We start from the raw sequence: 68,103 nt of genomic DNA on the forward strand, positions 1-68,103 counted from the left end.
GTGAAGTTCACTAACACCAACAAGGTGGCCTCTATATTACATGGCGCTGGCATACATAGATGAATAAATATATATGTAAAAAAGAAAAAAAATATGATGATTTCCAATGGCACCCACCAGTGTTAATTTTATCCACCATTTTTAAATTTAGTCTCAGTTTTAGTCCAGTTTCATTCACACTTGTTAGTTTTTATTATAGTTAGTCAACCCCATCCCATTTTAATTTAGTCAGTTTTTTGTCGACTGTTAGTCTCGCATTTTTGTCTTTATTTTAGTCCAAGAAAACAATTTTATTCGTCAAATTTAGTCAACAAAAACTGTCAAAATTTTAATCTAGTTTTTGTCAGGACAATAATTTAACCCCTGTATTATTTTTGTCAACAGATTATGTTGAACATTTGGGATCTAAAACTGTTTGCCATAACATTTTTCTCATCTTTTTGATGAAAAACAACTTGATACACAATTACAGTATATCAACAAGTGGCTACTATGGTTCCATTGTTACGAATTGAGGTGTGGTGGTGGACCCAGGTGCAGGGAAACAGGGCGAGGAAGCAGAGGTGCAATAAAAAGGGATTTAATTAAAAAAAACAAGGAGGTAAACAAGGATCTAACTGAGAAAAGCAATGACATCCAAAAAACAAGCAAGGCAAACCATGGGGGGAACTTCAGGACAAAAAACGGGCAGCATGACGTAAGGGAAACACAACAATGAATCGACACAGACCGCCGGAAGACAAGAAACTAAATACACATACTAATTGACACAACGAGACACAGCTGGGCAAGACACAAGTGGCAGAGGGTGCTGATTGGTTGACACATGAGTAAGGGCAGGCAAACACAGGTGGACATGACAATGCTTAACAAGACTAGGGAGCACAAAAAGGACAAAACACAGATCATGACTGAACTTAAAAAAACATGAGGACAAAATCAAACTAAAACAAAATTAAACCCAAGTCATGACAAAAGCAACAAAATCAACCCAAACCCAACCCAAAACATGACATCCATGATATGAGCTAGTAAGTTAGCCAGCATTAGTTAGCTGTCAGATTAATATTATTGTTGGAAGATTACAGCCGTTGAATTAATGTTACGTTATAACTATAATGAACTTTTTTTTAAATGTATTTTAAACCTTTTCATTGTGAATTTGTCGATGAAAACGCATACTGATTTAGTCCCAGTTATTGTTTATTAATGAGGGTTTTTGGTCGGGTCTAGTTTTAGTCCGGTGACAAATGTGTGTTGACGAAATTATTTTTGGTTAGTTTTCATTGACGAAATAAACACTGGCAACTGGCCACAAGTATATCTCACATTCATGTGCCTTGGCATAGTGGTTAAGACTGAAGGACACCAATTAGATAACTATCTGTCAAGCTGACTGTTCTTTTTTAAAGGTCAAAAGCTGCCAGTGATATCATGCGTGCTCTTCTTGTGCATTTCACTACTCAACCACTTCCTCAATAGCGTCTCTCTTCCTGTCGAGTGTTAAAAATAAATTTGAAATGCAAACCCCACAAGTAGAACTCTGATGTGAGTTACCAGTGTATAGCTGTCCGAACAGTTACACGTTCATTTTGTTCACAATCTTGTGCTTACTGAGTTCCATACAACATATTTATCTATCTTGATTTGGCCAATGTGTTTATATAAAATTGCCTGTTGAAGCAAGCATACGTACATGCTGAGTGGAAAAATCCAGATGTGCTTCTGTCGACATTTGAATAGAAGCAAGTATACAAACAGTTTGTCGAAACAAAAGGAAGCGAGACTAAGCATTAAAATTCAGGCTAGTGAATGCAGCAGCCTCCCCTGTTATTCCCGTAGGCTGCTCAAGGAAACAGCCGCATGTCACACCTCATGTCATCATCAGTCTTATCAAGCATGCATTAGTAAATGTGCAAGTGTTTTTGGATAGAAGAAGAACTGGGCCACAGAGAGGCACATAAGATAATATTAAGGACAGAGAGAAAAAAACTAACTGCAAATGTCTCCTCAAATATCAACAAAAAGGTTGCAGCCACCCTTTCATTCAACAGCACCGAGGCTTTATGTGGTGATTGGTGAAAGTGAAAGGCAACTATTAAATGTAACAATAAAAGCTATTTAGACTCAACCGGAGTGCAGGTTGATTCACTATACTGTGACAGTAAAATGACCTCACAAGGGACAGTAAGTTTGTCTTAACTGGCATACATAATGTTCACAGAGCCTTTTATTGGATCATTTATTGCATCATCACCTGCAAAATTCAGATCACGTCACAAAAGTCCATTAAAAGGACATTTGCAGCATGGAGTGCAACGTTTGTCAAATCTCGCTTCGCTTTTGTAAATACAGAAGATGCAAAATAAATAAGTCAGTTTACGCTGGGTTGGATCCAATTCCAAGTGAGTCTCTGTTTTGTAGCCAAGCAGCTTTGTTTCCCTCATCATGGACGCTCACTCGGGTTGAGTCAGTTACGCAGGCTTTCTGAGGATGTGGCTGACATGGGTTTGCATGCGTTTGCATGTGTCTGTGTTTTTGCAAGCAGTGAAAGTACAGTAAACAGCACACGACTTGCCTGGAGGTGAGGCGTGTTCAGGATCAAAATGTGATTATGTTGACATATATACAACTCCGTCTGCAAAAGAGATGAATTCCAGTTTAAGGCATTCAGAAGTTAGGGTCGCTTTAAATCTGAATAACATAAAGGTGTTGAGAAGGTATAAACAATGCCTCAAGCAAAACAGCCCTGACTGACCTCTGTTTTAAACCTAACTGTGCAAATATTTGTTACTTTCCAAAACTGTACATTAGGATTTCCATCCATCTATACACTGCTTTTCTTTTTCTTCAGTATGTAGCTAATATAGTACAACTGTTTTAGCTTTTGAAATTGAAGTGTAGAAATTCCATCTATTTTTCACAACACTTATCTAGTTCGGGGAAGATGCAGCCTGTAAATGATAAAAAGTATTCTTTAAAGGGTAAGGGAAATAATGTAGTATGATATTCTCAGTTAAATATAAGTTACAGATTTTCTGCACATGATCTGATAGTGTCTTCAGCTCGATATCCTTGCACACATATACAACGGAGATCAGATCAGCATTAAGTTAATTAACATACCTCCAACTGATGAGATATTTCCAGATCCATGGCCACCAATCTTCCTTTATCTTTAGCAAAGGAGACATCCAAATCTGTTAATGTCACTTACAAGAAGAGAAAAGATAGAACAGGACAAAATGAACTGATATACTGTAAGACGCAAAGAAAGACAACATGAACCTGTATTGTTATTTCATGCATAACGTTAAGAGAGATGCTAAGAATGTTTAAGAACACAATCTCAGTTCAGCATCAGATGACAAACTGTGCGATTGTTTGACTTTCTGTGGCTTTTGTGTAACGATTATTAAAAAAAAAAAAAAAACTCCAACATCACCACTCTATTTGTAGTCAGTTGTTTTCAATGTTAAGCTTTCATTTTCTTATGTTCTAAGATTACAGGCAAAGCACTTTTGAGACATCAATCACCTTAGCATTACAAGCATTTTATTTTATTTAGAAGTTGCTATTAACGGTAGTTATTAGGGATGTTCAATACCACTTTTTTTCATACCGATGCCGATACTCAGATCCTCAGTACTCACCGAAACCGATACCAACTGCCGATACCAGTAGTATATTTTGACAAATAAAAAAACTCACTAAAATATATTTTTAAACAAATATATTTCCTTTAATTTTGACAAAAAAAACAAAACAAAACAAAAAACAGCACAGTCACTCTTCAATAGTCTTAACGCTCAAAATAAAACACAAAAATGCTCTTTTAGTTTAAGATTCACAATTTTGAAATATTTCCAAACCGGAGAAGTTTTGGTGAAAAACTGCTGCAAGCTAGCGCCAGTTACAGGCAAGGAGGACTCACTTAACGTCTTCCCCCTCTGCCATCGGTCGCTTGTACTCGTCTGCGTCACGAGTACTCGAGTACTTGAAAAAAGGCTGGTATCAGCCCGATACCGATACCTGGTATCGGTACTCGCCCATCCCTAGTAATTTTATTTTTACACTTGTACTCAATGTGTTAAGTGTTGCGTTCCAAAAAAACAAAAACAAAAAATATGCCTGTATAGATGGACATTGGAACACAGTTTTCCTACTTCTATCTTTCTAAATCTGCGATTTTGATCTGTTGTCATATGGAAAGATTTGTCATTAACAGTTATCCGCCAATCAAAATAGTGTTCAGATTACTTAAATCTGGAAGCCATAAAACATATATATATATATATATATATATATATATATATATATATATATATATATATATACATACATATTTGCAAAAGAAGACATATATATGTCTTCTTTTATTATATTATTTATATATATTTGCAAAAGAAGACTTGTAATATGTTGTGTCAGAAAAGTATGAAGGAGGATACTAACACGCACACACACCATAACTCATGCCAGTTTCAATGCCATTTAAGGATTACGCTCTCTTTTGTAAACAAGCTCAAGTCACGCTGTGGGCCAGGGAATTACTGTCAATATTTTGTGTGACAGTATGATGGTTTATTTTGCTCTAGTTACTACGACAAACCCCTAAATGAAGAAGAAAAGCCACATTTAATAAAGATCAATCTTGACGTGTTGTTTGTTGTGTACAAAAATTGCAGGTCTTGTTTTTCCCCAGAATAATCCAAATTGATTCATAGAATAGGAAAAGCTCTTCAACTACACAAACAACATGCACATTACTGTAGATGAGATGATGTTTTGCAGTTAATAACATACTAGCCCTTGGACAAATCCAGTCAGATCTTGTTTGTTTGCAGTAGAAAGCAAGGCAAGATTACCATTGAATTTGATCACCCATATTAGGACACAATACATCTTCTGGAGGATGGTCCTAAGTATGAAAGCTAATTTTAGATCAGAATGTATATTATGTCTGTTTGTTCGTTTACTCCAATTAAGTTGCTTAAAGGTTTAAAAACCTAACCTACCACAACATTGATGCTATAGTTTTGCTAGCCCCTCTTTGGCATTTTGCATTATGTTAGCATTAACCTTGCAAGCTTCGGTAAGACAAATTTGATGTGGTTTATTTAAATATTTATGTATAATCTTACAGTAAACTTAAACTGGGTGTGTCAATAAAGAGATTGAAGCTTCTTTTTGGAACAATTGCCCGCTAACTCGCAAACTGCTGCTTGTTGTGAAATTTGCTGCTACCTAGCTACAAGTTGTAACGAAAACAAATTGCTTACAACTCATTCAAGACCCCCCCCCCCCACCCCCCCATCTATCTACCTATCTTCTATATGTTTCTGTTTGGCAGCATTTAGCATTAGAATATAGCTAGGTTTCATCATTATTCACAAATCTGTTTAAAACAGTTTGTTTGGCCCTGGTTGATCTCTTATACTCTGCTGCCACCTGCTGGCCATTTTTGTAATAACTACCATTGCTTCAACCGTTCTCTTCAGTTCAGAGGCTGCATCAAAGCCTTCTGTATGCTCTAGCATAAAAAAATAATAATAATAATAATTTAAAAAAAAAAAACCTTAAAAATAGATCTTTGGGACACTGGTAAAATCCAAAATAGTTAATTGTGTCTTTTTTTTATTTATTTATTTTTTTTTATTTTTTTTTTAGATATTGTCAAATCAAATATTGCATCAGTAAATCTGTTAGGATCTCAGACATAACTGTACTATGTTTTAATATTCCTTACGTCTTTAGGACACTAGTAGAATTTAAAATAGAACGTATTTATACGTTTTTGGCAGCAAATGAGTTAATATGACATAAAATATCACGTAAAAAAAAGGTATTTCGTTGAGCTGGACAAATCAAATTGTTTCTTGAAACCATACAAAATAAATAAAAAATAAATAGTCAGTCTTTCAAAACTGTTACTGTCTGAATTGCCTTCCATTTTGCAACTGACCCATATAACGTAGTTTGTTATAATGCTTTGCTGTCCTTTCAATGGAATACATCCCGGATTTCATTTAAGATTGAACTGCCACGGTGGATGAATCCCATTGTTGTGTAAAGAATAGACGCAATCTGGCTCCCCACAGAAAAGTGTCCTTTCCTGTTTAATACAAAAGTCTTTTCATCCGTAAAATGCAATGTAAGAAAACACTTGTAGACATATCCTGCCAGCATGTTTGTCACAAAGACAAGCTGACCGTATCTGTGTGACTTGATGCTAGCTACGCCCACCTCAGGTTAATTAGTAGCACAAAGGTCAAGGTAATGAGGTGGAAAGGAGCAACAGTTGACTTGGAGCTGCACTCTCCACAGGCAATAGCCAAGACATCCTCTCTCCTGCTGGTCTGTAAACAACATGATAAGGCCTTGTGATTATACAGATAGATGGGCTTAGTATGGGCCATTGAAGCTAATGGATTTGCTGCACTGACATCCATTAACCAGAATCTCTGCGGTCATTGGAGCAGTATAGTGAAAACATACTGAACCCAACAGTTTTCCAACATTATGTTCAACCCTCCTTAGAGTTATCATGCGTTCTGAGTTTCTTAACTTTCCGTGATAAATACGTTTATCTTCTAATCCAATATGTCCCGACCTTTATTGAGCTACCTACTTTATGTTACAAATAAATGTTTCACAGAAAGTCTGAACTCTGAAATAATGATGGTTTTGTATCAATTTACTCACAAATTAACATACCCAGTGTGAAATCTGTGCCCGTTTTAAGAGCTGTTATGACTTATTCAGTTTTAAGAACGGGGTGGGGTTATTTTGCTGAGGGACTGGAGCGCTTCACAAAATAGATGGCATGATGAGGAAAGAACATTATGTGGAAATACGTAATACGTTTGCAGACAGCATAAATAGAAGACAATGGATGGCTGGTATTAAAGCCTGCGTTATCTGTAAATAGGAAAACAGAAAACTGAAGGAGGCGTCCAATTGGTAATAATAAAATACAATAAAAATAATGAGGTTTGGTTTGTTTTTCCATTAAGGTGCATTTAAGTCTTGAATAACATAATCAGGAGGCATTGAGGGACTCAAGGGATATCGACAAACCCATCTGCTGCTAACAAGCAATTACAGACTGAGAGCCACTGCCACCTGCCATGTCATGTGACTAACCATGCCATTGCCCAACTATTCATTTGCGTGTCTATGCAGTGACAGTCTTCAAGCCCAAAAACACATACTACCATGCAATATCATTGTCATCATTCCTAATGCCTCTGTCAAGGCAGACAAATTGATTGAGCTTTCTTATTTGATCTCGACACTGTCGAAAATCATGAAAATGGTGAGTAAAAAGTAAAAACATGTTCTTCTGGTTCTTATACCAGGAACAAGGTCTTGGACCTGCTTCATATGCAGAGTACATTGAAGTAACATTTGATGTGATTTGACACTCTAGAAAATACAATTTGATTGTAGGAATTGCTCCTGTCAAAAATAAATAAATAAATAAATAAATAAATAAATAAATAAATAAATAAATACAAGCTTGCCCCTGTTTGAATGACTTATTTTGTCATATAACTCCCTCTTGTGGTCAATTACTTCTACACTTTTACATTTCATTTTATTGTATGTGTAATTTTATTTTATTATGCATAATTTGACCATTTAGTCTGCAGTCATGATGTTCCTGCAACTAATTCACTCGTTTGATGCAGCCAGATGCAACATCCACTTCATAATTAAGAAACAAAGACAAGATTATATCGGCAAAATATGATGGGCCTAATTTCGTTTGACACATAGTTTGTTAACACCAAACCAAAGGTCTACCTGTATATTGGGGAGATGAGAATTGGCCACATGGTTGAAATTAGATTTCAAATATTCTTATATATATCTTAATATCCCTCTAGGTGGCAGCATTACCCTGTTCCTTCAGTGAGCATCCTGCTGCCAGCTCATCTGCAGACGCTCAGCCACTTGAACTTGAAATTAAGCAGTTTCAAACGCAAACAAATGACTCAATAAACCCTCTGTATTATGACAACTGATAATCAATAAATGCGGATGAAGTTCAGGTTTGTAAGAAAGTTATTTAAAAAAAAAAAATCCATGTTGTTTTGACGAGACAATTCAGATTACTGTACATGTTTTTGTTTTGGACGTTGGAAGCACACTTTCATCCCTTCCAATTTAACCCCCCCACGCCCCCCCCCCCCCCCCTCCCCTCCAGCACCACCACCACCACGCACACACTTTACTTCTGTGTGTTCCCATGCCGCTAATCAAATTGGAGCATGTGATTACTGATTACTTGATGTGTAATGACAGCGAAAGTCATAATCATCTCCATCATTTGTGAAATGTGCTTTGACTGTGCTCTTTCATGCATGTTGTTATTTTGTGCCTCCCAAGCATGTACTATTTACATGCATGACTGCCAAACAGTCCACCATGTGATGCACCGTGTGCATTTTATTTTATTTTTTCCATGTCCAAATGCACAGGGTCACTCAACACACACTTGGTCAATATTAATTGTGAAGCATGTATGGATCTAGTGAAGCAAAAATTATCTTTATTATCTCTCACTAGGCGGCACGGTAGTCGAGTGGTTAGCACGTCCGCTTCCCAGTTCTGAGGTCTCAGGTTCGAGTCCAGGCTCGGACCTTCCTGGGTGGAGTTTGCATGTTCTCCCCGTGCCCGCGTGGGTCTTCTCAGGGTACTCCGGTCTCCTCCCACATTCCAAAGACATGCATGGCAGGTTAATTGGGCGCTCCGAATTGTCCCTAGGTGTGCTTGTGAGTGTGGATGGTTGTTCGTCTCTGTGTGCCCTGCGATTGGTTGGCAACCAGTCCAGGGTGTCCCCTGCCTACTGCCCAGAGCCAGCTGAGATAGGCGCCAGCAGCCCCCGCGACCCTTGTGAGGAATAAGCGGTCAAGAAAATGGATGGATGGATGGATGGATCTCTCACTAACTTTAAGTGAAAATTATTTGACAAACCCTGTGGCATTATATAAGGCACTGATGTAGAGAGGAAGCCCCCCCCCCAAAAAATAAACATAAAATAAAATAAATTGACAATAATATGTTCCATGCAGCCCCACTAGTCTAAATATGGTATTCTGGAAAATAGTGAAATATGAGTTAAGCAGCAAAATCCAGCTGTATTTTTTTTTTTTTTTTTTTTTGTAACCACTCACTCACACACAAGCTTACTTCATGTAAGCCACATGGGGTCTCCCAGGAGGAGGAGCAAACCCGCACCAACCGGCACCAAAGGAGAGGTAATGGTTCAATCCAGCTGTATATCAATATATATATATATATATATATATATATATATATATATATATATATATATATATATATATATATATGCAATATCAGAAAGCAGCAAATGACATCACAATTGCTCAGGTCAGAACCAATCACAGCTCAGCTTCATAAAGCAGGTGAGGTGTGATTGGTCGTTACCTGCGACAGCAATTGGCAAAATGGTCGCCCCCCTCATACGGATAAAAACTGCTTTGTAACTCATATTCCACAAATGTAATATAAATCCGAACCTCATGTTTAGACTAGTGAGGTCACATATAACATATTATTGTCAAGAAATGCTTAAGGTTGACTTCACCTTTAATAAAAGTTATGTTATGAGACTCACTGTCTGTCAACTTAATGAGCAATAAAGTTGGCTGCAGCATACTATACATTAAATTTCTGAGTTTATCATGAGCAGATCCTTTCTTTCTTTTATCATTTCTTTCTATTATTAACATTAGCATAGCCCTTAACCCTTTATCCATCCATCCATCCATTTTCTTGGCCGCTTATTCCTCACAAGGGTCGCGGGGGGTGCTGGCGCCTATCTCGGCTGGCTCTGGGCAGTAGGCGGGGGACACCCTGGACTGGTTGCCAGCCAATCGCAGGGCACCTTAACCCTTTAGAACAACATTTTAAAAAAACATTTTTTGGGGAAAAATGTCTTACACAAACACACATTAAAGTTATTAAAAGGTCTACACACCCCTGTTCAAATGCCAGGTTTTAGGCGATGTAAAATATGACTCATATATTCTCATATTATATGAGACCTAATATACTGTTACAAATGAAAAATCTAGATTAAAAAAAAAATCTTTAGATAACAGTAAGTAAAAATAAACTGACATATTATGGTTGTAAAAGTGAGTACACATACTGTGAACGAAACATTTTAGTTCATTTATTAGGTTTTTATTAAATATAATGCATTACTTATGGGAAAAAGGCTAGAGATGTACAACTAAAAACACAACATGTAATCCTAAAAAAAACAACCCAAAAATAGCACCCATAATGACACCTATTAATGGAGGGTCACACAAATGTCTCACCATCAGTAATCATGGTGGGGTCAAGGCACACAGCATGCACGGACAAACAGATGCTGAGGCCTGCTTGCATTGAGATCTGTTCTCATTTCTGACAGCTGCATGCATCACTGGCTGCTTTGTCTCAGCCAATCACCAGCTACCTCACTGGATGTTTCCTTATACTGCAGTTGGAGAAGAGCTCAGCATACACATAAGACTGAAAAGAGGGAGAGAAAAAAGGAGACCATGGCAAGTGTCAGCCAGACAGAGAAGGGAGAGGGAGAAGAGGCCACTTAGCACCGTGACGTGAATTTGTTAACTGTACAACAAAGAGGAGAGCGGTGTCACAGCGGATCGGCCAATCGGGTGCTGAGAAATTGGGCCACTTATGACATCAATGCTGGCATGTGATAAGAGTTGCCCGCATGAGGGAGCTTTCCAGCGAATGGACAGACGGAGAGAGCATAATGTGATGCTCTGCTCGGCAGTAATACAAATACACTCACATCAGTGTTTGCTTTTGTTGAAAGAAATTAGTCAATCCATAATGGTATGCACAGGACAATGAGGATGCATGAAAAAAAAAAAAAAAAAGTCATCCATCCATCCGACCTTACATTTTCTATGATAAAAACAGTAGTGATGAGGAAAACAAGGGTACGAATATTTGAGCTTTGCTCAGCTGAAACAGAACAACAGCGATAATAGTAGCAGAATAAAGAAACAATGCCATCAAAGCAATTATATTTGACATTGTATTCATAGTTCAAGTTTGTCTACATTTGGTTCTTGGTTCATTAAAACCAACTTCTTTGTTGTATTGTGTTTTTGTCTCCAATACAAAGTGAATGGGCGAGGGGTTGCTATGGTATAGGAATGACACAGTATTATGTGTTTCAAGGACATTTCTTGCTAAAACACAAAATGTCAAGATCATTAAAGGTTTTTCAATGGACAGACACACAAAATCAAAAGATGTCTGTTGGAATAGAATCCTGTGTCCAAGAAAAATGCATGTCTAGTTTTCACAAGTTATTTCAATACCTCATTCAAGATTTCACAACTGCATTCCCATTTATTGCCCAAAAGGGAATATGGTCAAGCCAAAGCTTCAGATGAAAGATAAAAACATCCTTCTGAAACCCGGGAAACAACAAAAAGCGAGATTCACATACGTCCTTAGTATAGAATTGACTCTGGGGAAAGTGGGAAGCACATGACGTCACGTCACGCTGCCCTTGTTGGAGTGAGAAAATATTTGCCATTGTATGTGATCTGTCACACTGACAGGATGTTATTCTCTTTTCCCACAAATTCTGCTACTGTACATCACTGCTTGAGCAGACTAAATTGTACAGTATAAATTTTGAAAAGTGCCCGGCCATATGTATTGGCTATAAAGTACATTAATATGCTTCGCCTAACATTATCGTACTAGTACATAATCAAAGTATGGCTACTTATTTTCAAAATCCCTTGTGATTATTACCCAGAAATTCAATCCAAAATGAAACCTTTGGGGGTTTGCTGTACATTAAATCTGCCATTCAGTCCATTTTCTGCCGTCTACTCTCGGCCATTTGTCTGAGAGTCTCCAATGGGAAGGTTTCAAGTTGATAAGCAGCAGACAGTCTGAGAGAATCAGGCAGGAAGCAAGTAGATAGGAGGCACTCTCGGGGACTTTACACATGTATAAATTTATTTATGTATTTATTTAAGAGTCCCTGATGCTTTTGCAGGACGTTGTGGTTTAATTGCACATGGACATCCAAATAACTCACACTGTATTATTATTTTCACCTCTCCCCTCCTTCCTGTGTTCATGGACTGAAGGCTGTCTCCACGGTAATGAGACGTTATGCTTGACTCATTCACTCTTAGCCATTTTCACTGAAGCAATCCCCTTCGCTCCCGGCTGTTTTACTGGATTTTGACTGATTTTGCAAGGACCGCAGAATATTGTGTTCTATTGCTATAAAATCATGGAACCTACCAAAAGACAGACTAGATTCTCTTCGTTCATCAGCTAAAAAATATATATATCTGTTTCCGTTTTCCAGAAATTAGCATTAGAATCTAGATAAGTTTTGTCATTATTCACAAATCTGTTTTAAACTGTGGGGAAAACAGCTTGCTTGCAACATGGCCCTGGTTGATCTCTTATACTCTACTGCCACCTACTGTCCGTTTTTGTAATAACTACCATTGCTTCAACTGTTCTCTGCAGTTCAGAGGCTGCATCAAAGGCTCCTATATGATCTACCATAAAAATAAATAAATAAATAAATAAATAAATAAACTACTTAAAAATAGATCTTTGGGACACTGGTAAAATTAAAAATAGTTAATTGTGTGTTGTTTTTTGTTTTTTTGTTTTGTATTGCATCAGTAAATCTGTTAGGATCTCAGACAGAACTGTACTACGTATTAATATTCCTTCTGTTTGTCTGGGATTTTAGATGCATCTTGGGATAAGTAGTCCAATCTTCCTGTTATCCCAGTGGATGCAGGCCTTGGTAGTTTGTCGGACAAAGAGAGAGTGAGGGTCAACCAGAGGTGACCACAGTGAAAGCGTGAGCAGAAGATGGAGAAACCGCATGCAAATAAATTGGACTGAGACCAGCAGGGGAGCACCAATCCTGAAAACATTTTCTTCTATTTCCTTACATTCATTTATTTTTAATATGGTTATGTTGTCACAAGGATGCCATCCATACAAATAAGGAAAATGATGTATAATTCGCTCTGTATTATTACCCATATTTAAGGTAAACAAAATGCAAAGTCTTTTTGCCACAATTAAGTGTGGCTCGGTAAAAAAAAAAAAAAAAAATAAAAAACTCTCTGGAATTGGGATGTTTACTATGTTCCGTCATACTTGCCAGTGGCACAAATAATGGATAGAGAGAAAGCTCATCTTATTTCTCTATATATCTAGAACAAATACACAAACTGACCAGTGACCACAGACTGAAGCAGGTAACAGACAAACCTTCTCATTCCATGTATTTTTGTATTTTCTCTCACCGTTGGTGTCCACCAATGGGTTCAGCCCCTCCTCCAGGCGTGGCTCCAGAGTGGGGCCATGGTGACCCGTGATCCAAGTATTTTTCATCATTATGTCCCTCACCTCAGACCTGTTTTCACTGCATGAAGCCCCGACAACTTCGCTGTCGGATCATTGGGACCCACAAATCCCTCCACCATGATAAGGTGATGACTCTACTAGGGGGCCAGGCATTATCCCTGCTCAGATCTGATCACAACATTTTAACATTCCCCTTAATGTCCTCAGCAGTGAAGTATATTTTTAGATTGTTAAAATGTTTACCACTCACTTCCTCTCCTCATTTTGCTCTCTTGCTGCGCAGAGCCCGAAGGTATAGTTCACCATGACAAAGCCAATTAGTCAACAATAACAGCATTAAAATTTGTTATCATTATGCGTCATTCCTTAATTTGGGAACACACTGTTTTGAAATTTCAGTCTGCTTGAAAGTGTTTATAATATTGTGTTATGTTACATTGTAAATTATGGGGGCAAGAACATTTTTGCTCAACATTTTAACATAGGCATTTTTAAGACAACGATGAAATTATTTTTTAATGACGTAGATTATTATTTTTTTTAAAGCCAGTGAGCTGAATGTTTTCTATAACTTTAGGTCTCTGTAGATACACTGCATCCTGCACAGATCCACCTAAAGAAGAAGAAAACAACACAAATGAAAATGAGGGAGTTTGAACTGTTGCTTAACTGGCGGACACGACAGACTGTTGGAGGACGCTAGATAATGTAGCATGTAGGCTATTATGGTAGTTCCAATTGTGTGACTAATTAGAATATTTTTGTCTATTTTAAATTTTTTCATAAAAACACATAGGCAAAGACTGCTAACATGTTCTTGACCAGCCTGCCTCAAATGAAGCTAAATAAAATGCTCTTGAGAAATGTAATCCAGGAAATATAAAACAAATATCATAGACAACAATGTCAGAAATGACGAGGCAGTCCATAAGTGTCTTAGTTCTGTGTGCATGATGTGAAAGAAACAAAAGGAACAAAAACATCAGGAAACATGTTAAATGTTAATCTCATTTTTTAGCAGCTCTTGCATCTTATACTCTTCTGGGTTGACTTAAATGATGTTGGTGCCTCCTACCTCGTGACAAGATGGGGAACATGTAGCCATCATGACTTTTGACTGCATGGATGATAAGTTGCTTGAACATTTTGTCAGTGCACTGCACTCGAGATCATAAGGTCCATAGTCCTCACAAATCCCCCTTCCAGGATGACCAGGGCAACGATTTGCATAGTACTGTATGTGGTGCGAAACAATGTTAACTAGAACAGCGTGAGAGTATACATGATTGATCGCCTAATATTACATATATAACAAAGTTGATGAATAACTAGTTTTGGGATGTGAGGTCGTACGAACTGTTTGTTGAAATATTATTCAATCAATTTTAAAAGTGGGAAGGGTGACAAAACATTGCTTTGCAATATCTCAACATTTGGGAAGTGAAGGCAATTTGCAATGTTGTTGTTAGCAAGAAGCATGTCGATGCGCAAAATTTGCTTTGTGGTGGGCCTGATCTGGCCCCAGGGCCTTGAGTTTGGCACCTATTCACTACAACTAGTACAATTTTATAATGTACAAGTACAATTATTTTACCTACAACAGACTCAGTAGAAAATTTGTTGCGAACGTATAATTGACCGGGTCCAATACGACCCAGTTGGGTCTAAACTTAACAAGAATACTCAAGCGACTTTCCAATATATTATTTTGCAGCATTGCTCTCGCTGTGAACTGATGGAGGCGGACAGCTCCAGAGGCTCATCAAGCGCCACTCATGATGACAAACATCCCCGCGGCGGCGTCGGAGCGCCTGGCGAGGTGAGCACACGTGTCACGCCGTCGTAGCCGGACGCGGGAGGCCCCTCGTGGCGGGCTGAGATTACTCCACCACTCAGGCGGCAGCGTCTCGCAGAGGAGCAGCAAGTTCCGTTTGCGGGATGCAGACTGCACAAATCATCGAGGCTGCTCTGGCTCTCCTCTGCATTCGGCGGCCGGATGCGCTCCGGAGCTGCTTTTGACTGTTCTGGCTGCCCGCGTTCGTCTCCAACTCCTCCCCGCCCTCCGTGTTTACAGTCGTATGTGCCTTCTTTGGGGTCGGGCCGTTGCTCATCACATCAGCACTGCCGCTGTTTTTCGTCGAGCGGTGCGCCACTTTGAGCCAAGCCGCTGCGCAGTCAGCCCCCGCCCCCCTTCCTCCTCCTCACCCCGGACCCCGCTGCTCGTCCGACTGGGTCAGGGAGTGTCCGTGTCGCTTCTCCACGGCAGTCTCTCTCAGTCCAGGCCGGCTGGAAGACTCTACCTGGCCTGCCTGCTGGGTGTTTTGCTTCCGCGGTATGCTGACCGGCTCTTGCCGGCCCCAGGGACCAGCGGGACGGGGTGCTGTGGCTCTGTGACCGGGGCGAAGGAGGAGGACATCCCTGTCTTCAAGCGGAGACGGAGGTCCAGCTCCATAGCAGCCTCGGAGATGATGGCTCATAGTCAGAGCAACAGCAAGTCCCACCGCAGGACTTCGCTGCCTTGCATTCCACGGGACCAGGTAAGACGTACAGTTCGTGTGGCCCTTTAAACCATCATCGTTGTGTGTTTATGACCTTCCAGCTGCCGTGGGCCTGTTTTAACTGCGACACGTGTAGTGCCTTTACGCAAAGTGGCCCCGCAGGACGTATCTAGCGGGCAATAACGATGTTTGTATTATCATCACTGGTCATCAAGAGTCATCATGGGCATCCATGTTTCGGGGTGCCACTGGCACACGCGACCCACCTGATATTTATTTTCCACTCTGTCATACTGTTCTTGTCATCAGCATCCTGCTGCGCTCATGGACTCATTTTGTACAATAGTACAATTACTGTTGACTACTGTGTTTTTGTGTGTCTGTGCACACTGCACAGAGGGCACAGTGCATCAATTGATCATGTGCATTGACCAGAAATGATGCACATGTTCACCAACTTAATAAAATTACATTAATAGTGTAGTGGTAAATAAACATTTGTGCTTTTTGCCTTTCGTGTGGGGCTAGTTTTGGATTTCATCAGTCAATTATGGCTCATGTTCCAGATTGACCACCTAACTGTCATTAAGTGTTGCATCTTAATAGGTAAAAGAAGCTTTTAAATGTCAATTTTGAGTTGAAAGTGAAACAGTTGAATGTGTTATGAGTCGTTCTGAGCAACTGTCGATGTTATCACAACATTCATTCAAAAAAAGAAGCATCAGAGTGACCTATTTCATTACTTTGGATGGGCATAATAATTCGGAATTGTTAAGAAGTCAGTTGATTGTATGTATTTATTGTTTCTATCTTGAAACAAGTGAAGCAAAATGGTGCACATTACTTTGCAGTGAACATCAGAGAAGAGCTGTTGAGTCATTCTCAACTAGTTTGCGTTAGATGACATCAGCTATGGCCTACATCCATACAGACTGCTGTTATAGCACAATCCTTCTGAGCAACATTATTTTGCTCAACCTCAGAACATGGAGTCATAAATTCCTCTATTACAATAAACATAATATTTAAAAATAACATTTTAAATGAAATTATTCTTGCTTTCCTTAATCCAATGAAGAAAAAAGACTGAAGTTGGTATGAAGACATGATGAGATAAAATATTTCAACAGAATATGAACATCTAAACCAGTGCTGTCAAACGATTAAAATTTTTAATCTCATTAATCACTTTTTAATTTTGATTAATCATGATTAATCAGCTAAATTACTTGCGTATTCGCATAATATAAATAAATACAAAATACTGTAATATTTTGACATTAACGCATTTTATTATCTGAATGTCATTTACAAACATTGATTAAATGCATGTACGCAATTGCATGCATGCGTGTATTGCTCAAAACGTAATAGCATCATAACAATTGGGTGCAATTCAACAATTGTTAATTAATTAAATGCAAATTACTTTTGTTTTATCTTAAGTCCCGTTGGGATGTTTTTTTAAAGCGAAATTTACCACCGAGCACACCTAACTGGAGTCACTCCGCTCATTTTGGAACAACAGGCGTAGGAAACGCCGTGCATTGACCTCATCACTGACCTGCGCAGCCTTCAATGTAACCATCCGCGGTTACGTTCAAGGCTCAAGTGCGGTCCAAAAAAATAGTGCGATTAATATGCGTTAATACGTGATTAATGCAACATTTTTCTGTGATGAATTAATCTATTAACGCTTTAACTTTGACAGCCCTAATCTAAACATAATTAATTTAAAGATAAACAAATACTTTAAATCACTTAAATTGTGGGCCCTGATTCTATAATCTATGAAAGTTCGACTTTATCACTGCAATTATGGAAATTATTAAACCTGTTGAGGATATACAAAATTTTGACAAGCACCGGTATACAGTACAACCGGGTTTAAGTTTCAGCCAATCAAACCAACCACTAAACCACAAGCCCTTTCCATGTATTTCCAGTATCTATCCATCCATCCATCTTGACAATGACTCACAGATAAAAGCAAGTGGTTAAGTGGCTTGTTACGCTATGTGTGGAATACAGGAATTCAAGCCACAAATTCCCTTTAGAAGTTGGCAACATGGCAAAGAAGGGATGGAAAGCGAGACCGTCCTGGCTTTACATTTACATTGTGATTAGAATCTAACTACACACACAGTGACAGGTGCTTAGGCCATTGTGTTGTCCTTTAGCATGTCCTTATATGTCCTATCAGGTCCCATATAAGCAGTGAGTCATGCTTTTGCAGCCTGGCGAATATAAGTGTTTGCAGGTCAGGTACTACATTAGATGTACCCTGGCATGCTAGATGTTTGTTCTATAAATCTGTCTTTAAAACGCCAATAGAAACAATTTAGGAAAAGGCAGGCAATTACCACAACAACTTGCTCGGCAATTGCATTGATGTTCTGATTTAAGGAGGAGAAATTTGTTTGAGATGCTTGACTTCACTGGAGGCAGTGAGCCTTTGCCGTTTTTCCTTATTTTGGAGCATATCCGGGGCTTTGTCAAATATTCTGAAACTGTGACATATGTTGAATGGAAGAGAGCTGATACATGACCCTTTCCTTTTAATTTAAAGCGCTTCAAGTTCAGAATTGGAAGAACATCTGCAGTTGTTATTGCCTGAAACAAAAATAAAAATGGAAGTTAACATTTTACGTTTATATACGGTTGGGCTGTAGTTAAAAAAAAAAAAAGAAAAAAAAAAGTTGGATGCTAATGTTTTTTTAAATGTTACAAAAACGTTAAAGAAAACTTACGGAGCATATGAAGCCTAGAACCAACAAGCCTCCATGTAGCTGCCTTTTTATTCACATCTCTGAAATCATTGCGTGAAGTATCATATTAAAGAATTGCGAACACGGCTAAAATGTTCTTCTCCTCCATGTTGATGGATAGCACGTTGTGTAGCTCATCAATTGGTTGTAGGAACTGGCGACAGTGACAAAATTTGAACATTTTTCAACTCGAAAGACAGTTGGCAAGAATTTGCCAAAGCAAGCACCTGATATGCTAACAGTTAGCCCGATTTTTCACTACTGCTACTGCTACTTGGTACTTATGCTAGTTCTTTCTCCTCTTTAGATTTGTTGACAGTGCTGCCTCGCTCAGGTCTTTTTATGTACGTTTTTGTCTGTGAAAAAAAATCATGTGGAAGTGTGTGCTTCACTTTGTTGGTCATTTCCAAGCACACCACACACTACAGGAACAATAACAACACACATATCGTGATTTTCTTTATACAGTATTGGCACATGGATGGTCCTTCACCTTTTAAAAATCGGTTCAGATGTTAACAATATTTGTGCGTACACCAGGTTCTTGGTACAAGCCTGTAGATAATGAAGCTCTCCAGAGTGCAGTTATACCTGAGAGAAGCGGGGTTTTCATCAAGCATTTTTGATGCAGTATTTATGAAGCCGGCTGGTGTAGCCTGCCAAGCCAGAGGCAATACAGGCACTTTACTGGACTGGAATGAAGAACGTATTTCCAGTACTTGGCTGGTTTTATTTATGAATATATTTTTTGTTTTGTTATTAAATTAATGTTTTTCTGTAGCTGTAGCTGGTCAAACATATCCATGAAGTTATGATGAATGAGTATGATGCCATGCTGCTATTGAGTTGAATTATTTAAATGGTTTGACGTGTAGTACTGTAGTTTCCGGAGAATTTTCTTAGTTCGAACTTTCTGAAAGCCTTCAGTCATTTTACGAGTGACATTTTAAGAAAAAAAGTCAGTATAATGAAAACTATACTAATCTGTTACTCTTTGAAATAACAGTGCAATACACTTCTGAAGCAACTATGTCATTGTCACATGTACAGTAATAGGAGAACGAGATAAAAACACAATACCACATGTTGTATTACCGCTGTGATATACCAAGATTGAGATTACTATAGTACATTTAAGGCAAACAAACACAAGGCTCACAAATAATAGACATGCTTGATGTAGTTCATTACACAAATGAAACTATATTCATTGAGGTAGCTTAGGGTGACCAAATATCCTCTTTTGTCCGGACGTGTTCACTTTTTTTATTGTGTTGAATTTGACTGACACTTTGCATGACAAATTAGGGATGTAACGATATCCAAATGTCACGATACAATATTATCACGATATGAAGCTCACGATGCGATAATTATCACGACATTGTGGGGAGGTTGGTGATATTTAAAAAAGGTCACAATATTTAAAAAAAAAAAGAAAAAGAAAAAAGAAGCTCATACTAAAAAAAAAGCACAGTATTGTGTGTTTATTATTATGTTGTTAATGCACGCACACAATGAGTTCCTCCGCATATTGACTCGGTTCACACGCATATTACGTTCCCCTTCATCTGACAATTAGTGTAGATTTTAAACGTAGAAGGGCCAAAACATCCCTAATGAAAATTACCAGAAGGTGCTATAACTGCACAAATGAAAATCAACCTGACCTTTTTTTTTTTTTTTTTTACAGATGTGTTGCATTTAAATATCGTGAACATGACAACGACGATATTCTGGCAGTTTTAATATCACATTATCACGATATCACGCTTATCGTTACATCCTTATGACAAATGGGAAGCGGATTCCACCGTGTTGTTACAGTGACTGGTAGACCACAGACTGCTCCCAAGTCGGTTGCGAGGAGTGTTGGATGAAAAAAAAAATATGTAATAATAATAAAGAAAAAAATAGCTCAGCTACTTAAGTATCTCATTTGCTGTATATTCAAATAAGGTGTTGAGCTGTGGTGGTGGACCCGGAAATTTTGCTCACTGTGAGTGCTCTGCGTTTCCAAACCGGAGATGTGGTTGCTGCACTGGTTTGATTCCCACCCAAAAAAAAAAAAAGTAGATCTTGGGCAAAAAAATATTGGGCTGAGAACCTTATGCTTTTATTTAATCATTTTTCAAGTAAGCCTTCAAAAGAGAGTTATGTTTTTTGGAAATCAAAATATGGTCACTGTAGCCAGCGAGTTGGGACGGTCGTCAACAGAGTTACTTAAGGTCAGACGTTAAAACAGCAACATCTTGCCAGATTACGGCACTATCACGAATCCGAGGACCCGGTTGTCCCACACAGCTGAGAAAGGATGGGGCAGGATGGCAGTAAAGTCTATATCGAATACAGCACACTAGTCAGACAATCATCTGCTGGGTTTCAAGCCCAAGTAGCTGGTGATGTTTTGATGAGGAAGTGAAAAGTGTCTGTACAAAAAAAAAGACAAAAAAAAAAATACTTACCAGCTAGGTTCATCAATTCCTTCGAGGTTGTGCGTCAATCTTAAGAAAATTGCAACACTATTCAGGAATAAATGTTTTTTGTTTGTTTTTTTTCCTGAAATATTTGACCCTTTACAAATAGAGGTCAGATCTCGGATAAGGCAATGCTCTGTTGCATAACCGTCATCTCATCATCACATCATTTGCAGTATCTGTGTCAGAGGGGGGCCTGGAGGGAGGGAGACTTTCAGAAGATTTTAAAGCAAAGACATGTGCTCAGAAGTCTATTTGAGGGGAGGCCCACATTCTCTCTTTGACGCAAATGAATTTCCTGAGAGACACACAACCTGTTCTCGTTTCCAGGGCTCGCTCAGTTCATCAAGGCTTATTAGTGCTTCCTTAGGGACCACTGAGAAAATTGCTCCTCATTTCAAATAAATACACAACATTTGGAGAGTTTAAATGCTCGATAGGAAGCCAACAACGTTTGAATTAATGGAATAAATGTGAAATCCGTAATGTTCTCTTAAATAATTTGATACATTCCTTCAGCAGACCTTGTAAAGAGCAAATGGGGCTGGAATTATACAAAACCTTAACATTCATGGATCATCAATCACTCTTTTAAAGTACGTACCGTCATTCCTCACATGCTTTTCTCAAACTCTTTGAGAGGAAGGTGCTTTTGAAATATTCATGATGCAATTCTTATAAGTACCAGAATGATACCAATAATGATCTGTCGGACTTGCAGCTTGCATCAAAGTAACTTAGGCACGTCAAATGTACTGTCTGAAGGAAGACACACCAAAAAAATATCAAAGCAAAAGCTTTTCCTTGATATTTTTATTTCATTTGAAGTAAATAATAGATTAGGTGCTTGCAGAAAATATACTGTATACCTTCTGCCTTCTTCAGGATATCAAAAGCAGGAACCTCCCATTTTGAGATCATTAGGATGTGTAGCAACATATGGTGTCATGTTACAAGACCAAAATACATACTGTGTGAGTATATTTGTGCTTCAAACTACATTTTGTCATTTTTCTACACTGTATCACAGAAAACTGTCATGACGGGTGGAGGTGCAAGTGGGTGAGGGGAAATGGACCTAATGGCAGAGACATATGACGGGACGAGGACTGGGAATAACTTTATTGACCATAACCAAGTAAAAGACAGGACCGGACGTGAGCAGGACGTGGACAGCCTTGGCAGGACAGACTTGGCAGAACGTGGACAGACTTGGCGGGACATGGACTGACGTGGTCAGACTTGGCAGAACGTGGACAGACTTGGCAAGACGTGGATAGACTTGGCAGGACAGACTAGGCAGGATGTGGACAGACTTGGCAGGACGTGGACAGACTTGGCAGAACGTAGACAGACTTGGCAGAACGTAGACAGACTTGGCAGGACAGACTTGGCAGGACGTGGACAGACTTGGCAAGACGTGGATAGACTTGGCAGGACAGACTAGGCAGGATGTGGACAGACTTGGCAGGATGTGGACAGACTTGGCAGGACGTGGACAGACTTGGCAAGACGTGGATAGACTTGGCAGGACAGACTAGGCAGGATGTGGACAGACTTGGCAGGACGTGGACAGACTTGGCAGGACGTGGACAGACTTGGCAGGACGTGGACAGACTTGGCAGGACAGACTTGGCAGGACGTGGACAGACTTGGCAGGACAGACTTGGCAGGACGTGGACAGACTTGGCAAGACGTGGATAGACTTGGCAGGACAGACTAGGCAGGATGTGGACAGACTTGGCAGGACGTGGACAGACTTGGCAGGACGTGGACAGACTTGGCAGGACGTGGACAGACTTGGCAGGACAGACTTGGCAGGACGTGGACAGACTTGGCAGGACAGACTTGGCAGGACGTGGACAGACTTGGCTTGGACGTGAGGGAGAAACTTGACCAGACGTGACTCAGTGGTAAAGTTGTTGTGTCGCAAACTAAAGGTTGTCGGTTCGATCCCAGGCCATTGTGACCCCGTCAAAGTATCCTTGAGCAAGATATTGAATCCGCAGTTGATGAAAAAAATGTTGAATGAAAAGTGTGCATTTGGCCTAAAGCTGCAGTCAAACAGCAAAATGTGCTAGTGACCAAACTCGCTCGATAGAACTTCACTGGATGACAGTGGAGAGATCTTGGAAGGAGGGAGGTTTAAGGGAAAGGCAAAGTGTTGAAAGACGGGGGAGGAAACGAGAGGAAGGAGGTGGTTGGCTGCCAAGTACAGCAGAAGTGTTGATGGTAAAAGGACGAGTCGGTTGTAGCGCTCAAACTAAACACAACTGGACTCAGATAGGCGGCGCTCAAACAAGTTTACCTCAATCGCACATTGTTTGTCGGGGCTTGTGTTTGTTTGTCACCAGGCGATGCGAATGTGGCTCCATGCCATAATGCTTTCACGTGGAGAGGCGAGTTCCGGGCGGGGGGGGCAAAAAAGAAAAAGTATGAAAGGAAGCTGCCACAGCTTGCTACTAAAAGGCAGCAGCAAATACTTTTAACCCGGCCTGTATACACATGCACACTCTGACAAACATATAGTGGCTTCCCTGCTGGCTATCCAGATGAGGTTTGGTGGCCCTGGACAAGGATTGCCTTGTTACTGACTCAATGGTGTGTTTTAGCTCCAAAATACGCTCGGTGAGAGGCAGGCGGACTTGGTCTAGGCACGTACATGTTGAATCGACTGTAACTCCATCCATACATCCATCTGTCCACTTTCTACTTAACAATCTCATGCCTGTTAGTGTGTCAGGTAGCACCCTCCTTTTATTTGAATATACAGTATGAAGAGAATGTCGCCCATTTGAGCACAGATGTCTGCCAAGGCTGAGCTGTTAACGAAAGTGGGGGAGAAAAAATGGCTTTGCTTGATAGCTGCTTCGTAGAGGATGCTAAACAGACGGGCAGTGTCGTTATGATCGGGGTGGACAGTTTATTAATGCCGAAGTTACACAAAGAATGAAAATAATTTCATTCATGTTTATGAAGGGTTAAATGGGGTGCATGCAAACAAAGTTTGTCCTACTTTTTTAAAATAAACAATAATGCTCCATTTTTGATCAGTGCTGTATTTCTACAAATGTTGTAGCACCATGAAGTGGGTAATCTGTTTTTTAAATGACCATAACTGTTTCAAGCCAGTTGACCTTATTCTTTTCAAGCTGTTATTTTGATGGACTACAACCACATACTGTTGTTTCAACTTCTACTTCGACATGGAAGTTTAACCGCTGCAACCTTCATTGTTAATTAATGAGATAAAGACTAAAGGTGGCCATTACCAACATGTTCATTGATAGGGTAGACTCACTATTGTACTGGGTGACTTCATTCAGCTAATAAGCACAGATAGAGCCCTATGTAGGTAATCTTCTCAAAGAAAATATAGATGATATAGCCTCATTGTCTACTTATTTTTTCATTGTAATTTCCAAGGCAATTACTGTGTCTTAACTGGAAGAATGAGTCCTCATTATCCTAATCGAAATTTGTAACAAGTTACAGAGAAGGGAAACAAAAAGGAAGAATGAGTAGAAGGACTTGATGATTTGCATGGCTAGTCCCCAGGACCGTTATTTTTCTAGATCAAATCAATAATACAAAGCTTGTTTTGCAATTACATGGAAGCTGGGGCTGACTTGAAGTTTGAGCTACACGCAAGACTTGTCACCTGTCAGTCACATGACTACTGTAATCCATAATAACACCAACACATATGATCGAGTTGAATATTCAGCCCATGCCCATTTGCCTCTTAGTGTGACCAAAGCGTTGTACTGAACTTCTTTGTGCCTTCACTTTTTTTTGGTCTTGCTGTCCTCCTGGTTTCCCTCACTCTTCTTGCTGTTCTGCTCATCGCTTGGCAACTTTTTCTTTGTATCGTTAGTCCTGTACTTTGCCGCTGGAAGTTGATTTGGACATTCAAACGATTTATAAAACCTTACTGGCATCTGTTCTGTGCTCTACAGTCCATCACACAAATTCACAGCAACACTTCAAACCACTGTTCTGCCCAGTGCAATCACTTATTGAAGGAAAATATGTTTTATCATGGTTCAGTGCAAATTAGGTCATTATTTAGTACTTCCTCCTTGGAGAGACACTGTACTGTACATATACAGTAAATCAGGCATGGCAAACTACTGCATACACAAAGTACACTCACAAGCACGTCAGTTAAATATTTATTGCAAATGCTACCAAGTTTTTCTACTGAGTGTCTTACTGAACAGCTATGCACCATAGAGGCCGCACTTTGTGTAAATGCATGTGTTTGTGTGTGTTTACTTCCTTGTGGCTTGTGCTCCATCAAGTCTCCTGACAGTGTGTATGTCTTGGATTGTCCACTTTGCCTGTAGATTACCCAATCAGATAATCAAGTGTATAATTGAATCCCATTCATCTGGGTGTGCTTTTATTTCTCTTCTACTGTGGTTTTGGTTTATAATTAGGGCTGGGCGATATGGCCCAAAATTCATATCATGGTATAAACCGCATCCCTTCATGGTAACATTATATATCACAGTATAGAATTACGTGTTTTTTTTTTTTTTTAAATAATTAATTTGCTTACTGGTTTACATAGTCCTTTATAGAAGCTAAATGGATTTAAAAAACAAAAAAAATGAAAGAATAAATTTACTTTGAATAACATTTATTGTGCAAATTTAAAATAAAAATTAAAAGTCAGCACTCTCTGGTGCAAAATAGTGCAAACAAAAAATATTGCTGATATTTTAAATGAAAACAATAGTACAACTGGCCTCGAGCAAGTATTTGAGGATCACAAGAGCATGCACAAGTGGCCATTGTAAACAGCCTTAGCCGTCACAATTTCAAACCGCTTTACAGAAAGAGCATAAAACAAACATAACATAATACATTAACAGCAATACAATCATAACAAACCAATTGTTTTTAATTCTTACACACGCTTTGATGTTTGGAGCGGTTCTAGATGAAAGAGAAGAGAATCAGTCTCCTTTCAGCAGTTAATCAGAGATGTGATCGCAGTATGCATGACGTCACACACACGTCTGCTACAAGATAAGTTTGCTACAAGCTAGGTCGTAAACAAGCAGCAGCTGTATCCGTGATGAGCAAAACACGCACAAAGAACGGTCCAATTTCCAGTCCCATCTAATCTGCTTCACTTCCAAGGGCCAAAACCTCCATCTCCACATCCCGCCCGACATTCTCGTCCTCAGCTCCGCCGCCATCCATCCAATGCACCAGCGTGGACCAGCAAAAAGGGACTGTGAAAAATGCTGCCGGTTTACTGGCGCAAAAACCACAAGCGACCCGCAGATCAGAATTAGTGCTGGTGCAAGCATGCCGCTGAAGGAGCGCAACCGTCAAGCACCGACATTGTCCCTAGAGGAATGTCATGGCCAAAACGCAGTGAAATGGGTCCACACGAAGGACAAAACACCACATGACAAAAAGAAGACGAAGACGGCTGCCATCTCACTGCACCATTAAAAAAACAAAAACATCATCAACGTGCGCTATGCGTTGACGTCATCAACATGCGCTACTGCAGTAAGACGGTAGGGTAGAGTCAAAATCTCTACCTTCGGCAAAATTTATACCTTATATTGAATATACCGTTTATATCGCCCAGACCTACTTATAATGGCTTATAACGGCCAGATGCGTGCCTCACTCACATTTGCTGCAGGCATACATTGATGACATACATAGAGCAGCTAAGTGCTAGAGGTTATGGTGCCTTTCTAGAGAGACTGTCAGTTGGTCTGCGATGTTATATGTTGCATAGTAACCTTCCTTTTCCTCGCTGAAAGATCATTCTGTCCCATTTGAAAATCACAAATTATTTTTATGGTAGTATAAAGGGCCCTATTTTCATGGCCAGTGCAAGCCTAGCACAAAGCCTGGTCTAACTATTTGCATGGAGTTTTGTTTCTTTCGGTATTTTTGCAGATGTGCGCAGTTAGACGTGTTTGTGCCGTTGTGGGCGTGAACACAGCCAACTTGCTTCCCAGCAAAGAGAAGCAACTCCTTTCATTTCCTTTAGATTCAGCGCAAGAGAGGGGAATTTTACAGGAATTCAGAGAGTTACGGGATTCCAGCGTGAAGGGAGTGAACTTTACCTTTAATCGCGGGATTGATGCAGGACAGGATAAAAACCTCACGGGAGCGCACGAGAGCGGGATTAATTCAATATCCGTTCGGGAAAAATCTTGGACAGATACACACTTGTACTTTTCTTTCCATACGCGTGTACAATATAGGCTGACATTTTTTCAGGAATCCCACAGGTCACGTGATTCCCATGGGATGGGAGTGAACTTTACCTTTAATCACGGGATTGGGACGGGACATGATTTTTTCTTTTTTTTCTTTTTTTCTTTTTACTATTGTCCAAGACTGGGACGGGACTGGAGTGAAAATCCACTCCCGTGTCACCCTCTAGTCCAGATCGCTGCTGTGAAGTGGGCACTTGAACTCCGCCTTCGTTTCTGATTGTTCGTGCCTGTCCTTGAGGGCGTACCAAATGTTCGCTCAACTGTACATAAATAAGTATGGAAATAGTACAAAAAGAGCAAGAGCAAAAAGCCATAAGCAGGAGTCCCTACAAACAAGCATATTTGCTAGCAATTAGCACTACTGCACACGCTGCTTCGCACCATAATCACTATGAGAGTATGAGTGAAAGGCACTGCGGAGTATCTGGTCCTGGATTATAATTAGCATATGAAAAAATGTATCTCGTGTCATGGCGTATCTTACCAACCTCATTGTTTTGTCCCAATATTATGCAGGTCCGTCCTAGCGTCCCGTTTTTGTCATTTTGTATATGTCAATCACACAGTTGTCATAGCGATTCATACGATAAATAGTGTTGTTCCAATACGTTTTTTTGGCTCCCGATACCAATACCCAGCTTTGCAGTATCGGCCGATACCATACCGATACTTAAGATTTTTTTTTCCCTCAACATGAAAAAGCTGTCCTGCCATTGGTTCAGAGCATTCAAGGGCCAATAGGATATCTTATATCGGCATGTAGTGAACATGTCACATATCAGTGAATGTCATGCACAAGCAAGACACAAGATGCTGCATCCAAAATCTTATATTAGCGTTGGAATTAATGGTATCGGCAGAGTAGTCACCGATACCGATACTACTGTTTTAATGCAGTATCAGCACCTCTGTCGATACCAGTATCGGTATCGGAACAACACTAACGATAAACCCATCAAAAGGGAATTGTTAAATTCCTTCCCATTTACTTTTTTCATGTTTACATTGTCATTTACATCCGCTTCTTATCGATGGCAGGAAATACACATTGACCGGAACTAGAACTACTTCCTGTTTTCACATCTAACAATCAAGGGAAATGTAGTCCTACTATCCACTGCTGTCTCTACTCACCGGTCAGACAACACAAGCTGAGGTTTCAAGTGGTATATTTTCAGTGTTAGAATGTGTGACTGGCGCAAGGTAAACGGCACAGCCAACTTCCGGCAGCTGTCGGGATAGAGCAAATAAGATTGGATAATGGTAAGTGCATGGACTTGTTTAGTGCTGTTGAACTGTCAACCAAGATAGCAGTTAACGTTTTGTGACTTGGTGACAACCTCCCATCGGCTGTCTTTCGCTCGCAATTCCACTCCACATTATTCCTCTTTTAAAAAATCACTTTTCTTTGCTCTCTTTAAACACAATCACTTCAATGTGCCTGCTTGCACAACTCCATTGCCCACCTTTGATCTTTTGTTTTGTCGCATATTGACTGACTTGTCTGATTGTTCTGTGATATCAATTGGTATATTTTAAAAGATGACATAATGACACGAAAATAGAATGTATGTCAGTGTATATACAGTTTATATGTTCAAAGGGAGTAGGAAGAAGTATTATCTAGTCCGACACCATATTACTCGTGTCGATACACTAGTAGGTTATTCATTTTCAATAACAAAACAAGTCAAAAATAAAAACAAAAAATCAAAACAAACTTAAGCAAGTTCATGTGCATGTTTATATCTGATTTGAATATTTCTCTAATAGTATACTGTAGTTCTAAACATGTTTTTAACATGCGAGTGATTCACACTTTTTCAATTCTATTTCATAATTATTGCATCAATTGATACCTTTTACAGAAACACATTTGCTTTGTTTGTTCTGATCTTGGATTTTAAAAAAAAAATGATTTGTGCCCCTTAACTAATAACAGCAACCTTCTTTGATCTCGAACAGCCTCTGGATAGTGTGGCAAAGTTGGTTATTATATGCTTTGTCCATTATTTGTGGCAGTGCTGTTTTGATTTCGACTAACGTGGCTCCTAATGGAGGAAAATAGTTTAGTTGGTGTGGACCTGAAATGCCCGACACCGTCAGTGTCAATCAATGAAAGCAGAAAGCCGAGAGAGAGAAGTGGGTTATGGGAGCTGTGACGTACTTTGCTCTTGCAGTAATAGGAGGAGGAGGACAAGCTGGCGTCAGTAGCCTTACATGGCTATAACAACGTGCGGTAAAAGCACTCCACTTAGCCCCATGCAGCCTTGAAGGGTGGAGGGAGATGCTCGGAGGAAATGATGTGGGTGAATTTTAAATGAGCTTTGTGCATGCAGGACTTGTTTGCGTGTGATGCATTTTAGATAGTGAAGTGAAGATGACACATAGACGTCACAGGGGATGGAATGCACGGTGTTATTAGCCTAACTTTTTATTTTGTACCCTGCTATAGATGTCAAAGTTTGCATATGTGTGTATGAACTCACATTTTAGAATTAGTGTAGTTGGGATCACACAGAGCATGCACAAAGCATGTTATGCATCACACACATGATAGGGAGAACGCATAAAGGATGTGTACAAATATGAATTTGCTGACAGATGCATGCATGCATTTACTTGACATTACATGCAAAGGTTTAGTCATGCAACGCCTCTGTGACACACGCACGCACACGCATACACTTGCCTGAGGCGGTGTCCATGGCTGCCATCAGCACAATCCATTCACAGGGGGCACAAAATGGTGCAGATGAACAATTAGCTAAAAATGATGTTATTCCGCCCTAAAAATATGAATTGGTATATAATTTTGACTAATTTGTGATTTTTTTAAAAGTGTGTTTTTGTTGGACTTTTTTAAGTTTCACTTTTGTCATAGGCCTAATACTCAGAAGGCGCCTGTTTTGACGTCACAGTTTTGCTCTTCCCACACACACTCATGCACATGAGGTGAGCATGTAATTAGATCAGTAAGCACCGGCCAGTGCGGTCTGGTTTCACGGGGCCTCCTGAGATGTGTATTGGGAACAATTAGCATCATTGAGCAGCGCTAATGTGGTTTTGTGCAATGATGACGATGTGGGAGGAGGAAGGTGGAGTTATCCTCGTCACATCCACACGTTCACATGAAGTCACAGAAAGGCTGTGATAGGCTACGTCCGTGTGTATATAAAATTATTGGATTGAAAATATAAGATTGCATTGATTTCTCTCAATATTTCACAGTGTCGTTGTTTGTTTGTTCACAGCTTTCAGATTTGTTGTGTTGCATTGCATGTTCTGCCTCAGCTGGCGGCTTGTAAGAACAGTTGCCGGCTAGTGGAGGTTTGGGTCAAGCTTATGGGTTCATCAGCATCAGTGTCTGAATCACGTGTGTAAGTGTTGGTTCTGAGAGAGGGAGAGGGAGGGAGGGGGGTGGGAGAGAGAGGGACAGAGAGAGGGACAGAGGGAGAGAAGGCTCTATTTTTGTTGACAGACTCACATACACGGAGTAAAAACTGGTGCATCTTGATTTCAGTGTCGTTGTAAGTCTAGTTTATTGTGTTGAAGTACCGTGCTAAACGTCTCTAGAGAGACTCGGTTCCCATAGTTCACATTGTAGAGCCATTCACATCACTAGTATAGTGCCCTTATGTGCCCTTTATGTGAAGGGGGTGGGGGTGTACATATTCTGACACTGTTAATTAATTAATACAATGCTAAATTCTTATGATTTTTCATTTTTTGTTTTGTTTCATGCTACTGTAGCTTTTACAGTAATTATTATCTTAGCTTGTCATCTTAACACTAGCACTAAATGCTAATTGTCAATGCTAACTACCATGTAGCCTGCAAATGTGATGCTAGTCTATTTTAGCTTAGCTTCTGCTTCAGCCATGCGGTTATTTTGTCTGGTAGGATTAGGGTTGCCAACTTTCTCATCCCAAAATAAGGGACAGGTGCACGGCACGGTGCCATGGTTGTGTGAGCATGCTGTGTGAAATCAGTGTCTATTCTGTAGTGTTATTCCGATACCGTTTTTTGGCTCCCGATACCGATACCGATACCCAGCTTTGCTGTATCGGGCGATACCGATACCATACCGATACTTACGTTTTTTTTTCCTCAACATGAAAAAGCTGTCCTGCCATTGGTTCAGAGCAATCAAGGGCCAATAGGATATCTTAGATCGGCATGCAGTGAACATGTCACATACATACCAGTGAATGTCATGCACCAGCAAGACACAAGATGCTGCACCCAAAATATATATTAGCGTTGGAATTAATGGTATCGGCATGTTACTTGTGAGTAGTCACCGATACCGATACCACTGTTTTAATGCAGTATCGGCACCTCTGCCGATACCAGTATCGGTATCGGAACAACACTAATATTCTGATTAGATTCGAAATGCACAAAGTTTGTACATTCCCTTTAATCCTTACTGCAGGCCATCATTATGTAACCTCATACAAAACCTCAAAGAAACTACAATTTGCCTCTTTACCAAAAAAAAAAAAAAAAAAAAAAGAAATGCAAAAGAGGAGCGTGCCTCACCAAATTTACGTTTTCTATGGAGACTTTTCTTTCTTACAGGTTTATCCATTTTCTCTTCCTAACCGACAACCCTACACATTTTTTATTTTATTTTTAACACTACACATTATTGTTATTATTTTCTAACCACTTACTCAGTAAGCCGCTACAACAAATGCACGTGCTGATGCCTGATGCCTGTGATTGGCTGACAGGTGCCGTGCTTCGTGACATTGCCGTTTTAGCTGATCTAGGACCTGTAGAGTGCGGTTTGCTGTGTTAAGCGCTGATTGTGAAACTTGCCAGTAAGCTAAATTCTCGCAGTATTTGTTCATAAATAGTACGAGAATACATCTTGTATTGCTCCCGCTGATACGTTCGCAGGCGACGTATTAAGATCGGCGTTTAGAGTGTAGGCGACACAAAGCTGTGACGAAACCAGGAAGTGCCTCTCTCTCTCTCTAGTTGCCTCTCTTATCTTGCAAGATCTTCACATAACGTCACACCCAGCGACTCATTTTAATGGCTACGAGCAACTTCTTTGTCACTTGTCAACCTACGGGAGCAGCCGTGGTCCAAAAGTGGCAATGATGCCGTTTGCTACATTTCATGTAAGAATTGAGAATTATTTTTACGGGACTTTTGAGTTCCCGTACAGGACATAACAATTTAGCCAAAAATACGGGGCGCCTCGGCTAAAATGGGACAGTTGGCAACCCTATCATTACCAATCCTGCTGATGGCCATTTTTGAGTTAAGGCAAAAATACGGCAAAACTTCGAATACCTCGACAATCAATATTCAAGACTGTATCAGAACATTTGATTATAAACACATCTGTACCTACTGTAGCTTTTTTTTTTCATATTTAGTCCTAAACTGCAGTGCAGGAAAGAAAGATCACTAACAGAGTTGTTTTTTGTTTTTGTTTTTTTTTTAACTCTGAAAGCCACGTCCAACCTCATCATTTGACTGCTATGGCAAACAAATTGTAAAATCAATTCAGTCAGAGGATGAGTGGGGTTTTGGTGGATGGTGTGTTGTATTGCACATCAACACTTGGTAGTGACAGAAAGTGATGAGTCGTTTTCTTCATCAGTAGCTCCTGCTCCTCTTTTATTTTTAGATGGAGGCGCGAGGGCAAGTAAAGAAGAGACAGCAAATGAAGTGTGCTACTTCTTTTCTTTTTTTTTTTCTCTCATTTTGCAATGGACTGGCAGTAGTTGCACAGCTCTTCCACTGTAGTTTGTAACTACATACACAAAGTCATTGTGAGAACTCTGAGCAGATCCCAGGTCAGACAGTAACCTTTAAACACCAATGACGGATGTGTTGACAATCTCATTTTCAGCTTGCACGCTTGACTTAGAGTGTCTTGTAAAATGGCTGTTATTTGACAATTAATTAAATATCATATTAATGTATATTGTAGTATGAATGTGGGGGTGCATGTGCGTGTGTGTCTTCCTGTCACTGAATGTATGGTGAAAAGTTTCTGCTTGGGGAGTTTAACTTTTGGTTACCAAATATGGTTCTTTGCGCTATGCGCTTACATGTTATACATATCCATTTGGGAGGGATGATAATGTTCCCCCCGACATTTATTTAGTATTCTTACTTTTTGCCTCATTCTCAGAGATGGAGGGAATGATGTGATCCTGTATGATTTTGTAAACATCAACATGTTTACTCATACCATCTTTTCTACCTCGGAAGGATGCTAACTAGTAAATTTGAGTTCTTCTTGGGGAATTTGCTGACATTTCTTTGTAAAACATTTCCAAGCACATTTGTCTTGCTGATTTTTTTTTCTTTTTCTTTTTTTTACCTTGGTCCATGTTTGCTTGGTATCATATAATCACATTACATTGTTGTACTGTAGCTTTAAATGTATCTAATGTATTTGATGGTTGCTAGTGTGTTAGCTGTGTCTTACTGAATATGCTGTACATACTACTGACCATTTTTGTGCCATAATAATAATAATAATAATAATAATAATAATAATAATAATAAGATGATGAAGAACTAGACTAAGTGCATTTTCTCAAGAAATTGCGCGGGAATGCTGAAAGCAGAATGCTAATAGATGGATGCTAAGATTTGAATGCATATGGAATGCTTATGAAGTAAATTGAGAGATAAATTATGAAATTATAAGCTCCTGGTTACTGGACAATGCGCTTTACCAACTGTGCCACCGAGCAGTATCAGACACCTGGTGATGATGATAAGTTATATGTATGGAAGTGGACGTGGAAAGTGACACTTAGAAAAGGTTAAATGTCTGAGAAAAGTTGATGTTAAATGTTAAATTGTGCAAATACTGTAAGTAATGTGGAATCAGACAACATATATCCCGGGAGGCATGAATTTTTGAAGCTAGTTGAAATTTGAACAATGTAAATTGGAAGTATTATTTGGCAATTGTTACGTGGCAAAAAAGTGTGGAGAATAAAAATCACAATAACATATGTGGGAATGCTTCAGCATTCTCACAAGGACTTTTAGCTGTTTGATTTTGAAACCAATGAAAGCAGCCCTAGCAAAAAACGATCCCTCTATTTGAACAGGCCTTCAGTGATCGATCAGTACACGCGACCCACAGCTTGGTTGTCATGCACCATCCTCTGTCGCGTAAACCCTCAACAAGTACTGCAGGTGTGGGCATAGTATTATTATGACCAACTGAGCAACACGTTTATGGTCCATTGACGAGTCACTTTGATCTTTGTCCCAATGTATCTTGGCAACCAGGTATTTCCAATACCTGGGATTTCTGTATATTGCAGGTCGTGCCATGGCCGGACCAGCAGTGAGCACTCGCAATTGGCAGATGCGGAGTGGGGGGTGGGCGGGTGACAGGGCAGAGGGAGGTTCATGAAGCGGCAGAGGAGAGCAGAGAAGCAGATGAGCAGAGAGGGCAAGGAAATGTTGGCGTGCTGCACTACTGAAATGTCACTTGCTCCATATTGATGTTCGTGTGCCGTTTTGAACTGCAGTTAAGGACAGAGATCACTGCAGAGGCTTCTTCAGCATTTTGTATCACAAGACTGCTTGGTTTGTGCTCAGAGCCAACACAAAAGATGCAGAGGAGGCACTCATCGGGTGTCATGGGATGCCACCTGGACAATTCACATCCTGCCAAGCAGGTAGAGTGTTTGTTTGTTGACGTGAAGACTTTTTGCATAGTTTGTGCGCATACTTATCTTGCGTTTGTGCAAGCATGTGCTGAAAATTAGAATGCAATTGACTCATTAATGGGGAGATGGGACAAGTTGAAGCGATGTCTAAATTAAGCTTGATACAACCTAGTTTTTAGGTCAATTACAAGTGTGCAGCTTTTGGTGTTCGTAGGCAAGAGAGTGAAACGGCTGTTGGGAGATTTAGTGGCACTATTATTCTTTCATGACCACCATGTTCCTTTAATAAAATTGACTGTGTTGGTTTTTATCCTATCCTGTCCTCAGGGTGCACAATTACACTGCATGACTGAGTTGTAGTAACAATCTTGAATCATATCTTCAATTTCCCCTCAGGTGATCAGAAAATGTTTGTCTTAACCATTTACTGTATTCTTAAAATATCCTCTTTCAAAAGAATGCCAGAATGACGCCACGAAAACAGACATCTTTCGTCATCATCAACAAATCAATATTTGCACTCGCTCCCACTTTAATTGGCCTGCAACTCTTTTTGATTTCTGCAGTCTTGCAGTAGCGTGTAAATCGGCAGTCATTCTCAAGCAACCAGAACATGAACGTGGCCTCCTGAGGCATCTATTTTTACAGAAATATTTATAGTTTTTTATGGTGAGAATTTTTAACACATTCACTGCCATAGACGACTATAGACGTCAAAGATTAATTTTTACTGTGCTGGCAGTGAATGAGTTAAAGAAACGTTTATATCTCATGCGATGACTTTATACAGGTGTACCTTAAGTTGTGAAGTTTTATCTAATGCACTACTGAAACCGATTACAACAGAATGTATAGTTAATGTAGTTTATATTGTGGTGAAGCTCAGCTGGTCTGCTCGAATGAGTTGTTCCCGTTTTCACTTGAGTGACCACACTGCCTTTGGACTCAGCTCCTTTTCCTTTCTGTCCTTCTCTCTTTCTCTTTGCTTTGTCTCTCTTCTCTCACCATCTGCCTTTATGCCTGATCTGCCTACATATATTCTCACTGTCTCAGGAGAAGGCTGGGGGATGGGGGTGAAAGAGGGAAAACTAAAATAGTTGGAAGTAGCAGAGATGGGGAGGAGTCAGAACCTAGAGGGATTCAACATTGTCATGCTTCTGGACGCAGAGTGAGCGGGCAAATTTTGTTTGATGTGATGATGTGGGGTTATTTAGGTTGGAGTCTCGGCTCAAGTTTGCTTGGCCTGCATGTTCTCCCATGTGCTTCCTCTTACATTCCAAAGAGATGCAGATTAAAGGGATACTTCACTTATTTAGCCTATTATAGCAATAAAAAGTAAATGTTTTGTCTGATTATTATTTTTTACGTACAAATAGTACCTTTAAAAACACATTTTGCAACTTGCTGTTGACTGAAAATGACATCACAAGGGCTCAGATAACCAATCGCAGCTCAACTGTTTTCCAGGTTTGGTCATGTGACATTCACAAGCTGAGCTGTGATTGGTTACCTGAGCCCTTGTGATGTCATTTTCAGTCGACAGCAAGTTGCAAAATGTGTTTTTAAAGGTACTAATTATACATGAAAAATAATGAAAATATCAAATTTATTATAGGCAAAATATTCACGTTTGACTGCCAAAAATGGCTAAATAAGTAAAGTATCCCTTTAATTGGAGACTCTAAATTATCCCTAGGTGTGATTTTGAATTTAAATGGTTGTTTAATTGACTGGCCATAATGTGGACAAGCTAAATAATAAATGTAGTGCTGTCAATAACGACTTTTTTTTTTTTAAACTGAGTCGCCTATCGATTATTCCATCAATTAATCGATGAATCACCCCGCCCCCCACCAAAAAAAAAATAATAATTAAAAAAAAAAGTATATATATATATATATATATATATATATATATTTTTTTTTTTTTTTTTTTTTTTTTTTTAAGTCCACTAAGGTTGAACGCGAGTTGAATTTAGTGGCTATAAATACTCATTGTTCCTTATCTTCTGCACACATATGCATATATTACACAAACACCAACAAAATTAGCCTATGCTAACAATCGCGATTAGCATTCGCACTGAATAAACTCGAATCACTGACTTATTGTACTTTTCCTGAAAATCACTTCATAGTCCAACATTTGATCAAAATATTAATGGGGTGCACTTAAATAGAGCTTTATCTTCATTATATGTTTACTATGCCTGTCATATTTGCTTGTCTCGTTCAAACAAATTGAGCCTACAATGGCCATTGATGCAGCATACTAACTGGTACCACATACGCACAAAAAAGGTTTTTCCAATCAACTTACTTTATGCTCCAGGATCCCGCGCCGTCACCTTGATGTTTTTCTTTTATTATTTAATTATTTTCAGGGTGGTTCTGTTAGTTTGTATTAGTTTTTGTTATTTAAAAAATGCTTAGGTTTAGTTTAGTTTGAGTTAGTTTCATTATTATTATTTAATTTTTTTTAAAATGTGTATTACTTGTGCGCAATATTTAATTTAAAAAAACATGTTAAAATGACAAAAGTAAAACATTTCTCACATAGCATTACATTTCGGCTGAGTTAAATCCATAAATTCAAAATCACGAAGTGAGTTCGTTTCTACCGCTAGCGTCCGTGTTTGCAAACTCCTTTGCATCTGTTGTTAAGTGCATTGTGGCCAAATAGGTCAATTGGGCTCACATTTGGTGGTGAGTCCTTTTGGCAAATCCTGCATGGCCTACTAGCCTGCACGCTACTTGGAGGAGTCAAAAACAAAAACAAAAACAAACAAAAAAATGCGGATAGTCGCCGTATCAGGAGGAGTCTTGCTTTTTTTTTTTTTTTTTTTTTTTTTTTTTTTTTACATAGTAGATAGTAGATAGCACCTTTTTTTTCTTCCCCCCCGAAAGCCCAGCTGCACTATAAGCACAGCAACATCATTGTGCGTCATAAAGGGTCATATCTCATATTCAAACTTCCATTACTCAGTGCTATTAGCACGTAAACAAATTCTGACTGTTTGGGAGGAAAATTCACCAGAACTATGCTGATACTCCAAATGGTTCAAGAACAGCTTCAAAATTACTTTGGGTGCACCTTTTTTAGGCATGTTTTCGGCAAAAATGGCATGCAAGAATGATAAGGTTAAAAAGAAAACAGATTGATATGGCTGATGTCTTTGTATACAAGCAACTTCAGTATAGGCTACTAGGTTTATTCAGTGCACTGTCCTCTTTTCCATTGACGATACTTCATTTGTCATTCTTTGGGATCTAATCTTGCTAAGATTCATTCAACTATCTCAGTTGACATGATTGCCTCTGTTGTACTGTGGCTTGTATTTCTGTTCATGTCCCGCCTTTCTGCACGGTTGGCCTGTAACCTCGTCTGTATGGGAAGTGGCACAGCAGCATGACTTGGACAAATTACATTCTCTCACAAGATGCACATTTAGACAGTGTATTATTTCTTGGTTGTGTGAGCTTTTAATTAATAGGCTGTTTCAGTTACTTGCATAGATATTTTTCATGTTTTTTTTAGGGCTAAATTGAATACAGAAAATTAACAAATTATCCAAAAGGCATCTTCTGGAGCTTCACGCTCGAGGTGTTTTGAAAGTGAATGATTTTTAGTAACAGACTTTATAATTGAGAAATAAAAGTTTAATTGGTTGTGTGCACTTGATAATTCTTTTAAATCTTAAGTTTTCACCATTCATGTATTGTTTCATAGGGTCTTTCATTATAGTGTATGTACATCAGTTATCAAGGAGTCTGGAGTCCAGATTTTGTGACGTGTATGTGTGTGCGCCGTTCTGGTACATGCACATCTTTGTATCTGTCTTGACACAGATCCACTGGTTTGCATCCACTTTTGATTTAGGCCTGCTACACACTTAAGTCATCTGGCCATACACAACTGAACTGTTGTGCTATTTGTGGGCTTGTTGCAACGTAAAAGATGTGTGGGCCAGTGGAAAACAGCATGTCTTCTTATGGGATCTTTCACAACAAAATGTACATTTCATTTTGTATGTAGGCCTACTTGTTGCCATTAAGCGAAGTGTGGAGAGTCTCTGTCGCCTAAATGCAAGTGCAGTCGAGAGGAGTGATGATTATTTGCAACATCTCTTTTATTCCTGCCCCGTTTCCTCTCTTTGTATTAGCTACAGTGGCCTGGCTAGGGCAATCCGCTTCTTCCTTGCTATGTGTTTGCGGCTCAATAAAACACTAATACAGTACAGTATATGTGGCACCTCCAATAGCTGTTTCCCCATAAGAACACCGGTCGGTGTAACAAGGTATATGTTTAAGCGTCAATTTCCAGGTGTGCTCTTGTTATTCACAGACTGTAATTTGCTTGCAATTGTCTAGTTCAGTCACTTTCAGCCATGTTGTTGCTGTGCAGCGTGTCTAACGCATTGACTGACACTGCCCCTGCTGTTTCTACGGGCTTTTATGCTGGAACAAATCAATTACCTCAACTTTGCCTTGCTCAATCACTACGGTGTTACCGGCTCATTTATTTATGCCACACTGAATTCACCTGCAAATGTTTTACATACAATAAGTAGTACTATAAATTACGTAACAAAACCTGAAAAATGCTGTATATGTATTTTACATTGCTTTTAATTCAATTAAGTGATTATTGTTTTTATGTGTTGTCTTATTTCCTGTAAAGAGCTTCAGTCAAAATATTGTCGCGTTCCAAAAAAAAAAAAAAAAAAAAAAAAAATAGACCTCAATTCCAAGGTCGAACACTCTAATTGGCTCCCTCAAAAACACACACACGCACACCCGCGCATGCAACACTGCATCCATTACTGCCAGGTAATGGGTAAATGTCGGAATAGCAGGATGTCATAAAGCTCTGGAGTGGTCTAATGGGTTTTGTTCAGGTTGAGGTGACACGTGCACACTCCCACGCGCACTTAAGTTGTGCCGTCACGCGCTCTTCCAGGAAACAATCTCCCAACATGCTTGATGGGGGCGTTTACTCCTCAGCAAACATGTTTGAAGAGTTAACGCAATTTGAGTTAGGAAGCATATTATGAGAATCTGTTTGACAACCGAGTGGTCATTGTTGCTGGTGTTACCTTTCATGCCTCACAATTCTTCAGGGTTAAGATCTAGTCAGGCAAATATGTTAGCACGAAGTTGCAAAAACTTTTAATTGACAATTCCAGATGTCCAGTCTGATATTTCAATGAAAACAAACAGCGTACAAACTGCTTTTGCCTGTGACTAGCAAACAAACCAGGCAGATGTTTATAGTAGTCAAATGACACTTCATCACATTTTGAAATCAAAATGATCCTTACAAATCAAAATATAACAATCCAAAGTTCAATGCCTTTTTAATGAGCGGTGCACTTCCTTTCATTGAGTTCATGCTGCATTCGAGTCAAGTCAGAAATGTCTCACTTCCGACATCAAAATATTCGAGACAAATATATACAACAAAATGGCTGATTATGATAAATTGTTTGTTGTTCTGGTTACCGCAGACAATCCAAATCACGTTGGGGTAACTGAGGTTTCTTATGTTCGATAACTACATTAATATAATAATAAATACCGAGATAAATATGTTTGCAATTGTGTATAAGATGTTTTGCCATTTGTGTCTTTATTGTCGAGTGGCGTCAGATTGAAGCCGGTCGGTGATGTCAGGGTCCTTTTTTTTTCTCGGGTTCAAGGGGGTGTTCCCGTGCATATTGCATACTTTCTGGATTTAAAAGTGCAACTTCCAACATTCCTCTTGAACTCGAATGCAGCATTAGACTACCATTTTGACTTGTGACGCAATTTTGACATGAGCTCGGAATTGTCAATACACTGAAAGGTGCATTGTGGAGTTTGGTTAAAGATTTTTCTATATCATGCATGCTCCACAATGTCCAGATGAGTACAAAGAGCCTTGGCTTTTTAACTCATTGACTGCCATTGACGGAAAAAGACGTCAAATAATGCATTTTTGCTGGGCTGGCAGTGAATGTGTTAAACACAATGTGCCAATATATTTTGTGATTATATTGCAGCCTCCTTTTTTCATTTTTTTTTTTTTAAGGCAAATTTTGCTTAAAAATCAATTTTGGTTACATCTCATCTTAAGTCATTGACTGCCATTGACGGAAAAAGACGTCAAATAATGAATTTTTTGCTGGGCTGGCAGTGAATGTGTTAACTGCAACTGTGCTCATCAGCTTATATCTTCCCTTCAGTGTGGAGTGTTTGCCTCGAACACTCGGGGGCGGGGAGGAGTGGAGGGTGACGTCATGCTTATCCCCGCAGACATGTAGTGTTGTGTTCGCTAGCGTATGACATAATTGGGATGGAAACAGAAAAAAACAAAACAAAAATAAAGTGTTGGAATGCTAATACTAAAAAATGCTAGCATAAAAGCGATGCAGAACTCTTAACTGTGTTCATTTGTCTGTGGTGCATTGGCACGCAAGAGCAGCGAGGGGACCATGCCTCAGAGATTGCAAAATTCAGTTGTCTAAATTTCTGATATACTCAAAATTAATCAGATGTTAGAAGGACTGATCGGGAGCTGCCAGTTGTTTCTTGGTGCCCCCTGTATTGTACACTGCAGGACTGTGAATGCAAACTTGGTCACAGATACAAGCGTGTCAAAGGAAGAGGTTGTTGGCAGCCGCTAAGTGAAGTTGCCTTGGGGTGAGGTAGATGGGTGAGCCAAGGCTGATAAAAGCATCATGTGTGCTCATTCGCTTCATGTGTTGCCTCATTGTGGAGAAAAGGAAAGGGAGAACAGAACACATCTGGTCTGTTTTGAAGATCTTCATTTAGCATCCTTTGGTAACCATTCAATATTATTGAAAATTACAATTAACATGATGAAAACCACAAGCCTGATTAGGTGCACGAAAATGTCTTGTTGAATGTTCGGTTCATATAGTGGTACATTGACGCAGCCCTCCCACGAAAAATGCTAATTTTAATTTTTTTAATATAAAATCATGATAAAATAGATGGTAAAGAAATACAGTGTAATTTAGCCAAAAGTCTCACACAGTTTAATACGTTCATGTGTCAATGTGTGCCTTTTAGGGGTGTGGCCTATTGAGTGATGTCGGGGACTGCAGCCCGTCAGATTGGAGGTTTACCACGCTGCTCGTTCAGTGTTAGCATCTGCTTCTACATGTGTTGGGGATATTGATTTGATTATAAACTAAAGAGGAGCTGATTAGCATTTGTTGACATTAACGAAAGAATCCATTACAAAACCGCACAAGCTTGACCTTTGACATAGACAAGCATTTGGTCATATCAGCCAGTGAGTGACTGCTAAATTTAGATGAGAGAAGGTGGCATAGCACAGGAGGCCGTAATCCATCTTTCAGTGTTGTTGTTCCAAAAGTCATTGTTCCATTGTTTATCAGCATTACACAACAATTAAAAAATTAAATACTTCCCCATTAACATGACAAGTGAGAATCAATTAAATTAGGGTGACCAGATGTTCCAGTTTGTCAGTGATTCACATGATAATATTTACTTTCACATTTACGTTAGCGTGCTCATTCTCATCTGCAACTAAACTAGTAGGCTTGTTTTGGTCATACCAGAACTAGAACTACTTCCTGCCTCCGTGTTTAAGAATCATGGGAAGTATAGTCCTTCTAGCCTAATGTTGCAGTCGCCAGTCAGACCCAACACAAGCTGAACTTTTCTTGTGGTATATTTCCAATGTTACAATGCGGGACCGGCGCGACGTAAATGGTACAGCCAGCTTGCAAAAGATGCCATGACCGAGCAAAAAAAGGTTAGATAATGGTGAGTGTATTGTATTGTGTAGCGCTGGTGAACTGTTAACCAAGATAATATTTAGCATTAGCTCAAGTAATAACACAACCACCATTTGCCTGATTGACTAGCAGGTAGATTTGTTATAAAAAGTTCCTGATGAGAATTATAAACAAGGATTTAAAAAAAAAAAAAAAAAATGTTGTGGTTTATGGCGAGCTGGAACACATTAATGGGATTTAAATTCAGTTCAAACTCATACATAATGATGGTTAGTCTGCTCCAGGCTTTACTGTAGTTTAGAACCACAATCCACATGCACAGAATACACAAGCGTATTCCTCAAACGTCATCGTTCTCCCAAAGCTAGTTCATGCGTCACTGTGGTGTGACATCTTTGTAGTGCACAAGAATATGCGAGCACGGCTGACCGACTTTTCTTCTTTTGTCTTCTCTTCTTAAGTCGTCGGGTACGAGTGTGGTGGTGGACATCGCAGTGATGGGTGAGGCCCATGGATTGATATCAGACTTGCTGGCAGACCCCTCGCTGCCCCCTAACACCTGCAGCTCTCTGAAGGCTGTCAGCAGCCTCCTCAGCACCCAGATTATCCTCCAGCCACTCCATCGGCCCCACGTGCCACCAGTCACACACGCCTGCTCCGACTCAGAGGACGGGCCTGATAAAGTAGAAAGACTAGCCATTCCAAAGGTGAGTGTTTTTTCCACCCTCCTTCCTCTCCATGCTTGTATCCCTCCTGCTGCCCAAACTATGAAAGTGCAAACAAAACACTAATTTAGCAGTTCCTGCTAAATTAACTGAAATTTAACTGTGTACAAGGGTGGAGTTTTCTTTCTTTTGGTATTTTCATAGACGGGTGCAGCTAGAAAGGTGTGTTTGAGTCTGTCTGCGCTTCAATCAAATCCACCGAAATCTCCTTATGCCGCCTGCGCCACAACTTAGACCTGCTTTTATCTGGTCTAATGTCTAGTTCACTTTCTGTTACCCAATTGCCAGGTGCATTAGGGGCATGTAATACAAAACCCCGGAATGCCTAGAAAGGGGAAATACAGTCTGCCAAATTCGCAAACATGGTAAACATGACTTATCAAATGAAGATGTGTCTTCATTTTTTAGTTTTTACACAAACTAGCGCACTTTTGTTTTTTCTTCGGCTAATTCATGGCACAGAAGTCAGTGGTCACACTTTTACACCAAAAAGCTGTTTCAGGTTATGCCAGTAAAACAATGTAACCTTGTGGGAGCAAACCAAATACAGGAAAATCAAGCAATCGATAACTTTGTCAATGAATGTATTTTCTCTTCCACGCATACCACATATCTTAGCGTCCTACAGTATATGTTCAGTTTCCCAGGACAGCTACAGTATGAAAGCTATGGACTTGTGTAGAGTCTGTGTGTATTTTTTATTTTTTCAAGAGACCCAAATCAGTTCTAACATACCTTTCTCAAACAAACATCCAAAATGCACATAAGCATCTACACAAATGTCAACAACAACAACAACAACAACATAGAAGTAACCAATAGCACCTGCGTAAAACAATGACTTACATACATACTGTACATGTTTTAGGATTGTAGGAGGTAGTCAAGTATCCGCAGAGAACACAAACATACTGAGAACATGAAAACTCCACACACCCACTCTTCCCCCTAAATGAAAAAACAAACAAACAAACAAAACCTTGTTTGTTGCTATATACATCACAATGCAAATGTCAGAGCTCTTCGCTGACGTAGCAATGAGCTGTAATGCAACTAAACAATGATGCACATGCCTCTAAAGGGCTTTTTAATGTTTTACAAGGCCAGCGCTTCAAAATGTATGCAGGCACTTTAGGCGGCAAGGAAACTAAATAAAGCGTATGATGCAAGGCAAGAAAGGCCTACCAGGAAAGTTGCTTTAACACTGCATGAGTGCACACAAACATGGAGCTCAATGAAATGCTGCTTGGTTTTGGCTGACTGAAAATATATGTGGGCTTTCATTTAGCAACGTGAAAATTGATAATTAAGGTCGCCACTGCTGTTTTGTTGAATGAAACAGTGTTTCGAGGAGAGAGCTTTGTTAGAGTAGCTAAATCAAGCTACTCTATGTGTCTATGGAGGAAGCATTGGCCTTTTGTAATAGGATCATGTTGTTGGGGCTTCTGTGATTGGCTGGCAACCACTCTAGGATGATCACCGACTCAGTCAGCAAGCAGAGGCCACTGCTCACCCATGACCTTTATGCTGGGAAATGATAGTAAAAGCACGATATAAAATGGATGATTGGATGGCTGTTCTGGGCTTTTACAATAATGACTCTATGAAATGTGTTACAGATAACACAACCTTTGTTTAGGTTTGTATTACTTTTTTAGGTAATCCTATAATTCATTCAAACCCAAAAACTTATTTATAGGGTTTTTTTTTCTTTGTTTTTTTGTTTTTTGTTTTTAAATGCTAGAGCATACAGAAGGGGTTGGTGCAGCTTTTGACCTGCAGAAGACACTTAAAGCAATGGTAGTTATTAAAAAAAAACGGCCAGCAGGTGGCGGCTTAGTATAAGAGATCAGCCAGGGTCATATTGCAACAAGCTTTTTTCCCCCCACGTTTTCAACAGGTTTGTGAATAATCATGAAATTTAGCTATATTCTAATGCTAATTGCTGGAAAACAGAAACAGATACACATATACTTTTTCTTCCTGATGAAAGAAGAAACTCTAATCTTTCTTTTGGTAGGTTCCATGTTTTTAGTAACACAACACAGTATTCTGTGGGTCTTGCAAAATCAGAGAAAATCCAGTAAAACAGCCGGGAGCGAAGGACTGAAAATGGCTGGGAGTGATTTTGTTGACATATTCTAACTTTAGCCATAGGGCACTGAACACCCAGCACAGACCACATGTAATTTAAGTCCTATTTTTCAGAAAATTTTAGTTGAACTCTCGGATGTACCAGTATTTGAGTGTTCAATCTTTGAGGTTTTACTGTACTTGTGTTTTCTGTATTGGCAGCGTCTTAGGCGAAGCCTCCCCCCCGGGTTGTTGCGGAGAATCTCATCAACGTGGACCACGACCACGTCGGCCACTGGGCTACCTGCCATAGAGCCTGGGCCTGTACGACGGGACCGCTCAGCTAGCATCAAATACACCACAGAAAGGTACTAACAATATTGTGTAATTTTGGGATGTGATTATTGATTCATCTTACTTTTTTTCCCTCACTGATGCAGTGAATCATGGAGAAACTCGGTTATGACAACCATCTCAAAAAGCCGCTCCATGTCTGCCTCCTGTGCTGCATCCATCACATTGAACCACTTCTACAGCAAACCGCTGGGAAGACCAGGTGGGTGAAAGCATCAAGATATTTCTTGAAGTTTCTGGACCTACTTGTCTATGCAGTGTCTTCCCAAATGTCTTAAGTGTGTCAACCTCTCCTTCAGGTTTCACCCACTCCAACATATCACCTCTGGGCTCTCCATGTCCGTCACCCCCCGTCCAGGGTACTCCTGTCTCCAGTCCAACTATCAAGACATGTTTAGTTCAGCTTCCTGAGATTGCCGTGCCGCTGGCAGATCAGGCCCCTGGCTGTGCTGTCTCCAAGAGTCACCACCGAGCCTTAACACATAGCCAGAGCGCTCCAAGCTCCACCACCCCTCACTGGAGACCATCACTCTGTAGCAGGTAAATTCAGCTCCACACAACAGTATTATTGCAATTTGTTACCTGCGTTGTCTTCCAAAAGTAGTGGAACAGTAAGGCCAGTTCAATTTCTTTTTGCTAGGGACTGAAAATATTTGGGTTTGACAACAAAAGATCCAGAGACAAGAAATCAAAATTTCATCTTTTATATCTGTTGGATACACAATTTAGAATACACCTTTTGTTTAAATCCACTCATTTTCATGTGAGCAAAAATATTAGAACAGGTCTGATTTATCCTGAATTATATCTCCATTCAGCATAAGATTAGGGCAGTGGGTTGCTTACTTTGTTGGAGGTACTGAACCCCACCAGTTTCCTATGCGCAAATGGGTCAGCAGATACAATGAAAACAGCAACGGCCCAAGAATTGAACCCTGTGGCGCGCCATATGTTCCATTCATGCGCATGTGTACATGTGAATTTATATTGCATATATTCGTCCAACCATTTTATTTAATTATTTTTTGCCCGACAGTTAGTAGGAAGAGATTATAATAAAGAAATAACATGATGTACCATCAAGCATTCTCGCCAGTTCAGAGGCTCTATCAAAGCGTTATGTATGCTCTAGCATAAAAAAAACAAAACAAAAAACAATCATTAAAAACAACAACAACATATAAATATGTCTTTGGGACACTTAAAACATTTAATATAGAATGTATTTATACGTTTTGGGGAACAAATGAGTTAATATTGAATCAACTGTGAAACTCAGTGGCGATAATGTAATGATTTACGCATGCATGACTTATTCTAGGAAGGATGGGATCACTATTCTTCATTGATGAGCAATTTATTGGCGATGGCAAAATGTACTCATAAGTACATTGTCTGTAACCCAACTGTCTGGGAGCTCCTTCATTAGGCAGCAAAATAATGAACCAGAACACACTAACAAAAAATAACAAAAGGAGTTCATCAGGGGAAGGAAGTGGAAAGTTTAATTTAATATCTAGAATTAAAGAGGAGACGGAAAAGAAAAGATGTATAGTTTTCTCTCTCTCTCTCTCTCTCCCTCCCTCCCCCTCCCTCTCTCCATGTGGGATTTATTACATTGAATACATACTGTTGCATTTCAATCTTGACATTAATTCTGCAAGTGCTGCAACAAAAGATGAACAGACAGTTTATCTAAATGAGAATACTATAACAGTCTGTGAGGAAATGAGTCACTTGATTTATCAGCATGAAGAGGACAGGAAATGAGTCAGTAATCAGAGAATGATCAGGGAGAAATAATGTGCATCCTCTGCTCTCTTTTTTATCAGCTGCGGCAGGCAGTTCAACAATCGACTGAACCACGGGGTAGAATCTATTGCCAAGGTGGACCAAATACCGCGTCCAGGTAAACAGCAGAATTATGCTTGCATACATTTTAGACACTTTTGTCAATTCTGCACAAGACTCACACAGACAAAGAAAAGAATCCACTTTATTCTGCCTAGACCAGAAAAGTTGGAAGGTGTTTACTTATGCGATACATATGTAGGACAATGCAAAACCACATTTTGGTATTATTCTTTTATTTTATTTCTATTGACCGACTGCATATTCCGTGTTCCTATCAGATGAGCGTGCAGTTGCCTCATCGGACTACGACAGCACCTACGATAGCACTTATGAGACCAACCACAGTGACAGCAGCGACTTTGCACAGAATGAGGAAGAAGCCGAAGCAGGCAAGAAGCCGAGAGAAGGCTGCCGACAGTATCCGTCGGAGGGCATCGTTCTGCATCCCCTCCTGCCATCCCCTGAGGTTGGCAAACAGGTTTTATTGGGACCAAAATATGGTTCGTTTAAATCAATTGTTTGATTAGCACGATCGTCTGGTTTTTAGCAGGTTTGCCACACCGTACTGAGGTTCAAGGTTCAAATCTCAGCTCCAGCCCTTCTATGTTTTTCCTGTGGTTGCATGGGATGTCTCCCGTAACTCCGGCTTCCTCCCAAATTGCACAAACACGCAAGTTAGGTTAATTAAAGACTCGAAATTACCCATAAGTGTGAATATATGTGTGTATAGTTGTTTACATGTGGCCTGCTTCTGGCTGGTGACCAGTCCAGGTTGTACTCTCACCAAATCTCAGGCATAGGATATTATTTATTGATTTATTTAATTTTATTATATAATTTAATGTATTATTTAATTATTATTTCATACATTCAGTTACTTCTCTTGAAAGTATGTTTCAAATTCACACCGAAAGGCATTACAGTACTGTTGCAATCAATACATGCATAACTTTATTCTGTGCATGAGGCTTTCAGAGTCATAACCGTGAGACATTTTTGCAACAGGAAATATTTGACTATTTCCTGGCTGTTCAGCATCAGCAACAAACACTGGGCATCTGTTTTCTGGAATAGCTACAAGGCTCATTGATTTAGGACAAGCGGAAGTGTCAGCTAAGGCAAATATTTATCCCAAAATTCAGTCTGGAGTATTCAAGCGCTTCGCTCCCACCAAGCATGCTCTCACTGCTGCTGTTGATAGTTTACACTCAGGGACAGTGAATTTACTTTGCAATTTATAGGTTTTTATTCATGGTGGATGGAAAGATGTAATGTGATAGTCGTGTATATAATCACATTTTATTCTGCTGGTAATCTTTTGGGCAAGGTGGAACAGTTCACATAGAAAAATATCATTGTGACCAATATTGAAGAATACACTAACTGTAATTGGCCAATACCTTTTTTTTTTTTTATTATTATTTTTTCTTCAACACACAGAGCAAGCTAATCCTGGACTCGGAGCCACTGGTGATGCCTGGGTTGGAACCTCTTATGAGTCAACTCAACAAATGGAATTTTCCAATTTTCAGTCTTGTGGAGAAGACTCATGGAAAAACAGGTTGCATTCTCAGCCAGGTGAGGACTGATTAGCTCTGTAATCTTATGACAATATATCAACACTGATGGACAGAAATAAGTATAGTATTGTGTGCATTGGATGAAAAGAATAATGATCATCATCTTTATATGCACACATACATGAAATTTGACCGATCACAGTAGTGGACATATAAAGCACACACATAAGCAGGGGGCTCCTTAATATGCGCACGGTCAGCAGTTCAGGGTATCTGTATCTTGCTCAAGTATAGGGTGGGAGTTTTGAACTGGGGTCCACAAACTGGTGGCTGATGAAATTAACCACTTGGCCGCCTGGGCTCGGCTGGGCTGGGTTTAAAAAATAAATAAATAAATAAATAAAAATAAAAAATAAAAATAAATAAATACTAGAATAGTCAAATTCATCTTTATTTCTATAATTGATATTGAATCAATAGCCATCCCTACTAGTAATTTATGTATTGTGATGTCACTAGCTTGAGCAAGCATGAGACTCAACAACAAATCCACTGTAAAGATTTCTTGCTGAAGTGAAGCTTTTTTTTTTTCCCCCCCCATTCAATGTCCCAGGTGTCCTACAGGCTCTTCGAAGACGCGGGCTTGTTTGAGACCTTCAAGATTCCTGTAGCAGAGTTCATGAACTATTTTCACGCTTTGGAGAATGGATACAGAGACATCCCGTGTGAGAATACATTTCTCTTGTATTGTTGCCCATACTGTATTGTTTTTATTGGCTTCTTTGTGAAATAGAACCACTTAAAGAACAGAAAGGGACCTTGTAAACATCACATTTCATAGCAAATAATAATTACAATCACCCTCTTTATTTACTCCCAGCCATTTTCACAGAAGCAACCTCCTTCGCTGCTGTTTTGCTGGATTTTGACTGATTTTCCAAGGCTTGCAGAATATTGTGTTCTTTTGCTACAAAACATGCACCAAAGAAAGATTAGGGTCTCTTCTTTCATCGGAAAATCTTTCATCGGTTTCCGTTTTTGCAGCAATTAGCATGAGAATATAGCTAAGTTTCGTCAATATTCATATTCCTGGTGAAAACGCTGACAAAAAGAGCTCGTTGCAACATGGTCCTGGCTGATCTCTTATACTCTGCTGCCACTTGCTGACTATTTTTTTGTAATAACTACCATTGCTTTAAGCCACTTCTTCATGTCAGAAGCTGCCTCAAAGCCTTCTGTATGCTCTTGCGTTAAAAAACAAAAAAAAACAAAAAAACAAAAACGGATTTATACGTTTTTGGGTTTGAATGAGTTAACATGAATGAGATCAAGAGGATGCTATTCCACCAATGTGAGAACACTTATTGACAAGTATTTTGACAGTAAAATATTTTTATGTTCTTAAAGTTTTTGAGATAGGAGACCTTTACAGGGGATTTAAAAAATAAAAATTCATTGTTTTCTCAGTTTATCTAGTTTGTATTTAGCACCACTTGATATATTATTACCACTTGACGTCTTATTATTATTATTATTAGTAGTAGTAGTAGTAGTAGTAGTAGTAGTAGTAGTAGTAGTAGTAGTAGTAGTAGTAGTAGTAGTAGTAGTATTACATAATACATACAAAATATAGTGAGAACAAAAAAAACAAGTTTCAAATTTCCACTTAAAACTGTGTGACTTTGTATCATTACTTACTAATATTGAAGTTGGGTGATTTTACTTCACAAGACTGTGTACAAATAAACAACTGTAAAGTTGTCTGTACGTTTACATGTTTTTTCCAAATAAAGCAGAACAGTGACGATTCTGTAATCTAAACAAATGTGAAGAGCCACAATAGTAAAGGCTGGGCCACTTGAGTTTGTATGAGATTGTAGCTCATGCATTGACTGCCCTCTGCTGCTCGGGATAGATCACAACAGGATCCATGCCACTGACGTGCTGCATGCTGTTTGGTACCTCACAACTCAACCCGTGCCCAGTCTGCCCATGCTCCTGACTGAGAACGGCATACACAACGGTGAGAAAAAATTTTTTGGTAGCGTCTAATCACCATCCATTATCCTTTCCCACTGTTTAAAGAGATGCATTTGTCTTTTTTCCTCCTTTCTATCTGTAGACCCAGCAAATGGCATAACCCCTGGTGCTACGGCCTTTCTGTCATCAAAGATGCACTCTTTGCTGGAGGAAGGCTACGGCTCCCTGTCTGGCCTAATTCCGGGGCTGGAGCTGATGGCCTTGTATGTAGCTGCTGCCATGCACGATTATGACCATCCCGGGAGAACCAATGCCTTTCTTGTAGCAACCAGTGCACCACAGGTAAATGATTAAGGGGACTGCGAAATGTCATTTCAAATGACAGATCAAGTCAAGTAAAAGTGGACTTTTTTTTTTTTTTTTTATTCCACCGTAGGCTCTTCTATATAATGACCGCTCTGTCTTGGAAAACCACCACGCCGCTGCAGCGTGGAACCTCTTCATGTCTCGTCCTGAGTACAACTTCCTGGTTAACCTTGAACATGTTGAGTTCAAACGCTTCCGATTCCTTGTTATTGAAGCCATCTTGGCAACAGACCTAAAAAAGCACTTTGACTTCCTCGCAGAGTTTAATGCCAAGGTAAAACAAAGCATTTTGGACAGCATCTTTGTGGGAACAGTTTGGGAAGGGTCCTTTTTGTTTTGATTGAGTGTGGCCCAGTGTGCAAGAAACGGTCCGTAAAGACTTGCTTTGAGGTGTGACACAAACCCGACTTCTGCCCCATATTTCCTTCTCTTTGTATAATACTTTTGTTGTCCATGTAATACGACGGCGTATTAGGGCCATGTATAAATATTTTTTATTTTTTTCCAGAGGGGGGTAATATTCAGAGAAAAAACTTGCAAATTTGCCACTTTATAAAGTCGCAAATTTGTCAGACAAAAAAAAAAACTCGCAAATTTGTGACTTTATAAAGTGACAAATTTGCCACTCTATAAAGTGGCAAATTTGCGAGAAAAAAAACGTACAAATTTGTAACTTAAAGTGTATTCCGGACGTTATAAAGTGTCAAATTTGCGAGAATTTTTTTTTTGCAAATTTGCCACTTTACAAAGTGGCAAATTTGTGAGAAAAAAAAAACGTGCAAAATTGCGACTTTACAAAGTGGCAAATTTGTGAGAAAAAAAAACTTGCAAAATTGTGACTTTATAAAGTGGCAAATGTGCGACGAAAAAACAAACAAAACAAAAAAAATTGCGACATTATACAGTGGCAAATTTGCAAGAAAAAAAACTTGCAAATTTGTGACTTTATAAAGTGGCAAATGTGCAAAAAAAAAAAAAAAAAAAAAAACTCGCAAATTTGTTTTTTAGTTTTTCTCTCGGTATATTGCCCGCCCCACCCTCTAAAAAATATATTTATACATGGCCCCAATACGCCATCGTAGCGTAGGCGTAGTGATAGATAGTCCCTAATAAATTGATAAATGATCAGAAAGACGTGTTTTTTCATGTACATGTACCCAGGTGGGTGACGAAGGAATGTCTGGTATCGACTGGACAAACGAAAATGACCGACTGCTGGTTTGCCAGATGTGCATCAAACTGGCAGATGTCAATGGACCGCTGAAGTGTAAGGAGCTGCACTTGCAATGGACTGAGGGGATCGTCAATGAGTTCTACGAACAAGTATGGTTCTAAACCTCTGCAATTCTTGGCCTCTTTTACTGTACTGTACATTATTTAGCTTTATTAGCTAGAGATTTGATATATCAAATTCCATACCGGAGTTCTCAGATCTCATTAGCCAGGTCTCGTATTACATATCATTCGAGTAGACTGCAAGTATACCTAATGTAGTGTATGGTAAGTGCACATGCATTCTTAATACTTTTTCATGTACTATAGGTTAAGTGTGTGAAAGTGCTTAAAAAGCTTTACAAAGTTTAACATGGCAACCAGGGAAACGGTGAAGTGAAAATTGGCTCCATCTAGTGGTCAGAAGGGGAATTATGTATTTTATTCAAGGGGGCCTTCTGCCCCTGTACAGTGATATTTGTGGCTTATAGTTTTTTTTTCTTTGTGGATTCAGTTTCTATATAGATGTCCTCATTATCAAGTCAAGTCTTCTTTTTTATATATATAGCAAGTGGCAGCAAAGATGCTTTAAGTCACAACAAATGTCAAATTACTCTCTCCTATTGAAATGTGGCTTTGCAATGCACTTTAATGCTCTACATTATTCATTTAACTATATTTATTTCACTCTGCATTTTTCTGTATACTGTATATTACGCATGTGCAGCTCTTACATGAACCATGTGCGCATGCATTGATTCCATCCAGGTTTCTGGTTGCCATAGCAATCAGAGCCCTTGGCTTTATGTTCTCCACATTAATTACTTTTAAAGTCACTGACCCAAAACAAACAAACGGAAAAAAAAGCTTAACATTACATGACTACCACACGCAACATAGTAACACAAACTAATTTCAAGTTAAGATTAGACTTGAAAAATATTGTCAAATGGGAAGTAAACCATGGAATTCATCCTTTGTGCAGCTATGTCTTTGTTGACAGTACAAAAACAGGAAAGGCATGAACAACAAACATCTCAACGACAAGGGAGGAGCAGGATGTTTCCTCTTTTAACGTTTTAAGCAAGAATCCATTCAAAATATAATTATGAGATTTATTAATGTAACGAGTATAGGAAAATTTACACTATGGGGTTCTGGTTATTTAGTGACGTAGAGTCAAGAGACTCATTGACGAGCTACCCAATCAGGGATCAATTTTCCAAAGCATGTTCAACAAACACTTAGACTAACCCTGAACAGCGAGTTGACATACATTGAAAGAGGAAAGTCTGCATTTTCGGTTCAAAGAAAGCTGATTTGAGGTAGTTTTATCAACACAGAGTAGTTTCACCAGGAGTCACCAGCCCACCAAAAAGACCACATCATTAGAGATCCTGTCGTCATGTGACTTTCGCTGAACACGCCGGATCCAGATTTATTTCCCCTTTATGTGTGCTCAAAATGCCATCGGAGTTGGCAGTTTGACACGAGTGTTGCTGTGTTATTTAGGTACGTTAGCAACCTAGCTGCTAAATCGGCCGCGGCCACCATCATTATGCTGTAAAAAGTCTTCTTTATGGTGTTGGTCAGTTATTAAAGTCATCTATTAAACCGTAGCCGCACAAATGAACGAAACAGATTATTATCTGCTGATTCAGCCACCATCTATATACAAAGTGCAACATTGGCTATGTATTGATTCTTCTCGTTGTGGCAGCTGGTCCACAGCAGCTGTCAATCATTGTTCAAGTGTGGCGTTTGCCCTTTACTCAAAGTGGCAGATGCGTTTTCTATCATGCTAAAATGGCTGCGCTAACAGCCATTTTGGGACACGTGACATAAATTATGGAGCCCCGATTCGTCGAGTAGAACACAGGGGTGCTGCCCTCTGCTTCCGCGTTTTTTTTACCCTCTCAATTTGAAATCTAAATGCAATCATATGGCGAATTTGAATAGGTCTTTAGAAAAAAAGTGCAACACTGCAGCGGCTCTTCATAGTGGGAGGCGGAGTGGGAGAACGATGCTGCTCGAATCAATGAGTAAATTTAAATGTAGTCTTTTGCAATTACAAAAATATTACAGGCGAACCCTTTTGAAAGGTAGCTCATTATTTCATTTAATTTAGGTTCAATCCTGCGGAGGAGAAGCACACTTGACTTAGGATGAAATATAAAAACATAATTATGGATTAGTTGTGTATGTAGATGGTGGACTTAGATGTGAAGCGGTACCGTTCAAAAAGATAACTGTGCAAAAATGCCAGCATATCTATGTGCCGTCTGATAATCTCACGATGAGTATTTAATTCCCTGCGCAATAATGTGGCACCTTCATCAATAGGGTCATTGTCAAAAGGACATGCCATGTTCGTGACAAAAGTGAACTTTACGCTATAGGCGTATTTACGCAAAAACTCGCCGCAGCGGCCTTTATGAATGAGGAAATGTGTGACTGAAAGGAGGCGAGGACAGAGAAAACTGAGGTTCATTGTGAAAAACCTGCTACCGACCAGGTTTGGTTCATGGACACTGTTACTACGGTAACTGACCGAGAGCTTAAATTACCACTTTTTATGAAACAGGCTCGAGTTGCCTCTTTTTTCCTCTGGTATCAGTTACCTCCCTTTCTGAAACGGAAGACGCAGAATTTCCCATATTTCACGGTTTCTTGACTCAGGGTTCTCACTAAACCTGCCTTGTGAAATAGACCTCAGTTGTAGGTTTTACGTGTGTGTTTTTCTATTGGAGGCTTGACCTACTTTCAAAAGAGTGCAGACAGTCAGTGGTGCTGTGCAAATGACACACAACACCATTGTCCCTGTGTGTATGTATCAGCACAGCAGGGAAAATCCAAATATTTTAAATTATTAATATGTATTAATCCATTGCTTTACATGAAACAAATAAGCGTGTACAAAAGGCAAAATAAGATTATTTCATGACAATTACTAGGATTTATACACTGTAGTTTTAAATAGTCAAATATTTTGTGTTTTGGGGAGTTACTCAAAAAAAGCCAAAAAGCAAAAGGTACACATTTAGCACTTCTTTTTTTTCTTCCTGACAGCATATTTTAGGAAGAATCACGATGCATCACGAGTTGATGCATGCTTTGCCATTGTTCAAAGGCCACATAAAAAAATGTGACGGGCCTTGAGTTTGACACTGTGCTTTAGAGTGCTGCAGGTTTGTTTCCTCAAAACTTTTTTATTGTCATGTCTGGGGTCACGCCAGGGTTAATTTTGAGTTCATAACATGTTAAATTGAGTTCATGACCGTGAGGTCAAGTGTCTGTTATGTACAGATGTAACAAGTGTCTGTTTTGAACTGATATAACTAGCATCTAGTTTCAACAGGTTTTAGGCTATGTGATGTCAAGAATCTTTAATTCCTTTACTGGGTCAACAGCCAATCAGATAATTCCATGTCAGTCCTGTTACCCACATGTCTAGCCACAACCAATCAGATCGATTCCTTGTCTATATAAGCCTCCTAAGAAGTGTGTGTCTTTGTCGGATTATTACTTCTGTTACCACTGTCCCTCTGTGCAACTCTTTTTTTTCTCGTATATTAAAGCTTGTTCCATGCCTCTCGATGTGAATAAATAGTTAAAATCTTATTTGTGTCTGCGCTTTGGGATCCAACCCTCAGCACATGACATTTATAAGTTCAGAGATATGACTAATTTTCAAACACAATTAAAATTGTGACTCTGCATATTATATACGTAGCCTCATATACTATGTTTTTCCACAATTGAGTGAACCGAGAGTAATCCAAGTTTGCACCTTTCCAGGGGGATGAAGAAGCAAGCCTGGGCCTTCCCATCAGCCCGTTCATGGACCGTTCAGCACCACAGCTTGCTAAGCTGCAGGAGTCGTTCATCACGCATATAGTGGGACCGCTCTGCTCCTCGTACGATTCGGCCGCTCTGATGCCGGGTGACTGGGTCGACCTGCCTGAGGAGGAGGAGGAGGTCGAGCAAGACGCGGCAAAGGACGGTCGAGATATGGAGGAGGAGGAGCAGGGAGATTTGGGTGAGGAACGTTTCTCCAGTATGCAAAGCTTTCATTTATTCATGTTCCACGCCAATCTACTTGTTAGTTCCAATTATTCCTTCTGTTGCTCACAGTAAATTCTGTACAGTAAATTTGACTATTTAGAGTGTGACCAAATAGACTCTGTTTTACAGTAGGCTAATATTTATACTTGGAAGAGAGTAAAATAAAGAATTGGGGAAAAACAAGTAAAAGTCACCCAAGGTTTGACAAAAGAACTCACGACCTTCAGCTGGGGAGACAATACTACCTGAGCTATGCTCCTCCTACTGTTTGCTTATCTCCAAGAAGAGCCCCAAAACGAAGATTCCAGCTGACAAGCGCTATGCTAATACACAGCAGCACCTGCCTGGCTCAGTGAGTAGATCGGCTGTCTCCCAAGCTAAAAGTTGTGAGTTCATTCCTCAAACATTGAGTGACTTTTATTTATTTTTTCCAATTCTTTACTTTACTCTCTTCCAAGTGTAAATATTACTCTAAAACTGAGTCTATTTGGTCCCACTCTAAATTGAGTCAAATTTACTCTACAGAATGTACTGTACAACACAAGTTCTCAATTACTGCCTTGATGGTAAATTATTGGCAGCTAGAATGCGTTATTGTGTTTAATTTACTGAGCTATATCTGATTGTATAGAAAATGTAATTAAACCAGGTCACAATGGAGCTTGTAAATTCATTTTAAACTCAGGAACATCCATTTTCTAGTCTGCTTATCATGACTAGGGTTGCACAGCGAAAACATGGCACCTCCACACATAGGAAGGCCAGAGCCGATATTCAAACCCAAACCTCAGAGCTGCGAGGCAGAATTGCTAACCACTCTTGCGTCAATACAAATGTAATCTCTAATTCAAATGATGATGTGTTTAAATGTGAATTTTGTTGTAAATATTATGTTTCACTCAACAGCAATATATGTACAGACATGCAGTATCTCTAAAGTCTTACAACACGCTATGGCACAAGATGTGACTGGGCATCTCGTTATAGAGAACAACGTGCAGGATCCATCCATTCATTGTAATTAGGTAAAAACAATTAGAATCGGCTTAACTCATTCACTGCCACTGATGGATATACACGTCAAAAATCCATGGGTTGAATGGGAATTTTTTTCGATGTCGGTCCAAAATATGTCTTTACATGAAACCTTGTAAACTGGCCCATGGTGCTAAGGTTGGGGACTGTGCTGAAAAATACCAACGATGTCATTTTTTTTTAATCAACTTTGATTGAACTTTTAATCACGTTAGAATCAACTACAAAAAACAAAAAAACAAAAAAAACACCAAGTCGTTCAACTGTTACTGTTGATATTGAGTGTATTTGATTCCAATGTGACAAGTGTATTTTCATAGTTCATAGAAATTTTCAAAGAAATAATTGAGGTTTGTTGATAGATAAAAAGGTCATTGGAATTGCAGTTTTTTTAATCTCGTGTTGTGTCTTTTGTCTCTTACAGACAGGCAAAATACAAAGAAGTTGAGCAGGAGGAAAGTGTTCTGCCAGATCACACAGCACCTCCTGGAGAACCATGAAATGTGGAAGAGAGTCATTGCTGCAGAAGTCGAGGAGGACAAAGAGGACCCAAACTGTCTTAGCACCTCCACTGACCCAATCACAGCCATTAATGAGGAAGAGGAGGAACAAGCAAGCAAAGAGGAGGAAGATTTAACTGAATGCTTCGATAAAAGTGAAGAGGTGCCAGCTATAGAAGACGAGGACGGCCTCTCACAATCAGAGACGTCGGGCGGGAAAGAGGAGGAATCGGAGTGATAATCCGAACAATGGCCTCCTTCCAAACCAGGAACTTATTTTACTGTTGTTTGTTTGCTCTCCTAACTCTTAATAATATGGTAGCCAGCACATCACTTTGACACAACACTGTAGACGATGTTTTGGGTAATCTGTGCCTAACAAAAACAGGGTTTATGACCAGAACATTTTGGAGGAGCAAAAGAAAAAAAAAAAAAAAAAAAGTGTAATTTATTTTATCCATGGTATCAAGTCCTTATCTAGCCTGCTCGTTCTTCTATATATGCACAATGACACAGGTTCACTCAAATCCTCTATCAGTCAGTAATACGAGGTGTGTCAGAAAAGTAACAGGACTTGTATAGTTTTTCATAAGTTCCTTCGTCAACGTTGACCAGACAATTATTACTTTGCTCAGTGCGCGAGAAGAAGTGAAAGTTATGGCCGTCCTGAGCATCTGACAGTTCCAAACTGAGAAAAACATCACTGTGCTGTAGCAACCTTCCTACTCCGCAGACCTGGATCTATGTGATTTTTTTTTTCCTCTTTGAAAAGGTCGAGGTAGTTTTGAAGACAAGGTAGCTGTGATGATCTTGGAATGGCATGGAAGGCTGGCAAAGACTACAGAGGAAGTCTTAAAAGGGGAAAACTCAGTTTATCTTTTGTGACGCAAGTCTTTGAAATTTTCTGACACACCTCATATACTGTGCTCATCTGTGCACTGGCGTGCAAAGCACATCCAAAAATTCATCAACGACGAGGTGGGTGAGTGTATGCTCCCCCTCAGGTGGATGCCCTGGACCACACCCACTTAAGCCCACCCTTTGCACGCCACTGCAACCGAAGCTTTGAGACTTCCTCTTGTAGACAATGGGATGAAAGCCAGGGAAAAAGCTGTTTCCACTGAAGCTTGGCAATGTGGAAAAGTGTATTGGAAAACAAGGGGATTTACATCACACATGCGTACGGAGAAGTGCATACAGGACAAACATGTTTTATACAGTGGACAAAATAGAGCCCTCTAAAAGCTTAATCTCCCATCAAAGAAAAAAATACAAAACCAGGTTTTACTTTGCATCAAACAATGTGTTTAGATGCACGTTTCCTACCACAGCACACTAACGCATCGAAAGGTCACACAACTCAGGAAGGCGAGAGAAACGAAACAAAGATGACCTTATTAATTTCCAACGCTTTCTTTCCGCTTTAAATGCTATACATTTAGGACCATGTTTGTACTTTACAACAACAAACGGAAACAAGGTAATTGATCAAATACTTTAATATGTAAAGCTCAAGTACTTCTTCCTTCTGGTTCCTGTATACAGTTTATTTTATTACATGACTAGTCTTTATGTCACTGTCAGGCTCTGCTTATATTTTTTAGTATGCTTATTAAAAACATTTAAGTTCGGTGCAATATATTGAACAGCACATGGATAAAATTGCTAGTACCCTTCGCTTAATGAAAGGGGAAGTCAACCTTCAACATTTCTTGACAATAACATGTTATATGTGACCTCACTAATCTAAACATGACATTCTGATTAGTATTACATTTGTGGAATATGAGTTATGAAGCAAAATCTAGTCGTTTTTGTCCTCAGGGGTCGGCCATTTTGCCATTTGCTGTCGACTGAAGTGGACCTCACAGTTGCTCAGGTAACAACTAATCACAGCTCACCTGTTTTCTGAAGCTGAGCTTTATTTGGTTGTTACCTGAGCAACTGTGATGTCATTGTCACTCGACAGCATATGGCAAAATGGCCGCCTTCTGATATTGATAGAAACTGCTGGATTTTGCTGCTTAACTCATATTCCAAAACAATCCATCCATCCATCCATCCATCTTCTTCCGCTTATCCGGGGTCGGGTAGCGGGGGCAGCAGCTTCAGGAGGGAAACCCAGACTTCCCTCTCCCCAGCCACTTCAACCAGCTCCTCCGGCGGGATCCCAAGGCGTTCCCAGGCCAGCCGAGAGACATAGTCTCTCCAGCGTGTCCTGGGTCGTCCCCGGGGCCTCCCGCCAGAGGGACATGCCCGGAACACCTCCCCAGGGAGGCGTCCAGGAGGCATCCGAACCAGATGCCCGAGCCACCTCAGCTGGCTCCTCTCAACGCGGAGGAGCAGCGGCTCGACTCTGAGTCCCTCCCGGATGAGCTTCTCACCCTATCTCTAAGGGAGAGCCCGGACACCCTGCGGAGGAAACTCATTTCGGCCGCTTGTATCCGGGATCTCGTTCTTTCGGTCACGACCCAGAGCTCGTGACCATAGGTGAGGGTTGGAACGTAGATCGACCGGTAAATCGAGAGCTTTGCCTTTTGGCTCAGCTATTTCTTCACCACGACGGACCGATACAGAGTCCGCATCACTGCAGACGCTGCAACGATCCGCCTGTCGATCTCCCGCACCATCCTACGCACACTCGTTAACAAGACCCCAAGATACTTGAACTCCAAACACTTGGGGCAGGATCTCATCCCCGACCTGAAGATGACACTCCACCCTTTTCCGACTGAGGACCATGGTCTCGGATTTGGAGGTGCTGATCCTCATCCCAGCCGCTTCACACTCGGCTGTGAACCGCTCCAGTGAGAGCTGGAGGCCCCGGCTTGATGAAGCCAACAGCACCACATCATCTGCAAAGAGCAGAGATGCAATGCTGAGGCCACCAAACCGGAACCCCTCCACGCCTCGGCTGCGCCTAGAAATTCTGTCCATAAAAGTTATGAACAGAATCGGTGACAAAGGGCAACCTTGGCGGAGTCCAACCCTCACCGGAAACGAATCCGACTTACTGCCGGCAATGCGGACCAAACTCTGGTCGTACAGGGACCGAACAGCCCGTATCAAGGGGCCCGGCACCCCATACTCCCGAAGCACCCCCCATAGAACTCCCCGAGGGACACGGTCGAACGCCTTCTCCAAATCCACAAAACACATGTGAACTGGATGAACGAACTCCCACGCACCCTCGAGGATCCTGAGGAGGGTGTAGAGCTGGTCCACTGTTCCACGGCCAGGACGAAAACCACACTGCTCCTCCTGAATCCGAGATTCGACCTCCCGACGGACCCTCCTCTCCAGCACCCCTGAATAGACCTTAACAGGGAGGCTGAGGAGTGTGATCCCTCTGTAGTTGGAACACACCCTCCGGTCCCCCTTCTTAAAAAGGGGGACCACCACCCCGGCCTGCCAATCCAGAGGCACTGTCCTCGATGTCCATGCGATGTTGTAGAGGCGTGTCAACCACGACAGCCCCACAACATCCAGAGTCTTTAGGAACTCCGGGCAGATCTCATCCACCCCCGGGGCCCTGCCACCGAGGAGCTTTCCAACCACCTCAGTGACTTCGACCCCAGAGATAGGAGAGCCCGCCCCAGAGTCCCCAGACTCTGCTTCCTCAAAAGGAGACGTGTTGGTGGAATTGAGGAGGTCTTCGAAGTATTCCCCCCACCGCTTCACGACGTCCCGAGTCGAGGTCAGCAGCACCTCATCGCCACTATACGCAGTGTTAATGGTGCACTGCTTTCCTCTCCTGAGACGCCGGATGGTGGACCAGAATTTCCTCGAAGCCGTCGGAAGTCGTTTTCCATGGCCTCACCGAACTCCTCCCATGTCCGAGTTTTTGCCTCAGCAACCGCCGAAGCCGCGTTCCGCTTGGCCATCCGGTACCTGCCAGCTGCCTCCGGAGTCCGACAGGCCAAAAAGGCCCGATAGGACTCCTTCTTCAGCTTGACGGCATCCCTTACCGCTGGTGTCCACCAGCGGGTTCGAAGATTGCCGCCGCGACAGGCACCGACCACCTTACGGCCACAGCTCCGATCGGCCGCCTCAACAATGGAGGCGCGGAACATGGCCCATTCGGACTCAATGTCCCCCGCCTCCCCAGAGACAAGGGAAAAGCTCTGCCGGAGGTGGGCATTGAAACTCTTTCTGACAGGGGATTCCGCCAGACATTCCCAGCAAACCCTCACAATACGTTTGGGTCTGCCAGGTCGGACCGGCATCTTTCCCCACCATCGGAGCCAACACACCACCAGGTGGTGATCAGTTGACAGCTCCGCCCCTCTCTTCACCCGAGTGTCCAAAACATGCGGCCGCAAATCCGATGACACGACTACAAAGTCGATCATCGAACTGCGGTCTAGGGTGTCCTGGTGCCAAGTGCACATATGGACACCCTTATGCTTGAACATGGTGTTCGTTATGGACAAACCGTGACGAGCACAGAAGTCCAATAACAGAACACCGCTCGGGTTCCGATCAGGGGGGCCGTTCCTCCCAATCACGCCCCTCCAGGTCTCACTGTCATTCCCCACGTGAGCGTTGAAGTCCCCTAGCAGGACGAGGGAGTCCCCAGAGGGAGCGCTCTCCAGCACACCAAGGACTCCAAAAAGGGTGGGTACTCTGAGCTGCTGTTTGGTGCATATGCACAAACAACAGTCAGGACCCGTCCCCCCACCCGAAGGCGGCGGGAGGCTACCCTCTCGTCCACCGGGGTAAACCCCAACGTACAGGCGCCGAGCCGGGGGGCAATAAGTATGCCCACACCTGCTCTGCGCCTCACACCGTGGGCAACTCCAGAGTGGAAGAGAGTCCAACCCCTCTCAAGAGGACTGGTACCAGAGCCCAAGCTGTGTGTGGAGGCGAGTCCGACTATGTCTAGTCGGAACTTCTCGGCCTCGCACACCAGCTCGGGCTCCTTCCCTGCCAGAGGGGTGACATTCCATGTCCGAAGAGCCAGCTTCTGTAGCCGGGGATCGGTCCGCCAAGGTCTCCTCCCTTGGCTGCCACCCAGCCTGCACTGCACCCGACCCCTTTGGCCCCTCCCACCGGTGGTGAGCCCGTGGGAAGGGGGACCCACGTTGCCTCTTCGGGCTGTGCCCGGCCGGGCCCCATGGGTGCAGGCCCGGCCACCAGGCGCTCGCCAGCGAGCCCCGCCTCCAGGCCTCGCTCCAGAGGGGGGCCCCGGTGACCCGCGTCCGGGCAAGGGAACACGTGATCCATTTTTAGTCGTCATCATCAGGGGTCTTCTGAGCCGTGCTTAGTCCAAAACAATATTAACCAGAATATTATCCTAGTAGGGCTTCATAGAATATATTATGGTCAAGATTTTTTTTTTTGTAGGGGGTTGTCTTCTCCTTTAAGAGCAAAACATCGCATTAGTCTGAACATGATCAAAATCCAGTTTTGTAATGTAATGGACTAAAAAATACTTTTGTGTTATTGTGTTATTTATAAATCTCTCTCACTATCACTACACTATTTCAGGTATGACTTTTACTCAAGTAATATTCTCAAGGGGACTTCTAGTGTAGAAGTTATTTTCTGTTGAGATACTTGTACTTTTACTCAAGTATCAATTTCAGGTACTTTAAACAGGACTGCATTTATTGTCTCCGAAAGGGGCTGAAACATGCAGTCTGGAGAAGACGCTGTTCAAATCTGAGACTGCTGGAGGAGTTCACTCAGGAAAGTTAAGGTTACCATCATTTTTGACCAGGGTACTGTTATTAGTTTATTTTATTAAAAATGCAAAACCTGACTTTCATTCATTTTCAGTAATGTTAGAATAGAAGTACAATTTCAATGACCAGTGAAGGGTACAAACACTTTTGTCCATGTGTGTGCATTGTGTATTAGCCTTATGTTCAGATCGTAATGCAGGGCTACACAATTACTAATTCAGGTGAGCCAAATTTTCAAATCAAGAAACAACGCTGGGCCTGACACATTACAGAGGATGATGGTTTGTGATGATTGATTCAGTAGTTTGTAAGAGATAAGGATTCAAAGGAAGGCGGCCATGCCCCTTTTTGCCAAAAATACTACAATTCGGTGGGTCATAGCTCCCCAATCCCTACTTTGATTAACCTAAAATTTTAGATATTTTGTATCATCACTATCAATAAGTACACTAAGGTTCATTAAAATCCACATCTGCTTGGTTAAAGCGAAGATTTTTTGGGTGGTTTTGCATGGAACGATCATCCTAGCAGCTAGTTCAGGGGCTTTAGATTATTTTTCCACTATATATATATTTTTATGCTGTCCTTTTGTTTCCTGTATAACAACAAAGTAAGCGAAAACCTAATTAAAACAACAAAGCTAGTGGTGGGCCAAGCTAGATACTGTTTGTCAGGGTGCTTTTTTTTTTCCCAGTACATTTTCTTGAAGCTAAAGTTTTATGCAACCGTCATTATACTGTTTATCTTGTTCAGATTCCTGAGGGGGTGGAGTTGATTCCAGAGGATTTAAGTGGGGTGGGGTACCATGCACCCTAAACTGAATACCTGTAAATCACAGGACCAGCACATAGAGAGCATTCACACTTCACACAAGTCTCAACTTTCATGTTTTTGGAAGGCGGTCGATCGGGGAAATTAGCTGTTAGCTCAAGATGTTAGCGCAACGTTTCACGGAGCTCTTCACTTTAGCTTGTGATGGCTTCAGGAGACTTAATTGAAGCTGTGAAATAGATTCCATACAGTATATGGTCTGTAGCAGACTAGCTATCCATTATTTATTAATATTTCCTTTGCCAAGCTATCCCCCCTAAAAGCACTGCCACGCCCAGCTGACGTCTCCGGTGGTTGTCAATTTATTAAATTATTCAATTACCATTCAGCAATAAAGGCGGCTCTTACATCACTCAGGGTGAACAAGCCATACTATTAAACATGAGTAAACTGGACCTAATGACCCCTAACTGAAAATATTAAACGTGTCTGAGGCTTATTTAGAATCATAATGAAGTACATCTACAAATTTGTCCTAACACTTGTGTGGCATAAAGCTTATTAGGGTGGAACAGATAATTTCTTTGCATTATTTTGTTTGGAAAATACAAACAATACATAAATACGAAATACCAAAAATGATTTTCCTCAAGGTACATAGGACAAAGACAATCTCAACCGATTTCCTGAACTGAATTCATTGCATTCGTCAGCTTTAGTGTCATTTGTAAACAGTGTTGGAAACAAGGGAGAAATTACTTCATGCCACAGTTTAAACAGCTTAAGTGCAACCAGTCTAAAAGGTCAACTAGTACAAGGCAGCTTTGGCTTTTTAATCACTCTATTAAGCTTTCAAAAGGCGCTAACAAAACGTACCCAGGTGCTCTCAGTCTTCCCATGAACAGTGATTCTCTTGCATTTTTACTCTTTTTGCCGCTACGATATGATTGGAATGATTTGATGACAAACCATAGCAACTATCAGAAAAGCCTGGGATCCAAAAGTTTATTATGTAACCTCTGCAGCACATCGCATCCACCAACCTAATCATGACTTCTCCTTTGCTTACAAATGAGCACGTTTGCAAAATGTTCCATCCAGGTGAGAAACCTTCAGATGAAAAAGTTAATGAAATAAAATCACACACTTTGGAAACTATTATCAGCTCATAATATTGTATGAAAAAAAAAAATATCCATTGAACAGGCCTGTTTGTAGAAACTGAACTTCCCTACTGTGACCCAATTACTTAACTCAATTAGAGTTTCTCCAATGATAATACCTTCTAAGTCATGAGCTGGATCCATTGCACAGTTCCCAACATGCCCATTGTGTGGAAGAGGGCTTAGCTGTGCAACACATTGCCCCTGACTGCCTATTCCCAAGGCTTGACGATGATTGTTTTTGTTTGCTTTTAAAAAAAAATGAAGTTTATTTTCCCTGTTTATGTTTCAAGGGAAATGGATAAGACCTTGGGGGAAAAAATGCAACTTGACAAGCGAAAAATGGCAACTGATATGTTCCAGGTGTCCAGATTATGTTTAAAATAAATAAAGACAAAAATGTAATTTTTTTTTTTTTTTTGCTGTATTTTCAAAACTGACTAAACAGACGTGTAGACTGAATACATGAATATGAGCTTCAAGCTCTGTGCACTGTATATATCCTTCTCACTGTGCAGTATATTAATGCCTCACTTTGCAATCAAATGTGTATATTATCTTCACGGCACTTTTTCATCTAGTGCTCCACTTGTATTTCCCTAAAGCGCCCGTTGGGCTCAAGTTGGTCTGATCTGCCTCACAAGCTGTGCACTACAGCACAGCAATGACTTTTTCAACAAACAAAAAAAGAAAAGAAAAGAAAAGAAATAAGCTGTGACAGACATTGCTGTTGTTGACAAAGTGGTTCAAAATGTTCTTGCATGTTTCTCACAATGTTGTTGTGATGCTTTGGAGGCAAAATGAGCCAACTTTGCCTCATTCAGGTTTTATACCGAAGAAGCTTCATAGGGTGAATGATCATATCTATGAAACTATTTGATATATTGACATTATTGTACAAGACCACCATACATTTTCCACCATTGCTTCGAACCTGCTTCTTATTTCCTTCCTACTTAATTTGGAAAAAAACAACAACTTGTCCCTAAATTCAAATTATGAGCATTATTTTGCAATATTATATTTTTTATGTTATGAGAGTAGAACTGTATTATAAGAATGTAGTTGTAATATTGTGAGAAAAGAAAAAGTTGCAATGTTACAAGTTGTGATACGATGTTAGCTGAAAAAAAGACAAAGAATCGCAAGAAAAATGTAGCTAAATTATGTGAATAATGTGGCAGCTTGGTCAGCATAGGAGAAAAAGTGTAATATTACAGGGATTAAAGTTAAAATAAGGTTGTGATTTATAGCAATCCACATATTCCTCAAAACAGGTTTTAAAGACGAGCAGGTGTCATTTCTTCGTTTTATAAATATTTTTAATATATAACTAAAGTAATTACTCTGTTAGTTTTTTGTTTGTTTTTTAGTATCCAAAATGTTGACATTTAGACATATATAGCTAATCAATTGCACTGGGGTGTGGTGAGAAATCATTTTGGAGACTGAATTATTCCACTTATTCAACATAGTAATATACTATATAATAGTACTTCCAGTTATTTATTTTTTTTTTAAATTATATACTACCCCAAAGCTAACATTATCTAACAAAGACAAATCCAAATTCTGTCTTCTCTGTCCGTTACACGAATGACGCCACAAAACTTACTGTGCTTAACTTTTTCTACAATTTGCTTGTAAATTCTTGTGGGAATGTTTTACATTTGTTACGATTATTTTTTGTGTTTGACATTAAATAGCTCCCGGCTCCAACTGATAGGTTTGCAATGCAAGCTCATGCCCTCGGCTGCTTTTTGATTATTATGACAACATGTGTCAGTTATCTTTAACCTGCTGTGTAAATGTTCACATGATCTATGATGCCATGAAGTGCGGGTTATAAATCTTCAACTAAACACTTATGCTTTTGAAAGTTTGTGATTTTGTCTGAAATCAACAAGATTGCTGCATACCTTGTCCGAACAC

General features: G+C 40.2%; 1 protein-coding gene across 1 annotated transcript; it reads left to right on the plus strand.

Moving 5' to 3' along the window:
• Window positions 1–15,329: 15,329 nt before the first annotated feature.
• Window positions 15,330–58,973, plus strand: LOC144033330 (cGMP-inhibited 3',5'-cyclic phosphodiesterase 3A-like). The gene is made up of 15 exons (XM_077541379.1): window positions 15,330–15,962; window positions 43,328–43,573; window positions 45,887–46,032; window positions 46,105–46,220; window positions 46,318–46,558; window positions 47,851–47,927; window positions 48,151–48,338; window positions 49,313–49,450; window positions 50,006–50,117; window positions 51,308–51,415; window positions 51,515–51,714; window positions 51,809–52,012; window positions 52,900–53,061; window positions 56,749–56,989; window positions 58,475–58,973. Exons 1-15 carry the CDS (start codon window positions 15,504–15,506, stop codon window positions 58,786–58,788), a joined length of 2,952 nt encoding a protein of 983 aa, XP_077397505.1. The 5' UTR covers window positions 15,330–15,503; the 3' UTR covers window positions 58,789–58,973.
• Window positions 58,974–68,103: the final 9,130 nt, after the last annotated feature.

This window comes from Festucalex cinctus, chromosome 13 (assembly GCF_051991245.1).
Source record: "Festucalex cinctus isolate MCC-2025b chromosome 13, RoL_Fcin_1.0, whole genome shotgun sequence".
NCBI lineage: Eukaryota > Metazoa > Chordata > Actinopteri > Syngnathiformes > Syngnathidae > Festucalex > Festucalex cinctus.

Coding starts and splice junctions, on each gene's coding strand:
- LOC144033330 (XM_077541379.1), top strand. CDS start 15,504: ATGTGCCTTCTTTGGGGTCGGGCCGTTGCTCATCACATCAGCACTGCC. Junction 43,574..45,886: donor AAAGACTAGCCATTCCAAAG/GTGAGTGTTTTT, acceptor CTGTATTGGCAG/CGTCTTAGGCGAAGCCTCCC. Junction 52,013..52,899: donor TCGCAGAGTTTAATGCCAAG/GTAAAACAAAGC, acceptor ACATGTACCCAG/GTGGGTGACGAAGGAATGTC.